Source organism: Carassius auratus, chromosome 13, assembly GCF_003368295.1.
Source record: "Carassius auratus strain Wakin chromosome 13, ASM336829v1, whole genome shotgun sequence".
NCBI classification, from domain to species: domain Eukaryota; kingdom Metazoa; phylum Chordata; class Actinopteri; order Cypriniformes; family Cyprinidae; genus Carassius; species Carassius auratus.
The window spans coordinates 22,730,854-22,802,942 of NC_039255.1; the positions used below are offsets into that span (position 1 = coordinate 22,730,854).

The following is a 72,089-nucleotide window of genomic DNA, read 5'->3' on the forward strand; positions in this document are numbered from 1 at the left end:
CATTCGACCGAACCCTTCCTCATTCTAATCCTGACTTCGACGTCGTAGACGGATGTTTCACCGACGTCGGATTCAAAATCGTGAAAGCCGCGACCGTGGTTTTACTGCAACATCTCATCAACGATAAGCAGAAGGACGAGTGCGAGGGTTGCGCGATCGACCATCCTAGTCAGCTGCAACATTCCTGTCTGTTTGACCCTCCCAACTACTACTTCGACACACACTTTGACGAACTTTCGGGCAAGCTGTTTAAACCCTCTTTTCATTCCATCATCACTACCCTCCTGGAGCGGTGCGGGTTAAAATCTCAACCCCATCGTATTCAAGGAACAGTCGGGACTATTCTGCGCGAATTAAAAGACGAACCATTCATCGTCTCCAAGGTGGAAGAAATCAGGGCGAGACTTCTGGACAAACCCTGCAAGGAAATAGTCGGCGACGTCGTTGATCTCTGGGAAAATCTCCCAAACGCGAATGGTCAGTGACCAAACCGCCTCCAACATGGGTGCAGCCTGTAGCCTAAAGTACTGTATGGAATTATTGTTTAAAGACCATTACAGAGAGCAGATGACGAATCTCGTGAGCAAGATTATTATGGACGCATCCCACCCCGATACCGCGTGTCACGATACCGTGCGCGAGGCAAATCTAAAGAAAAATATGACGTATATAAGAGGACTGGTTAGCTCGTGGGACTATTTGACGGACAAATGTGTTGACGGTAACGATCCACCCATCGTAATGATAAAACAGGTTCTAGATATGTTGTGTGAATCACGATCCCCGCTCGAGATCACCGATCTGCTGAGTACTTGTACCTACGTGGCAGATGTCTGCACCGAGCTAATGAAGAAATCAAAAGAATATGACTCCGATGATCAGGACGACGTTGTCAAAATCGTCGAAGTGATTACAAACGTGGACAAAATTGTCGTAATGTACGTAGATTACATCCTTGACAAAAACATGATGGCCTGCCGCGATTTTCTTTTCTGGTTAGATTACCACTGACGGTATTATTAATCCATTTTGTATCCTGTAACATCCCTGTTATAACCGTTGTACATTTTAGTCTGTGTATGTAACATCATTATATCCATTTTGCATGTTGAATCGTATTAACCCCATTCTTTTTTTTTAATCAGAGAGTATGTATTTTTTTTACATGTTGTATTTTCCATTTTTACTTATAGCATCTTTCCTATCCTCTATTATATCCATTTTACTTATAGTATTTCTATCATATCCATGTTTACTATCTTTTATTATATCCATTTTACTTATAGTATTTCTATCATATCCATGTTTACTATCTTTTATTATATCCATTTTACTTATAGTATTTCTATTATATCCATGTTTACTATCTTTTATTATATCCATTTTACTCGTAATTATATCCTGTAACATTTTTTTTAATAAAAGATTGATTCAAACCGCTTGTACGCGTCATTCTTTTTGACGGTTGCGACGGCACCATGTCGGAGCTCATGAAAGAGGCTTATTACACCCCCTCCAACCCTGGCTCTTTAGGCGGTAAAAAACGATTAAAAGACGCCGTCTTGAAAGACACCGGGGTCCGTCTAAGCGATAAACAGGTCTCAGAATGGCTGGCTGGTGAGGACGCTTACACATTACACAAACCAGCGCCTATAAAATACAAACGAAACAGAGTGGTCGTGTACGGGGTCGATACTCAGTTCCAGGCCGATCTCGTCGACATGATCGCCTACGCTAAGGATAACGACGGTCATAAATATCTGCTGACGTGCATAGACGTATTTAGCAAGTACGCCTGGGTTCGTGTGTTGAAGAATAAGAGCGGTCTCGAGGTCGCTAGAGCGTTCGAGTCTATCCTCGAAGAGGGCCGCGTGCCTCAGAAATTGCAGACGGATCAGGGAAAGGAATTTTTTAACAAACAATTTCAAGATGTGATGAAAAAGCACGACATTAATCATTTCGCTACCGCTACCGATTTGAAAGCCAGCGTCGTGGAACGATTTAACAGAACCTTAAAAAGTCGTATGTGGCGATTTTTAACGGCTACAAATTCCCGTCGATACATAGATGTTTTACAAGACATCGTGCAGGGGTACAATACCAGTTATCATCGAAGTATCAGAATGAGACCCGTGGACGTCGGTAAAGTAAATGAGGATCAAGTGTTTCAAAACTTGTACGGCGATATAAAGAAGACCGAGAGATCCGTATTTAATTTCAAAGTCGGCGACGTCGTCAGGATTTCTAAAGTGAGAGGTCCGTTCGCGAAAGGTTATGAGCAGAACTACACGGAGGAATTTTTCACCGTATCCTCGCGTATTCCGCGTCAACCCCCGGTCTACAGACTCACCGATTATGACGGCGATGTCATCGAGGGGGTTTTTTACGAAAAAGAGCTGCAAAAAATAATTGTGAGTAAAAACAAATCTTTTAAGGTGGAAAAGATTTTAGGCCAGAAAAAACAAGGGAAATCTACGCTCGTTTTAGTGAAATGGCTAGGGTGGCCTTCAAAATTTAATAGTTACATAGATAAAAAAACTCTGCTGGACTTAAAACACCCCGTCGTTTAACGGACGAGATCATACCGACGAAGGACCGCCATGGACGATCACGGGTTCTACGTCACGTTACCGTGCAATGCGTCGTCGTCGGTTTATCCTGAAAATCGCATATCCTCCTATACGACCAGGTTAGCAAAAGCTATAGACTTGAAAGGACAATGGGAAGTCGGACTCGCCGAAATCGAATATCCTAGAAGTTGGTACAACTTTGATGACGAAGACGGTCATTTCTTCCTACATACGGTCCCGGAACCCCCGGATAGCAAGACCTCCAAAGGCTCTTATACCGGTTTTTCCGCAATTACGAAATTACACATAAGCGGCGGGTACTACGCAAACATTCGTACAATCCTGCGTGCTATAAATCAACTTACCGCACCGGCGGCCGTTTTGAGTCTCGACGAATTCAAAAACAAGGTGAATCTGACCGCGAAACCCAACATTTCGATAAGTTTTCGAGGGAGGCTAGCCACTATTTTAGGAACGACGCTAAAACCTCTAGGAGGTTTAAACTATCATAAAAAACCAGATTTTACCGTAAACGCCGTCGCGGACGCCCCTCATCAATGCGATATCAACGGGGGGTTCTACACGATGTACGTCTACACGGATATTATCCAATATCAAACGGTCGGCGATTCTTACGTTCCTCTTTTGAGATGCGTACATATATCGGGTAAAAGCAACGACTCGGTCATTGCTAGATACGACAACCCACATTACGCATCGATCAGCAAGGATCACATCACCGACATCACCATAGAGCTGAAGGACGATCAAAACCGCAGAGTACCATTTTCTTACGGGAAAGTCATCGTAAAACTACACTTTAAACCGAAAAATGGTTTATTATAGACCCGGAGAGACCGCCGACTACGTCAGCTACTACCGAAATCAGGCCGGCGGGGATTTGCCGGGCTATGCCGGGGGAGGGGTTATGTACGGAGCGGGGTTAGGGGGTCTTTTCAGAGGCCTGTTCAGGATGGCTGTACCTCTGTTAAAAAGAGGATTTAGCATCGCGAAACCCCATCTAAAATCGGCCGCTAAAAATATAGTATCCGACGTCGTCTCAAACGTATTGACGCGGTCTCATGACGATAAAGCTCAAGACGGATCCGGTCTGATGGTCATGGCCCGTAAGAGGATGTCTAAACCACCCGGTGTGAGGAGGCGTGGTCAGTGGGGAAAGAAGAAAACAACACTCGGACCGAAGAAACGCTCAGTCGTACGCAGAAAGCGTAAGGCGGGTGTTAGACGAAAGGCGTCGATCAAGAGAGTCGTAAAAACCATCTTCTAACATGGCGTTATTGCATCGCATGTCGGGCGGATTGCCGAAGCTGTCGAAAAAACAAGCCGTCCCCTCTCGCGCTAAATAAACGGCTAGCCAATGCTCCCCCCGCGATCGAGAGGGGTGGGTATTAACGATGCAGAACGACGGTAAGATCCCCAACGGTTTTTTGGGTAGTTGATCGCTCGGCAGAACCCCGAGAAAATGAGTCCCGCACGCTATTTTATCCGCGATAGCTGTGAGTTGTAGCGTGTTCATCTCTCAGTAGTGATCGATCAGTACCTGTCTACGGTTAGACACTTCAATGAGGCTGTCGAATACGGCGTAGATTATTAAATTAACGGTATTCGGCAGAGCTTGTCTGAAACGAGCTTCTACTCTGATGTTCCCGGACTTGATGAGGGAAATGTGCTGACCGCAGTCCTCGTCCGGCGTCAGGTTAAATGCGTAGAGCGTGTATCCGTTCAGGAAATCATTCCTGCTGATACAGAGCGGTCGATCTTTAAGATGTCTCCCGGTCGTCATCGCCAGCTGATAATATTCGCGCACCGCCAAACCGGCCTCGAAATTAGGTTGTAGGGGCTTGGCGGGAAATTGTTGACCGTCCACGTAGACCGCTAGGAATTCCAGATTGTAATGTTTGAACGCGAATGGATTTTTCTCGTAGGAGCCGGTGAATGCGTCGTTATCGACCATACCGATAACGATAGACTTTGGCAGCGTTCCTAGAAACAGATTTTCTTGATTGGAAACTCGAGAGCCCGCGGGTATGGAGAACGATTTTAGACAGACCCTGTCGATGGGGTACTTGGCCGTGGTCGAGAGCAGCGTTTGGGCGTGAGCCAGTCTCACCGGGGGTGATACGGAAACTTTTTTGACAAATAGGGACGCAGCCGCTATATGTAATTTGTAAGCCAAGTCGTCGGACCTCATCAGACAGAATTCATCCTTAGCCCGTATGAACCGTAATTTTAAATCCAATCCGTTAATTAAAAGTTTCTCTTGAAAGAATATATCGCTGTGTATGGGGGCTAACAGTTCCACCTCGCTGCTTCGGCCGGTGTAGAGCGATCTCTTCGTCAACCCCTCGTTACGACCTGCGGGGTCGTGTACGTCCATGTGACCGGCCGTGTCTTTGTGAAACAGCCCGGCGCTGAAAATACTTTCCAACGTATCTTTACCGTAGTTGAGCAGACTTTCGATGATGCAGCGATACGGATGAGTTCCGGAGCTCTGAGATATCAGACGGTCCCCGAGGGTTACGTCGACCTGTGAAAACATGGTAGCTGCCAGGTAATTTATCGGTCCCACCTTAGCGGGGTGAGCGATATCTGCTCCGTCAGGCCCCGTGATTTTCACCCGTAGATAGAGCATCGTGTTGTTAAGATCCAAATAATCGTCGCCGTTGCCGGCGATAAAAAACTCCAACGGTGCAGAGTACGATATGGCCGATAATGGGGCTACTTCTAAATAGCCGTTTTTCTCAATAACGGTCTGCGTCAGCGGGACCGTAAATAGATCCAACTCGGACTTGATGCACTCCCCCGACATGCGATGCAATAACGCCATGTTAGAAGATGGTTTTTACGACTCTCTTGATCGACGCCTTTCGTCTAACACCCGCCTTACGCTTTCTGCGTACGACTGAGCGTTTCTTCGGTCCGAGTGTTGTTTTCTTCTTTCCCCACTGACCACGCCTCCTCACACCGGGTGGTTTAGACATCCTCTTACGGGCCATGACCATCAGACCGGATCCGTCTTGAGCTTTATCGTCATGAGACCGCGTCAATACGTTTGAGACGACGTCGGATACTATATTTTTAGCGGCCGATTTTAGATGGGGTTTCGCGATGCTAAATCCTCTTTTTAACAGAGGTACAGCCATCCTGAACAGGCCTCTGAAAAGACCCCCTAACCCCGCTCCGTACATAACCCCTCCCCCGGCATAGCCCGGCAAATCCCCGCCGGCCTGATTTCGGTAGTAGCTGACGTAGTCGGCGGTCTCTCCGGGTCTATAATAAACCATTTTTCGGTTTAAAGTGTAGTTTTACGATGACTTTCCCGTAAGAAAATGGTACTCTGCGGTTTTGATCGTCCTTCAGCTCTATGGTGATGTCGGTGATGTGATCCTTGCTGATCGATGCGTAATGTGGGTTGTCGTATCTAGCAATGACCGAGTCGTTGCTTTTACCCGATATATGTACGCATCTCAAAAGAGGAACGTAAGAATCGCCGACCGTTTGATATTGGATAATATCCGTGTAGACGTACATCGTGTAGAACCCCCCGTTGATATCGCATTGATGAGGGGCGTCCGCGACGGCGTTTACGGTAAAATCTGGTTTTTTATGATAGTTTAAACCTCCTAGAGGTTTTAGCGTCGTTCCTAAAATAGTGGCTAGCCTCCCTCGAAAACTTATCGAAATGTTGGGTTTCGCGGTCAGATTCACCTTGTTTTTGAATTCGTCGAGACTCAAAACGGCCGCCGGTGCGGTAAGTTGATTTATAGCACGCAGGATTGTACGAATGTTTGCGTAGTACCCGCCGCTTATGTGTAATTTCGTAATTGCGGAAAAACCGGTATAAGAGCCTTTGGAGGTCTTGCTATCCGGGGGTTCCGGGACCGTATGTAGGAAGAAATGACCGTCTTCGTCATCAAAGTTGTACCAACTTCTAGGATATTCGATTTCGGCGAGTCCGACTTCCCATTGTCCTTTCAAGTCTATAGCTTTTGCTAACCTGGTCGTATAGGAGGATATGCGATTTTCAGGATAAACCGACGACGACGCATTGCACGGTAACGTGACGTAGAACCCGTGATCGTCCATGGCGGTCCTTCGTCGGTATGATCTCGTCCGTTAAACGACGGGGTGTTTTAAGTCCAGCAGAGTTTTTTTATCTATGTAACTATTAAATTTTGAAGGCCACCCTAGCCATTTCACTAAAACGAGCGTAGATTTCCCTTGTTTTTTCTGGCCTAAAATCTTTTCCACCTTAAAAGATTTGTTTTTACTCACAATTATTTTTTGCAGCTCTTTTTCGTAAAAAACCCCCTCGATGACATCGCCGTCATAATCGGTGAGTCTGTAGACCGGGGGTTGACGCGGAATACGCGAGGATACGGTGAAAAATTCCTCCGTGTAGTTCTGCTCATAACCTTTCGCGAACGGACCTCTCACTTTAGAAATCCTGACGACGTCGCCGACTTTGAAATTAAATACGGATCTCTCGGTCTTCTTTATATCGCCGTACAAGTTTTGAAACACTTGATCCTCATTTACTTTACCGACGTCCACAGGTCTCATTCTGATACTTCGATGATAACTGGTATTGTACCCCTGCACGATGTCTTGTAAAACATCTATGTATCGACGGGAATTTGTAGCCGTTAAAAATCGCCACATACGACTTTTTAAGGTTCTGTTAAATCGTTCCACGACGCTGGCTTTCAAATCGGTAGCGGTAGCGAAATGATTAATGTCGTGCTTTTTCATCACATCTTGAAATTGTTTGTTAAAAAATTCCTTTCCCTGATCCGTCTGCAATTTCTGAGGCACGCGGCCCTCTTCGAGGATAGACTCGAACGCTCTAGCGACCTCGAGACCGCTCTTATTCTTCAACACACGAACCCAGGCGTACTTGCTAAATACGTCTATGCACGTCAGCAGATATTTATGACCGTCGTTATCCTTAGCGTAGGCGATCATGTCGACGAGATCGGCCTGGAACTGAGTATCGACCCCGTACACGACCACTCTGTTTCGTTTGTATTTTATAGGCGCTGGTTTGTGTAATGTGTAAGCGTCCTCACCAGCCAGCCATTCTGAGACCTGTTTATCGCTTAGACGGACCCCGGTGTCTTTCAAGACGGCGTCTTTTAATCGTTTTTTACCGCCTAAAGAGCCAGGGTTGGAGGGGGTGTAATAAGCCTCTTTCATGAGCTCCGACATGGTGCCGTCGCAACCGTCAAAAAGAATGACGCGTACAAGCGGTTTGAATCAATCTTTTATTAAAAAAAATGTTACAGGATATAATTACGAGTAAAATGGATATAATAAAAGATAGTAAACATGGATATAATAGAAATACTATAAGTAAAATGGATATAATAAAAGATAGTAAACATGGATATGATAGAAATACTATAAGTAAAATGGATATAATAAAAGATAGTAAACATGGATATGATAGAAATACTATAAGTAAAATGGATATAATAGAGGATAGGAAAGATGCTATAAGTAAAAATGGAAAATACAACATGTAAAAAAAATACATACTCTCTGATTAAAAAAAAAGAATGGGGTTAATACGATTCAACATGCAAAATGGATATAATGATGTTACATACACAGACTAAAATGTACAACGGTTATAACAGGGATGTTACAGGATACAAAATGGATTAATAATACCGTCAGTGGTAATCTAACCAGAAAAGAAAATCGCGGCAGGCCATCATGTTTTTGTCAAGGATGTAATCTACGTACATTACGACAATTTTGTCCACGTTTGTAATCACTTCGACGATTTTGACAACGTCGTCCTGATCATCGGAGTCATATTCTTTTGATTTCTTCATTAGCTCGGTGCAGACATCTGCCACGTAGGTACAAGTACTCAGCAGATCGGTGATCTCGAGCGGGGATCGTGATTCACACAACATATCTAGAACCTGTTTTATCATTACGATGGGTGGATCGTTACCGTCAACACATTTGTCCGTCAAATAGTCCCACGAGCTAACCAGTCCTCTTATATACGTCATATTTTTCTTTAGATTTGCCTCGCGCACGGTATCGTGACACGCGGTATCGGGGTGGGATGCGTCCATAATAATCTTGCTCACGAGATTCGTCATCTGCTCTCTGTAATGGTCTTTAAACAATAATTCCATACAGTACTTTAGGCTACAGGCTGCACCCATGTTGGAGGCGGTTTGGTCACTGACCATTCGCGTTTGGGAGATTTTCCCAGAGATCAACGACGTCGCCGACTATTTCCTTGCAGGGTTTGTCCAGAAGTCTCGCCCTGATTTCTTCCACCTTGGAGACGATGAATGGTTCGTCTTTTAATTCGCGCAGAATAGTCCCGACTGTTCCTTGAATACGATGGGGTTGAGATTTTAACCCGCACCGCTCCAGGAGGGTAGTGATGATGGAATGAAAAGAGGGTTTAAACAGCTTGCCCGAAAGTTCGTCAAAGTGTGTGTCGAAGTAGTAGTTGGGAGGGTCAAACAGACAGGAATGTTGCAGCTGACTAGGATGGTCGATCGCGCAACCCTCGCACTCGTCCTTCTGCTTATCGTTGATGAGATGTTGCAGTAAAACCACGGTCGCGGCTTTCACGATTTTGAATCCGACGTCGGTGAAACATCCGTCTACGACGTCGAAGTCAGGATTAGAATGAGGAAGGGTTCGGTCGAATGTAGAGGAGTCTTGCGATTGGACCCCTAAACTTTTGTCCCCTCCGCGGGGGCTGGGACTCCCGATCATCAGATCCGAGTCTAAGCTACGTTTGATAGGTGGTCCGAAGTAGTTTTGGAGGTCCGAGGCTTCAGCGGTGACGATGTTGTTGGGAGCCCAATCGTTTTCAAGGCACGATTCTAACTCTATGCGACGTCTGACCGTTTTAGCCGAGACCCAGTCGTTGTGGAGGCCCGATGGACCGCCGGCGTCAGTCGGAGTATGTAGGGTTGCGTCGTCGGGAGGGTCGAGAATGCTGTCGAAAGAGATACCGCAGCTGCATACGTGGTCTTTGGCCATGGTTTATAAATGATGCTTGGGAGGGTCGAGTCGCGGTATTTTATGATCGCTGTGGAAAAGGGGAGGGGGGGCGTTGGAGCGCTTCAGCCTTGATTTATACACGGCGCTTGACGAGGTCCGACCGTGGAGCTTTAGAATGGTTGTAGTGAATGGGCGGGGACGGCAGAGAGTATGTGCTGCTCCGAGCACATCTCTCGGGGTGGAACAGTTGCACTTTAATTTTGTTGTATCCGTCATGCATGTCACACCATTTGAACATTTTGTTGATGGTTGAAAAAAGCCTATTCAGTAGATCCAGATCGCACCACTTGAACAAAAACTGCATTTCATACAGATCGTGATGCTCGTTAGGCAGGATGCGTCCAAACCGTGTGTTGTTGAGCTTTGTCTTGTCTTTACAGCAGAATATGTAAACAGAATCATTCGGTCTCTTTTGAGTATGGTCACCCACCACACGGTACCGGACATTCGGGGTCGTCCCGTCCCACTCCGCCACGTACAAAGGCTCCTCGCCGCCGTCATTCAGATCATTCCAGACACGTTTGTAAAATAGAGACCAGTCTTTTTCAGGAAATACCAGACACTCGTCTTCCCCAGCCTGAAACTCACCGAGGCCGTCGGTGGTGTAGAGCGTAACGACTCGAGTTGGTTTGTGAAATTTGTATCCAAATACGCGGTTACTACGCATCATAAATTCACCTTTAGTCCATTCTGAAATTTCATGGAGAAAACTTGTCAAACGGATGTGTCCGAAAGGTTTTCTCGGCGCCATAGTCAGGCTATTCAACATCCTGTTGCTCGGTCCCAAATCTGCCGATTGAGGGGAGGATAAACCATCCATGCTCATGTAGCTCATGTTTCCCTTTCCGGTGATGCGTGTAGAACACACCGACCCCATTTATACACCGCTCATAAATGTAATGGGAGGGGGGAGAAGCCTTATAACCACACACACACACACACACACACACATAACCGTATAACTGTGATAAACTTCAAACAAACTAACTGACGCAGAGTTCAAACAACTGGCACACACTTCAAACAAACTAACGGTCAATAGGGTAAAACTTTCTGTCAAAACCACATGATCGATGATTGGGGAGTCTTTCATATACCGTTTTAATTTAAAACTAACAGGTCAATAGGGTAAAACTTTCTGTCACAACCGCATGATCGATGCGTGAGGAGTCTTTCATCTTCCGTTTAAACTAGCCGTCAAAACCATGATTTAGAACTAATTAGGTCAATAGGGTAAAACTTTCTGTCAAAAGCACATGATCGATGCTTGGAAAGGTCATAGGTTAACCCTTGAAGTCGGAAAGTTCCGCCCATCCATCATAAGGTTACCGGAAGTTCAACCTGTCAAAAGGTCAAAGGTCAAAGTCATAAATCATCATGATAGGTAGTGTATAATAATAACTACTGCTGGGTCATTATCAAAGAAAAAGTGTCAGATTAAGTGAAGTTACACCAGGTTACCTTTGCCCGCCACTATATACAGCATGTAGCCTATAGCACTATAGTAAAATCCCAGGACACCTCTTGTCCGAACGTTCACTGCTGTTTTTAACTCTGCATTATCTGATATGAATATTCCATTCATTCATAAAGAGAAAGCAGTGATTATACCGAGTTAGAAAGTACAGTAAATGAACTATAATATGATTAGTCTGATTAACACGACACACATCAACACACACACCAACACACACACACACACAGACATATGAATACTCAAATTAAAGAAAACTGTTCAGGTTTCTAGATTCTAGGTTTATTTTTATCATTTTCATTTTGCATTCTGCTGTTTTAATGTAGATTATTTTAAGTATTTTAACTCATACAATAATACATTTATTTAAATCCCCTGCTGAAAAAAAAGAAGAAAAAAAATACAAATTTGAAACCATCACATAATTCGTAATGGTTTTACTGGTTATAATGAAAACTGCATTGGTTTTAATGGAAATTGTAATGGTGCCTATTGGTCTCTACTGGTAATTGGTGCCTTCTGTTGGTGGCTTTTGTTAAAACCACTAAATCCTAAGGTAATATGTCCCAAAGCACACTTCAGGAAACCATTATTTAATGGTTTTAATGGTTAAAAGTTGATGGCTTGAAATGTTTAATGGTATTTGTAGTGGAAATCATTAGAATTTCTGTGATGGTCCTTATTGTTTTTGTCAGTAGAGTCAACAAGGGTGTTATGATGTTTTTGCCATAAATGCGATAGGATTGCTTTAATATTGTGAGAGAGTAGTGACTGTTAGTAGTTGTGGTAGGCCTATTTGGCAAGAAAAATATAGGGCCATTTTTTACTCCCAGTCTGTCCCTGCTAAAAAGTATGGTTTTCATATTTTTTTACCCATGCCTCATAAGGGCTTTTATTTCTTGGACACACAAAGAAGGCATTTACGTAAAGGTCTTAATGGTAAAACAAGGAAAAAATATGCCTGTTTAATTCCAAAGGTCAATGACACATTGGAATATATATATAATATATATATATGGAATATATGTGTTCAACAGAAGAGAGAAGAGAAATGTCCATTTTAAACTAACCCTGCCTAAGGTTTAGCTAATATGCCAGCTGGCGTTCACTCCACATAGTGAATTTCTTTCATTGTTTCTTTATATTGGTAGAAAATCCTTCCATGATTCATCCTAGTTTGCATGATATAATGAATGATAGCAGCACTGGTACATGTGAACTTAAAGGTATAGTTCACAAATGAAGGCTGTCATCATTTAGTCACCCTCACCCTCAGGAAACACTCAAATATGTTGAACTAACAACCCAAATGCAGAAAGGTGGATGTTTTCCCCTCATTTCAGAAAACCACCAGGCGTTACAGCATTGAGGTGATTTTTTAACATTGGGTCTGTCTCTCATTAATAGAGCTGCAGTTAACCCACAATCCCTCTCACACTTTCTTCATCTCGTCTCTCTCAGCCTGGAGCCATGCCTCAGGAAAAGCCATAATCTATCAGGCCAATAGAAGACAGATGCTTCTCTCTCTCTCTCTCTCTCTCTCTCAGTCTTTGTGTTTCACTTTCTCTCCTTATCTCTCAGTCTGACACGTACACATTAACACACATTTGAGCGTTGAGTCCCCTCGCACCCCTTTCTAAAGATCTGATCTGGCCTGGGTTTTCAAGTCTTTGTAGTCCCATCTTTCTCTATCAGTCACGATGCAGAAGTGAGCTCCCGTGGAAAGAGGATTTGGATGATGGCATATGGAGAGCAGCTGTGTGTCAGGAGGTGAACTGGCCCTGATGCTGTACCTGCTGAGGACCATTGGATGATCTTCTCACGTTCTCATGTTTATTTGATTTTGGCCTTGGGATCCTCATAGGAAACTGGAACAAGAAGTCCACACGCCCTATACCGATGTTTGTCCAAAACAACAAACAACAAGCACCCGTTTATCTCACATTTGCACATTTGTTGAGACTTGATTCCTGGCTTTTGACATTTAGTTTTTAGTCTAGTTCACTTTGATGCTTATTCTGGTCAAGAACCGGCCACTTAGACAGGAACAACTCATTTTTATATGCTTTTTAAACATATTTCTCACATATGCCTTTGTCTTTTTTTAATGTATGAAAATAGTCCCTACTTTTCTTTTTGAAAATTAGAAAAAAACAAACGCTGAATTGGAAAAGTAGAATCATGCGCATCACTTCTCAAAAGTTTGGAATTGGTACTTGTAGAATAATACTCTGATATATTTTTACAATAAAAAGGAACTGATTTGAAGGTAATTTATTCATGTGATGTCAAAGCTGAATTCTCAGGATTATAACTTAGATGATCTTTTCAGAAATCATTCTAATATGCTGATTTAATGCTCAATAGACATTTCAATTATTATCAAAATGGAAAAAGTTTTGCTGCTTTATAATTTGTGGTCTTTTTTTTCTTTTTTAGTTTAGTTATTAAATGAATATAAAGTTTAAAAGAAAAGCATTTATTTGAAGTAGAAATATTTTATAACATTATGACTTTACTGTCACATTTGATAAATATATTGTTTCCAATAAAAAAATAAAAATAAAATAAAAAATCTTACTGACCCCAAACTTTTGAACGGAAGTGTAAAGATGCACATACTGACATAATTTTTGAGCCCTATTTCATATCTGGCAAAATATTTGCAATGCATATTTATAATGTTGGTAAATTTCTAAGCTTGAATATGAGCCCGAAATGTCAGTTTTTTATTCTCTTTCTAAACCTGAAAATGTTAATAACACACAAATATGACCAAGACACAGTTTTAATTCTCATGACATTATATTTCCATATAAAAATATTACTCTTATATACAACACGGCCATAAGAAAACATGTACATGTACATCTCAGTGCTTTCGCTGAAAGCAGAAAACTCTTGAACTCCTTCACCTGTCAAGTAATAGACTGACATGACATTTCCTTGGGAAACTTTATCTCACCACAAGCGGATTGGCTAACTAACAACCATCTTCACATTTTCAGATTTTCTGCTGATCTGTTTGTCTTTAAATATGATTTCATATTTTTTTTTTAAAAGGTGTTTTCATTCTTTAAACAAATAAATTACTTGTTTAGACTGGTCTAAATAAGTGAATATTTAGAATCACTTGTCAGAAAAACTTGTTTTACATGAGCAAATATTTGAAAAAGATATTCCAAAAATCTAAGTAAATGCTTTTAAAACTTCAACAAATAGACCCTGTTTCACATGGAGAAAAAAGTGCTGAATATCAGAGCAAATAAGAGAGGATTCTGTGTGGGCAGAGACAGAGACGAGAATCAATGACAGTCTGAGAGAAAGAAAGAATAAAAGAGATATTGACCAGAGATCTCATTAAACACACACACATGTCGCCGTGACATACACAAACAGATTCACTGTCCAATCCCGGGTTCAGAGAGGCAGTATTGCACGTAGTTGACAGCTGACCTCCGCCTGAGCGAGTCTCGAACTTCCTGAAAGGTGCTTTCTCTTTTGACCGTCCTCCCAAAATCCTGAGCAACATGTCCTCAGGGAATACAGCACATGAGTGTTTTAAGAGGGAGACGATTCGAAGATCCTGATGATGACTGACCACGCTGTATGGCGCTCTCTCATCTCAGCTCTCAGCTGCCCCCAGTCGTATGTACGTGAGTTTACCTGGAGCCGTGGTCATGCTGGCTGCACCGGTTTTGAAGAGCACAAGCTGATGACCTAGAGAGAGCAAGCAGAGTGAAACAGACTGTGAAAAAGAAGGTCCATTTCCTGCTACAAAACATCAGATAGAAGACACGGGAAACAGGAGAAAGAGAAACACAAGAGAGAGTGCTGTGGTACAGTCACATTTACTGATGTTTGGCGAATTTTGGTGAAATAAAGTCCTTTCAGTAAGAATTTGGGGATTTTAAATAATGCTGAAAAACTGGCAGGATGCAGATTTCACAGCAGGTTCAAGTTGATCATACAGAAGGCTACTTGGTTTGAAAATGACTGTGTGGGTTCGAACTTTCACTGAAATTTTGCAATTTATTACCATCTTATATGGCAAATCTCTACTATACGATAGATAAATTAGAGCCAAAATACTGTAGGTTATGAGATCAACATCAAAAAAGGATTGCAAAGCAAAATCTCTTCAATATTAGAACTAGGGGTGGGCGATATAGCCTCAAAATTTGATCACGTTTTTTCAAGAATATTTGCGATAACGATATTTACGAAAAATGGAACAACGTTTTATTGGTGGTTGCAGCTGACAGGCTGCAGCATTTATTAGTGCAAACAAAATAAAGGGCATTTTCAATCCTTTTCCAATGAGTTACTGTCATGGATGACAGACTACTAATTTAAAGTGTAAATCTATTGTCATAAGGTGGCAGCAGCAGCAGCTGTGTGTTTGACTTGCCCGATCAGTGTACAGGGTCGTAGCTGGGGTTTGCGGGCTACGGTGAAAGTTTTAATGGTGGGCTCTGTTTGAAATTGTGTAAATAGCACAAATAAACAATTATACAAATTAAACACAAATTTTAAGTTTTTTCAAGTTTGTAGGTGTTCAGGTACAGAAACTGAATAGTATTACATAGTCTTTACTGTATAAATTAAATGAAGATTAATTCTTGTTGAAACTACAAAGTAATTATGTAAAGAGCAGTGAGTGGTTTTCTTCTATTTCATTTCTTGGATCAACATTAAATACACTGACAGAAGCTAGTAAATCAGGCGCAGTCACTTTAAGAGATAATATATCCAATATGAAACACATTCCATTTATTTTGCAAACTGTTTACTTTCACTTAAGACATAACCGACCATTTTTCCGAGGATACTTTCGAGGTGTCAATTTTGTATGTATTTGTCATTTCACAAGTTCATGCTTACATATAATTAGCTGAGGTATGGTATGCATATTTGGCGTGCTGTCCGGGGAAGGGCTCCGAGCTCGGGAATGGCCCGAACCTAGAGTACCCCTCCTTTCCCCGTCTATTTATAAAGTGAACTTGAAGTGAGGAGATGGGGTGGAGGAGGGATGCTGATAAACCATTAATGGATAGAGGTAAGTCAGCAATATTTATACTATGGCACTGATTAATTGATTATGGTCCAGCTGTGTTGATTAGGCTAAGTATCTGACGCGCTCCTCCCGAACCTTGTTAATAAAACATCATTTCAAGAGCAAGAAGAGACGAAACTCAATTTGTGTTTAAGGGCTGTAGATGTGGCTCACTGCTACAAAAAAGCAACCTCGAAGGCATAAAATATTCCACTGGACTGTAAAAACATATCTCTGATCCATATTGGGGTTTGTGAACAACTAATGTGAACCGTTTGTCTACGTCCAGTTGTTGTATGTGGTGATGAGAGAGGAGAGAGGAATGAGATTGGGGTGTGAGGAGTGGACAGTCACAGCAGTTAGAGCACTCATCAGGACGACATTTATCATTTATCAAAAGACGTACGTTCACACAAAACCATGCGCACATTTGCATTAACACTACAACACACTACAAACAATGGCTCTGTTTCAAAATTTAGTGAGCTGCCTTGCTGTCTTTAGTCTACATAGATTAGACAGCTGTCAGTAAGGCATCTTAACTGAAATGGATCCTCACAAGTGACCGGTTTGAAACAGTCTGCAACTCTGTGCAACATAAATAGTGCTAACTCGATTCACAGTTGCATTTTATAGTTTGATGTTAGCAAGTCCACACATGGTAGCGTACCAAACGTCAAAGTCAACATAAACTAAAATATGCAACAGACTTTACTTTGATATATTTCTGAGTACTTCAGAGTTTTTTTCTCTGGATTATCCATCTGTTATAACTGTGCATGGGCTAATTTCCCAAAAGCAACTATGTTGACAAATTCCGTTGTTAACAAAAGAGTTCAACGAAACTTGGGACCATAATTGGGTAACAATGAATTTGGGAAACGCACCACTGACTAACTGTTCTCCAGAAGACTCGTAGTGTGCGCTAACCAAGAGTGCCTCATACATCCTGAAAAGTAAAGCCAAAATATTTTGATCACCATCTGGTGGCTGGCTGTAGTATAGTTCATAAACCCCACCCTCTCCATGTAAAAGAATGGGACATGAGCCAAACTAAACTGTCTTGGCCTACAAATGAATAATTTCTGCAGATACTCTGGTTCCAAATGAATCACTTCTGCACAAATTCAGACTCCCAATCAAAAATTTCTGCGCAGACTCAGGCTCCAAATTAATAATTTCTGCGCAGACTCAGGCTCCAAATGAATCAGTTCTGAGCTGACTCAGGCTCCAATTGAATCACCTCTGAGCCGACTCAGGCTCCAAATGGATCTTTTATGTTCAAACTCATGCTCCAAGTGAATCAATTCTGCTCATACGTTGACTCTGAATGAATCACTTCTTCTGTGCAAACTCATGCTCCAAATGATTCAATTTTGCACAGAATTTGACTCTGAATGAATCACTTCGGCACAAACTCATGCTCCAAATGAATCACTTGTGTGCAAACTTCTGTGCACACATGGGCTCCAAATGACGGCATCAGTACAAGATGACAGTGGCCATACCTGGGATATTTTTGCTTCCCTTTTCTACAGTGGAAGGAACTGAAGACGTATCATCCATTTTTTTTTCGTCCAAGGTTTGAAACTTATGAAACTGTATTGTTATTCACTATCACATTAAAACCTCTTTAGGACGAATAGCTGTGCTGCATTCCTTATTTCTAACTGCTAAATGAACAAATGTAAAGGTATTTGAAATCAGAAAAATTACCTGACTTAAATTTCATAATGTTTAGTTAGTCTATTATAATATCCTGAACTGTCCTACACACAATGAAACAGAGCAACACTGTGCAACATTACCTGTCCATGTGCTCTGATTGGTCATGACGAAGGCCTGGCATTGGGCATGGCTCTCACACACCTCAATAGCTTCATCGACGCTGAAGACTGACAGCAGGCATCCGTCGTGCTGATAGGACGGCCAGCAGCGGTAGTTTTCTGCTGCTATCGAGGCCTCTGACACACATTTATACTCTGTCAAAAGAAGGAAAGAGGAACGAGATCCAGGAAAATATATTATTCTAATGAAGAATGGAGATTCTTTTACTATCAATACTATTGATTTATTGCTACTGTCACTTTTAAGTAAATCTTTCATGTTCAGTGCTTTCTGGCCAAACTGACGGCCTCATGACAGCACTGACACACACTGCTCAATAAATCAAACGCATAACAACAGTCCAAGAAAAGCAAAGTGTGTGTGTGTGTGTGTGTGTGTGTGAGGGGGAGGTTAACACACAGTAAAACAAGCTCCTTCATTGTGTTAACACAGGGGGCTGTCTCGTTCTCTGACGAGGGGAGTCTTCAGGCTGTTGTTAGTCAGAGTTTGACATGTCTTCTGATCTGCCTTTATCTTTTGCTTACTCGGTAACTCTCTCTCACACACACACACAAACACTTTAAACACCACTCAACGTGACACCGACCACAATAAATGCCTCCGTCATGGCAGTTAGAGGGAGGCCAAGAGAAAGAGGGAAGCAGATAAAAAGAGAGAAAGGCACATAAAGGAGTGTCGAGTGACTACCAAAAGAAAACTAAACAGCGTCCCTCCTATCTGTCCCACCCACACATTCATCAGCCCCTTCTCTCTCAATCTGTCACTAATCACTGTGTTGTAAGCTCTTCAACAACGCAGTACATCACTGACCTAAAGAAACAAATCCTGCTTTGAAAAAAAAAAAAAAACACTTTCTGACAATTAAGCAAATTTTCACCCAATTCTCATTACTGTAATTCAGTAAAAATCTTGTTTTCATTACCGTTATGTATCCGAACAGTTAACGTTTTTGTTCTCACTGTAATAAAAAAATGTTTTTTTACTGCAATCCAGTGAATTTTGTTTGATTCAAATCAGCATAAAAAAAATAAAACGCAACAAAGACAGTAAAACAAATACAACCGTGATATATAAATTCTTTATTTTAAATAAATCAATGTTAAAATATATTATCACAATAACATTAAAAGTGTGATTATTGTTAATACAAATATTGTAATTCAATTTATAATTATATGAATATAATATTAGTAAGCTCCAGCTTCTCCATGACTCTCATACGCAGTTTGAAGAATAGATAAATATGTTAAAACAACATTGAATACGGCTATTAAAATGTAAGATACTACATAATCATCTTAGTGTATTAACATTATTATTGCATTACAGTACCGTCAATGACATTTTTGTAATTTTTTTTTTTTTATACCTCCATACTTCCAGTAATGTGTCCACACTACACATATAATTACATGTATCACAATCATAACCAATAGGAACATATTAGATATATGCTATACTATATAGCAGAATTTGTTAATAAGTGAGATTTCACATTCGAATTGATTGTTCATTATAATGTCATGTTTGGCTATAAAACCGTATGATATTAAACGAATGTGGACGGTAGAGTCATGAGGTCAGTGCACGTCAAGAGTAACTAATGAGAAGAGATGTGTGAGGAACAGAGCACTGTACAGAGCGCTGCCAACATTCTCCTCACAGAGCTATGTGTGTGTTTTTTATCATACAAAGTGCAGCTGTCTGTTTCTCATCTCGGTCATGTTGTATCAAGTCAACATTACAAGACGTGATTCGCATTAACACAACATCGTGTTCGTAATACTGAACGTATGACATTACATTACTGAAAAGGGGCAGCTGTTCTCTCTCAGATGAGCGAAAGAATATATGTTGCAGCCCGTACGAATTCAACAGCTGCGAGCGGCTCGATTTGGTGAAAAATGTGCGAGTAGGAACAATATGAAAAGTGTGTGTGTGTGTGGAAGGGGCAGATTCTACAGCAAAACAAATATTCATAACAGGATATGCCTTTGGCGCCTAACTGATTTGCTGAAAGGCAGACTTTGGTAAAAAAGTTACTAACCATAGACACTATTGTCTTCTACAGCAGAATCTGAATTGATTTTCACTGTGAAACTGTTTTGACAGTGCTACAGAAATAAAAGTGACTTGACTCTCACGAGTGGTCAGCACAGTCTGTATAATTGTGTTTAATGGATTTTTACTTGTCTTTAAAGTATCTGAAAGCAACCCTTTGCTAGCACACCGTGACAAGACCCAGCAAGCAAACCTGCATCACATATGCCTCTACTATCTTCAAACTGAGTTTGTGACAGTATTTTGTGTGGCGTTCCTCTTTTTCATGCTAATGCAGCGTTAATATGATCGTTAAAGACCGTTGAAGGACGGCTTTGATTACACGCCAACCGCCGGTCAACCTCGCTGAAATACAGCCAGTCTGCATTTTCATAATCCATATGCGGCTATTTTACACTGTGCAGTTTGGAGGTGGAATGGCGATGGATACATTGTCATGGACCGCATGCCTCTGGCAAAAATGCTGACAATGTGGTCATGTATTCTTACACTTTTGTGAAAAATGATCCCAGGGTAGTCCACTTTGTGGACAGGATATATCAGTTGGAGAGCTGTCAATATGGCACTGCTGTATTGCTTTGAGGTTTGTAGACGGTTCTGGAAAGCATCTCGAATGGTTTGCAGAGTTTTTCTAAGTTTTTATGCTCTTCGAGAGGGTTTTAATGTAAACCTAAGGCCTCATTCACAGCACTGTGACAATGGGCCTGAAAAAAGGAGCACAGCTTTTAAAAGACCTGAGTTAACTGTGTACTACAAACGTCTTGACTACTAGGCTATAAATGTCAGAATCTCTGAGTCTCTGAATTTTCCCTCTCTTGCTCTTCAGGGATATTGCTTGCATGGGCTTTACTGACGTGATTCACTATTTCTTTTCGACTCTGAATGAAGGTCACTGGGCAAGCTGCCCTCGGTGAGGTCTTTCTGATGAGTGGGATCGAGGAAAGCAAGGGCACGTGGCAACTAAGTGGAGCTAGAAGCCAGTAAATAAGTGCAACTATTAGACGCTTTATTGCACTAATTAATGCTTTATGGAGCTCTTGCTTGTGTTGAATGTTCCTGTAAGATGCAGGAGAATAAGAGAGAAGGTGTTGTAGTGGGCCAAAGGCATGCTGGGCTTTTAATGTGTGTTGGCCAGGAGTACATTTCACAGGGAAGCCCCGTCTGTATCCATGCAAACTCAAAGAACTGGCAGAGGACCCTGCTTTATATGAACACCTACAACACCAAGCACTGCAGAGAAGTGTCCAGCCAATATACTGCACACTGTACTAGACTAGAGAGTATAAATGCATGTTTACCTGCAGTGTGACAGCATTTAAACCACTCACATTGGTCAACCACTAATATCTAGTTAGCAGAAAAGCTGATATATTGGCAAAAAAATATATTAAATACAATTTAATCATGGAAAGATTAAAGATGTGAACAAATCAATACGATTTCTTTTGAGTCTTGTGCTCACCAAGGCCATATTTATTTGATCAAATTCAGTAAAAACAATAATAATGTGAAATTTAAATAATTGTTTTCTATTTTTCTATTCTATTCTTTTCTATTCTTTTATTATTATTAAACAATTTGAAAACAGTTCTGTTGATTTTTATTTATTTATTTTGAAGAAACTATGATTTTTTTTTCTTTCTGGATTATTTGATACATAGAAAGTTGAAAATAACAATATTTATTTGAAACAGAAATGATATGCAACATTTTAAACATTGTACAGATTAATAATATAAATGTTATGCATGCTTGCTGAAAAAAATAATAATAATTGAAAAAGAAAACAAAAAAACAATGTCACTTTTGAGTGTATTTCACACATTACTGAGCAAAATCTGAATAGCCAAATGTATAAAAATGACCAAATATGCTGTATTTAAAATGTAAATGTATTGTTTATTGATCTGTAAGACACTTTAGGTTAACCTCCATTTTATTTTTATTTTTTTAAATGTGCTCTAAAAATAAGGATTGTTTTGTATTGTATTACTATTCAATATTTGCAATTTATTATTATTATTTTCCACTACAAAACTATTAATAGCAAGTGTAATACTGAATGTTAACAATTCTCATTAAATAGCACTGAATTTTTTTTTTTTTTTTTTTATAAATAAAAATACCTTCATGGTCTACAAATAAATAACCCCACACTCCTTCAAGCCATACAATACTCTTTTAAATTGAATATAAAATCTAGGGCCAATAAGGGAGGAAAGAGTTAAATGACTCTGTCAAAGATGGCCCTCACTTGCTTTAAAGCTCTCATCAGTCAACAAGTTGGTCTGCTATGGACTGCCAGTGGAGCATAGAGAAGAGCAGGAGAGATAGCACAGAAAGAAAAAGAGACTGGGACAAAAAGGGAAACAGGGCTGGAGCGAGTAGGAAAGAGGCTGAGAAAGTGTTTGTCAGGTCTGAGATGGCTGTTTGGTCCATCAGGCCTGTGAGCAGCCCCTCTGCTCACCAGTTATATAAACTCTAATCTTCTAAATCTCCTCTCATTTGTCCTCACATGCACACAGAAAATCTCCCCATCTCTCCACGCTGACTGAACAACTGTTTAATACCAGGGAGATTTGAGGATTGCCCGGATTCTGCTGCTGTCTAGTCATTTCAGAATGACTGTATTTACAAGATGAGCACATGAACACCACCACAATTACCAACGGGAAACAGAGATTTATTTGTGTCCGGCTCTTTGAGTTTTGGGCAAAGCAAATTGGTATTGGTCATATCACTGCAAAACATGGATTTCATTTCTTTAGTACATTTATCTTTTTTTATGTACAAATATTTAAACATTCTTAAATCAAGAAACATTTACATGTTTGCCCTCTGAATTAAGTTTATTTTTCTTACCCCATTTTGCAGATTAGTTTTTTCCTGTTTTATGGCAAAACCATTAATTATGATAAATATGTCCGAAAAGCAGACCTAAATTGTAATTTTGCTTCTCAAGTAAGCAATTCCACATATTTGTACAAAAATACTAAGAAACTTATATTGCTGTATATTTCAGTTTTCTGAATGCTGATTGTACTTAAATTGATCTAAAAACTTGTGTTGCAAACTTTACAAGTACATTTACAGCTCTTTGTAAGAAACATAGAAAAGGCTGACTTTTCTCCTAAATATTTTTAAAACACAGTAGTTTTCAGCCGTAAATACGACTGAACTAGTCACACTGTAGATCCCTGGTTAAGTGTTTAGTAATGTCAAAGGTCAAGGTGTGTCAGTCTGGGACACTCACCTGCTTTGTGTGTCTGTGTGTTATTCTTGAGGTACTGTCCGTTCCTGTAGATATCCAGCACTTTTTCGAGGTGAACCAGAGTCTCGTCAGTGCCCCATATCAGCTCTCCTGAAACACATTCAAACCGCATAAACATCTCAGCTATTAACAGTTTGCATTTTGTCACTAAGAAAACATGCCTGCATAGTGATGCTGAAGTGGATGTCTCGTGACACTGGGAAAGAAAGATAGGATCGAGGCCGGCCCACCCACACTACCCGTGGTTTCACGGACTGTTGTATCCCAAAAAAACTGATTTCAGACTATCTGACATGCCATTATACTGATAAACATGGCGATAGAGAGCGGATAAGGAAAGGAATTAAGGGCAGAGACAAAAGGCATCTGGCAGGGACTGAAAGAGAAATGTTGGGAGGTGAAGAGGAGGAATGTTTGTAGAGGATGTTTGAGCAAATGTGCTCCTAAGTTGAAGAATGTAGGTGTGCACAAAAAATCTTTAGGGATTTAATTGAAAATGAAAATGCATCAATTAATATGTGTTATTCCTTAAAAAAAATTCCTCATATTAAAGTGACACAAGGAGACATTTCCATGCAAACAAAGTACACTAAGTGCAAAACATACACTAGGTTTTTAAATATTTATGCTCCAAACGGTCTTAAATAATGATGTAATATTAATAGCTATATATGGTTGCATGGAATCAAATAGCAGATACAGATATTGTGTAGAAAAAAAAATAACTATAATAAGTATAAGCAAGTTAACAGTAAATCATAAGAAATTGTTCGGCACAAATGTGCAGTGTTTAAGACGTTTGTTATACTGTATCAGTTAAGATATTTAAGTTTAACTTTATGATGTAAAATTTTATACAACTTTTTTTTTTAAGACCTATAGAGACTTTTTTCATTCACACACGTTCTTTAATTCATTTAACGGTTAACACGGTTAACTATTTTTAGTATAAATGCTAATTAAAGGCAGCTTCAGGGGGTACTGTATGTGGGTTTGCATGGTTTCTAACTCCAAGCTAGTCATTTCTGGTCATTAGTTGGTCTAAGCTAGCCTAGATGGCTGATCAGCTAAACCACCATCTGCTGGACCTAGTTTTGACTGTTAGGGTAGAAAGACCACCTTAGACCAGTTACTAAAACCATCTTATCCTGTCATATCTTAAGCAGATATGACCCACTTTTTCCAGAGACAAAAGAGCTGAATTTAAGCAGTGGAATCACATTCACCTGTAGAGTTGACGATTTTGTCTAGAAGGGGTCTTAGTGCTGAGGGGGCACTGTGAGGTAACAAGTAGGTGAAGAAAAATCTGGAAAAATGGGGGAAAGAAAGGTCAAAATCTCCCACACAAAGTACAGGTTGACTCAGATCTCAGGTCATGAACACGCACCTGTACGCATTGTAGAGGTTTCTCTTTTCGTTGATGCCCTCACAACAGCCCTTGTGGCAGGGGAGGGTGAAGTTTCGGGCAGGGAACACCATGAGACAGTCTGAAGGAGAAGACAGGGAGCAAGGGGTCTCCTCAACACTGGCGTCATCCAGGTCGGTCACTTTCAACACTCCCTCCACCAAAACAAACTGCCGTGGCCTGAAGTCCAGCAGGGTGACGGACCCAAGCGGGGAACGGGCCAAATAATGCAGCAGCCTCATCAGACTCAGACAGATCTGCAGACACATGCAATAATCTCAATACAGAGAGCAATAAACTATACTGTATAAAGAAATATATTATAGAAAGGATATATATGCCCCACAGATCACACGTGCAAAAAACAAAAAAAAACTAATTTAGTCATTTTTTTATGTTACGTACAGTAATCAAAGGCCAATTAAAAAGTTGTATTTTGTTATGTCTTTAATCATCATAAAGCATATAATATAAAGTGGATTAAGGCATCACAACATTATAAAATACAGTATGCAAATATCAATATTCATTTTGTGGTTTACTAAAGATTACATTTAGCAATGTTATTGAATTATTTACATTTAAAGATTAACTTTAAGTGACCTAAATGTGAAAATTAAGAAATGACAACTAAATATTAATAAATCATAAATAATAATAATAAAAAATAATGATAATATAAATAATAATAATACAATAGTATTGACCAACACCAATCATGGGGGGGGGGGTCTTTAAAATAAGTTTATATATAATTACATTTTTATATGTAAATAAAAATATTGCACTTTTTCCAATGATTAGAGAAAATTTAGTGGCTTGAGTCGAGTTGAGGTTTCCATAAAGCTAATAAATTAGTGTTGTTGTTGAGAATGTAGTAGACAATTCACCTGCATCTAATTAGTTTGGGGCCACCAGTTTTACCCAGAACCCTGTCAAAATCGGTAAGACTGTCTTCATGGATTGAAGCACCTCCTTGCATGACCCTTGGGACCACTTGAGTGTGCGAGGCCCATTGTGTAGTACGTTTACAAGCGCACAATTGTGTTCCTTAAGGATTAGCACTCTTATGTGTGTGAGGGTACGAGAGCTGAGGCTGAGGCTCTGGTAGCTGGCGACACATTGCATTCAAGAAACACCTACATCTACCACGTTCTTAAGGGCAGAGTTCAGAGGATTAGACGGCCGTGGAGAAAGAAGAAGAGGACGGAGACGCAAACAGGAGTGAGAGGGATGAACGCAATCGAAAGTAGAAGAGGAGAACATAAAAGAGAAGCAAACTGAGTGGAGGTGAGGGGGTGGAGGAGACACTGCCCATGCCTTTCATAACAGACAAAAGCTGCTTTTAATACACTTCGGATTAGCAACTACTGGGAAAGGTCAGCCCCTTCACACTGTGTGACCGGTGCAGGTTGTTGTCTTGCTTAATGTGGGGCAGATTTGGCAAAACCATTGAGAAAGCCATTGCAAGGGAGGCGAGGCTATCTAAAATACCCCAACAGATTTGGTTTCCTCAAAAATGCACCGATATTTTTTTTTTTTTCATCGGTACACAAATGCAAGCGTGGGTGCTCTGGCTTTTGCTTGTCACGTATTTGGTTTAGCTGGTGTGTGAACAGGTGTGTCGTCGCTCCTGGGCCCATGTTGTGTAGAGGGCATGAAAGGCTTCGTCAGTGCACAGAGGAAATGACTTTGGACCTAAATGAGCTGTTCGGAAGTCAGCAGATTCGACAGTCTCCCCGGAGTCTATTAGTGCCTCATATGCAATTCAAATGTTGCTAAAGCATTGCTGAGGTGTTTCTGCTTGGTTCATCGGTATCAAATCCGTTGTTTGGAGTCTGAACAGCAAAGACATGTAGGAAGTCATGTCACTCTGGAATTCAAAAGCTTTTAATTTGGGACAGAACACTTATGCAGCCTCAAACACAATGGGACGAACTGTCCAAATTCACAAATTTGCATACACATGTCACATGCTTTCAAAAAATAGTAGTGAATGAGTGAATTAGTGAGTGTTTTTGGATACAGCATATGACTGAGTGTCCAAAATATATACACGTCTCTGATATTGATATTGTAGAGGCAAAAGAAGAGGGAACAAAAATTCAGTTTTCCCATCTCCTTTACCATACTGACAAAGTATAAAAACTATAGAATTGTACTCCCACAGCTTCATAAAATTAAAGTTGAATCAATAAAGTCACATGGACAATTTTAAAGATGTCCTTACCGAATGCAACCCTTTAAATGCTACTGTGAAATAGTGCAGTTTTATATATTTCATGAACAAACTGTGAGTTTGCACACATTTTGTCAAAGGATTGACTGAAATAAATTAAAACTATACCTGATGGAACAATTCATACACACCCACACCCACACAAAACACTAGAGCAGTGTAAATTATATTAAAGACTTTCATAAAATGTCTAAATAAATAGAGAAGGGAAGGCCAGGCAATAAAACCATGAGAAAATCAGCAGCAGGGACAAAAAGACACTTGTCTCATTCTCATAAAAAAGGCTTTATTGTTCTAGACTGGAAAATCATTCAGTCTGACTGAAAAATCACTCTGAAATATGAGTCTAATAAATATATTTAGCAGAATACTATGGTAGGAATGAGTTATGGAAATGGAAAGAGTTGGTAATGCTGAAAGTCTTCTGAAACTGAAGCAGAGTGATGAATTGTTCTGTTGAACTGTATAATGCTGTGTTGACATGTAGACGAGTGCTGTATTCTGTATTAAAGCAGAGATGTTTACCAAGCGCCTTGGCTTGTGTACAGCGAGTGTGTTGGTCTTTATTTTTGTGAATCTGTGTTTGGGTGGTTAAGTGTGTGAAAACACTTCTAGTGACGGCTTTAGCTTTAGTCTGTGCCATCTTGTAATCTCATAATCTGAACATATTAATTCTGTATACATATATTTAAATTCGAATTAATCATAACACAGATCTCATTTAAAGCCCACATTTTATTGTATGTTTTGTTTATAGTACATTCAACAATTGCCTGTTATCAGAGTAAGGTCTCATTGGGACTTCATTCAGTTTCATCCCCTTCACAGGATGAGCTCTGGAAACAAGAAGTCATAGCAAATCATTATGGGAGGTTGCCACAATGATAGCGATCAGCCCGGTCTTTCAGGCAGAAGTCTAACAGGAAGCTCAGAGAGAGCAGAGAGCGGGACATCCCACACAGCCAGCTTTCAAGAAACGCTGCATCAGACAGGTTTAATACTGCGTGATCTACCATTGCGGACTCGTTATTTTTATAATTATTATTATAGAAACACTGTTGAAGGAATTATTTGGGGTTGAGAGGAGGCGTGGGATTAGGAAATGTCACATTTATGACCCACATGAGCACCATGACTGGGTATGATGAACCACTGTGCCATGGCTACACAGAAAACATAGTTAGCGGCTGGCTGACTGGGTTGAAGTCATTAAAAATGTTTACATAAGTGCATTATGAAATGGTAGTAATTTTATGGAATTAATATAATTTGGTTCCCCTGTTTGTTTATGCAGGGTAAATAGGCTGCATCTTCAGGCCTCTCCCAATCTATTCATCTTTCTGAAATAATATGTAATAATTGGAGTTCATAATTACACAACTAATAATGTCAATTCACAATAACCTTTAATTCAATGAAAATGTTATATTGGAAAATGAACATCAAGGTTTTTGTTTGTTTTCTTTTTTTATTTCTTTAAATTTCTCTTTATTTCTAAATTTCAATAAATACACAATCAATCAATCAATCAATCAATCACATATTCATTATGTTTCAGACTTTTGGGCCCTATTGTATACAATATTTAACAATGCAATGAATAATCATTAGCTCACAATAAAATGTATTGTCTTTAATACACTGCATTAAAATTATTTAATTTTTAATTATTTTAATTCATATTTATTTGAAAAATGAACATGAATGTTTTTGTTTGCTTTTTTCTTTCAAAATTCAAAAACTTCCTATTTATTAACTAAATAATCAGATATTTACAATGGTTTCAGACTGGACCCCACTGTATATCATATTTTACAATATCATGAATAATCTTTCATTCACAATGAACTTTAATTATTTTATTACAGTAATGTTAGAAAAATCAGCGAGTCAATTTGCTCACAGTTGTTGATGTTGATAAGGCTAATTGAAGCCTCCGTGTTCCTCCAGACAAGCTTTAGATGGAATGTGTGATATGAGCAGTGACTCACCCTAAATCTCTCCTCCCAGGGCGTCTGCAGCAGCTGGATCATCTCCAGAGGGCTGCCCAGCTCCGTGATGGCCGTCACCGTGTCCTTTATATCGTTGTTATCCTGGTAGCAGTAGCCGTACAGCTGCAGGAGAGAGCGCAGACACGAGAGCATCCGTCAGATAACAGCACTGTGTTGAATTTGACCCCAAATTCGGTTGGAGATGACCCCAAATTCGGTTGGAGAAGCCAAGCTGGCTATAGCATGTGTGTGTAGTCAATTGAAATAATTATGAGTTCCAGAGACAAAATACATGAATTATAAATGATCAGTAGATCAAAGCTAATAAATTGGGATTGTAACAGGCATTATGGGAGCAGACAGACTTACTACAGCTTGTAATCAGGAAACGTTGCGCTGGCATGTGTTTGTTTTTTTTGTGGGGGACGTCTATATGTTATGGCCGCTGCTATCAGGCTGTTTCCTTCTGCCTGCCATGATGGGCTCTTAGCGGCGCAGAATTTGGCTCTTTGCTTACAGAAACATTTTCCTAAGCTAATTCAAGCCAAAGAATCTAGTTAAAATTAAACAGCATGAAATTTCATCTAAAAAGAAAACAACCTATGGCTGTGTGACCGGCTGTACCGTGAGAGCCATCACCAGCATTAAAGGAACAACACCTGCCAGTAATGTCGGGAGGTCGGATGGAGAAAACGACCCGTTTCAGTTATGCAAGTTAACAAGTTAGTTTCCACTTTCATCTGTATCGCAATTATACACTTCAAAATCTGTGTTGGTACATGCAAACGTCTGTTTCTTAATTTAGTCATATCATTCACGCTTGCTAACTATACATAATCTTTAGATCACGTCCCAAAACCATTCAAGCTGGCGGTTATCAAGCCTCTTATTAAGAAACCAAAACTAGATCCTAGTGTACTGGCAAATTATAGGCCTATTTCAAATCTTCCATTTATATCTAAAATTTTAGAAAAAGTTGTGTCTGCTCAAATGAGCACCTTCCTGCATAAAAATGATCTGTATGAAGAATTTCAGTCAGGTTTTAGGCCCCACCATAGCACAGAAACTGTACTTGTTAAAATTACAAATGACCTGCTCCTTGCGTCAGATCAAGGCTGCATCTCATTTCTAGTCTTACTTGATCTTAGTGCTGCGTTCGACACCATAGATCATGACATACTCATAGATCGATTACAAAACTATACAGGTATTCAAGGTCAGACTCTAAGATGGTTTAGATCCTACCTGTCCGATCGCTACCATTTTGTTTACTTAAATGGGGAGTCATCTCATTTATTATCAGTAAAATATGGAGTGCCACAAGGATCCGTCCTAGGTCCCCTTCTATTTTCAATATATATGTTGCCCCTTGGTAATATTATTAGAAAATACGGAATTAGCTTCCACTGTTATGCTGATGATACTCAGCTATATATCTCTACGAGACCAGATGAAACTTCCCAATTATCTAAGCTAACAGAGTGTGTTAAAAATGTAAAAGATTGGATAACAAATAATTTTCGCCAATTAAATTCGGATAAGACAGAGATACTAATTATTGGACCAAAAAACACTACACAGAATCTTGTAGATTACAATCTGCATCAAGACGGATGTACTGTTACGTCCTCTACAGTGAGAAATCTGGGTGTTATATTAGACAGCAATTTGTCTTTTGAAAATAAAATATCTAATGTTACAAAAACTGCATTCTTCCATCTTAGAAACATTGCCAAGCTACGAAACATGTTATCTGTTTCTGATGCAGAAAAGCTAGTTCATGCATTCATGACCTCTACACTGGACTATTGTAATGCACTTCTAGGTGGTTGTCCTGCTTCGTCAATAAACAAGCTACAGGTAGTCCAAAATGCAGCAGCTAGAGTCCTTATGAGGTCAAGAAAATATGATCATATTACCCCAATTTTACAGTCTCTGCACTGGCTACCTATTAAGTTACGTATCAGTTACAAATTATCATTACTTACCTATAAGGCCCTAAATGGTTTAACTCCAGCATACCTAACTAGCCTTCTACCACGCTACAACCAATCACGCACCCTAAGGTCACAAAACGCTGGACTTTTGGTAGTTCCTAGGATAGCAAAGTCCACTAAAGGAGGTAGAGCTTTCTCACATTTGGCTCCCAAACTCTGGAATAGCCTTCCTGATAATGTTCGGGGTTCAGACACACTCTCTCTGTTTAAATCTAGATTAAAAAATCTCTTTCACCAAGCATTCAAATAATGTATCTTTTAAATTGTGAGTGTAGTTGCATCTGATCAAAGGTGCATTTTTATTCATTAGCTTGGGTTAAACTAATTTTACTTTGTTGGATCAGCAGCTATGCTAATGATGTCTCTATTTTGTTTCTATGGGGAAGTCGTGGCCTAATGGTTAGAGGGTTGGACTCCCAATCGAATGGTTGTGGGTTCTAGTCTCGGGCCGGACGGAATTGTGGGTGGGGGGAGTGCATGAACAGCTCTCTCTCCACCTTCAATACCACGACTTAGGTGCCCTTGAGCAAGGCATCGAACCCTCAACTGCTCCCCGGGCGCCGCAGTATAAATGGCTGCCCACTGCTCTGGGTGTGTGCTCACAGTGTGTGTGTGTGTGTTCACTGCTCTGTGTGTGTGCATTTCGGATGGGTTAAATGCAGAGCACAAATTCTGAGTATGGGTCACCATACTTGGCTGAATGTCACTTCACTCACTATGTTTCGCCACGGGATTTACATCCCGTGGTAACTAGGATTTACACAAGCTCCAGTCTGGATCCAGAACACCTGAGAAGAGATTATGCTGACCCTCAGAGGACTCCAGATGATGCTAACCCTGAATCAACAAACAGAACTAACAATTATTACTATATGTGTGACTGCATCATATAATAACTTAATTAATAATATTGATAGTTCATCGTCTAGCTGACTACGTCTTGTATTATTCTTTTTTTTTTTTTTTTTTAAATCCTGTCAAATGTGCACAAACTACTAGCTACTACTAAATATTGTAGAAACATAATTTTCTGTAAAGTTGCTTTGTTAACGATTTATTTTGTAAAAAGCGCTATACAAATAAATAAACTTGAATAACACCTCCACTGATATACTGGCAATGCTAAAATTGTCCGGTGACTGCACACGTGATGTTATGTTGCCTAGTCCATGTACTCTGAGCCCTATTCCAGAAACTCCAACAACAGGAAAAAAACAATACTACATAAAGTGCTGTATTAAGGTCACTGTGACAATATTTGTAGGATTGGAGCTATGAATGAAACACAAAAATAATCATTAAAATAATCATATAAAATAATCTCAGTCTCAGAAAAGCTAGATGTCTGTCTGTGGTAAAAACTAATCACTTTACTTACTGTTTCGGACAAATAACCATTTCATCTTGGCAGTAGATGTAACTGGCGATCAGCAGAAGCTGTCGTATAAGCTCAAATTCAGAAAACCTTTTGGCCAGTAGTGTACAACAGCTCCCCAGATACAATCTCATTTGGCTGTCTCGATCAATGTCAACTTTAGGACAACAACTCTGGATCTTTATAACTGTCCCCGTGGGAGGATCTTGAACACGTTTAGCCTCCGATATGAAGCAGGAACAGGACCAATCTGATCTAAGATCTGTGAGCAGACAGGCTAGTAGAGCAAGCCTTTCCAAGAAAGCAAAGGGCCTATTTGAGATTAAACACACTCTAATGACTATTATCAACATGATTCATTTAAAATGTGTGCGTGTGTGTGTGTGTGTGTGTGTGTGTGTGCTGCAGACTTCACAGTCCACGGCTGCTTGCTGGGAATAAAACCGATCTGCACGTGGAGGAACGCTGTTGTCTAGCCACACAGTGCCATTTTGACTGATGCAAGCTCAATGGTCAGCTTGCCCTGTCCAGTTCATTTACAATGAAAACTTTGTATCTGTCCAGAGCTGCTTTGTACCAGATGCTTATGCCACCAAGAGAACCAGAAATATTTACTCATTTCAGCTAGTTTTTGGTCTGAAAGTTTTCATCCAGCTGCATGTGCTAAACATAGAGTTTAATCATTTCTGTGCATGTTAGCAATATAAAAGAGATGGGTGAAGTTAGTATTTATTTGTTTGTTTTTAAGATTCCTTGGAAGCATTTTCTCAATTTTCATCAAAGGAGGAGTGAAGGAAGTTATTTTTTATTCATTATTTTTGGACACATAACATATTGTTCTTTAAAGAACTGACGTACATAAATATGGTAACCATTCAGTACAATGGTCTACATCATATTACCACCATACCATCCGATACTATGATTTTACCCTGGTACAGCCATAGTACTATTTTATGCAGAAATTTGAGTGGCCATCTCATACTGAGACATCCATTAAAACAATGAGCCATAATAGTTTGTGTTACCATGATTTTTCAGTGGTAAAGGTTACAATCACTGTAAGGCAATATGGCTTACTGCTTTCATAAAACAACAACAACAATGGCAATATGATACCAATTCACTAAAAAGCTTACATGTATTAATAATAACCAGAATGAACTAATAACTTGCGATTACAGGTGCATATTTATTGGCATTTTGCAATCTAATCTGAATATATTGATTTTTCAGATTTGACAAATATATATATATATATATATATATATATATATATATATATATATATATATATATATATATATATATATATATATTTTTTTTTTTTACATAATCATTAATATAAATAATTTCCAAACTTAGATGTGTCTTGCATATAACTTTTGGTTGTTGATTGGATGAAGGCTAATCTGAATGCGAGATTGTTGTCGATTTGTAAGTAAGGTGCAGAGTTTAAGTGGACTAAATGTCCAGAATATGTCACAAGTGAATCTGTTGTATCACTGACTGATTGAGCTATTATACTTTTAAGAATCACGAGATTAAAAAATGAAACATGCACTATACATTCACATTAAGATCAATAAAATGCATACAAAATAAATAAATAAAAAAAACTAGATATTTATTTTTCATGCTGACATCTTCATCAGCTCTTGCTCTTCAAAAATTCTCCTCACTGGCGCCACGTGTGCGGACATACAGATGCTCAGTAGTCTTCACAAAAGCATATCTGTTAAGTGCCATTAACACACATTCACTCACAATCTTACCGCGAACGTTTAATGAGGACACCCTGGCAACAAATCAAAATGGCCACGGAGACGGCTGTGTTTGCCCAGAGACGAAATAGTAGTGCGCAGTGAAGGCCAACGTCTACGGTCAGTGAAGACATGGACTGTCCACGGGAACAAGAGCTGCTCAGTAACAGGGACTTGACACTGACCGGACGGCCCGCGTGCTGAGTTATAGCAGGAGAGATTCGGAGAGGGAAAGTTTTACCACCTTGTTTTAATCAAAGTTTCTGAAGGACCGCCACTGGAAAAAGTTCTGAGTCCTTTTCCCTTGCCTCTAAAATTGGTCAGTGAACATTAAACAAACTTAGTAAGGCCCTAACAGAGAAATGTAAAATTGTTCAATCTTACTGCCAAAGTGTTCAAAGGCTTCAGAAGTTTGCACTCATGCCTGGTTCTGTGAATGGGGTGCTTCGCGTGAAATCTTTCAAGATTTCATTGACAAACACCTCTAAACTAAATTCCAATAAACTAACACTATGACAGAAGCGCAGTGAAATGTATTCATCTTGAACAGTTTGACATGATTTATTTATTTTCTGAATCCTCAATCTGTGAATCTGCCCTTTAAAAATCACATGGCTCTTTTTAGCAAAGCTGTGGAAAAAACAGACAAAGCTGATTTCCTCATCAACCTGTTCCTGCCTAGTAAAATAAACAGAGAGCCGAGCGATGCAGAATGAGCGGGACAGAGCATTCAGAGTTCTTCCCCATCCTCAACTCATTTCCTCCCGCAATCCTCCTGTTCTGAACTCTTTCGCAGGACTCGGGATTTTAACACTGCAATCCCAACTTCAGAAACTCCTCACCGACTCCCCTGTGAGACTGATTCCTCAAAAACACAGTGAGATAAAGATCATCGTGTTGTTTTGGCTCAAAAAGAACAAGTTCGAATCAGTGCAAGTTCTTCAATGTCCTGTATTCCATGGAAAAACGACATGATACAAGTTGAGGGGGATTGAATAATGAGAAAATGTTCATTTTTGGGTACACTATCCTTTTAAATGTAGATAAACAATTGTTGCTGACTGGATCCCAGGCGTCTTCTCCTTCCAGACAAACTAAAGGATAAAGTATTAACCCGTGTTTAATTGCGTCTAACACTTCTATCTTAAAAATGACCCTGGGGGCCTCTGTGTTTAGAATGCCCAGCTTTCACATTCACATGTTACATGCTCACATTAGCAGGTTACTGATTACCCTGCAGGGTATGTGTGTGTGTGTGTGTGTGTGTGTGTGTGTGTGTGTGTGTGTGTGTGTGTGTGTGTGTGTGTGTGAGTGTGTGTGTATTTTGGGACTCGACTTAGAATCTGAAGAGTTAACAGAATGACATGCTAATGTAAACATAATCCCAGTGCAAGACCACCCTAATCAGGCCCCCAAGCTGTGTTGCAGATTGCCTGACACACCATTTCAAATGCCTTTCCATATATATACAAACACTCCAGAGAACTTTTCACACATAAAATTAACATTTTGGCATCATTTCTTCACTTTCATGTTGCTCCAACCCTATATTATTACTTTAAGTCTGCAAAACACAAAATGAAATGTTAGACAACATCTTTATAAAATAGCTTTATAAAAGTAACACACCAAAACGTGTGATGTTTTACACGGACCCTCCACGTGATCACAAAAATTGGGTACTGATGATGACACTTCTGATGACGAAACTTGCGTCACACAGACACCATGCAAAATATCACGGAACGCGGACTGCTAGAGTACACTGTGGGCTTCAGCATACTCCATTACATAATGTGTGTGAACACATTCACTTGACAAATGGACACTACATAAAGTGCCACTCTTGTCCAGTGTCTGCACCATTTCTGTCCAGAAGTTATAACTGATAAACATGTCGTTGTACTAGTTTAGCGAAGAGTCATGAGTATCTCTTAAACCTTTCACACAAATGCTTGTCAACACACCAATTGTTGTTGCATCTTCAGTAGTTTGTTGTTGCTGCTCCATTTCATTTGTTTGCTTTTTGACCGTGAAAAAACAGGCTTTTGCAGTGTTGCCACCTTGTGGACAAACTAAACAGTGCAAAAAAAAATTTTGTAAACAATTTTTAATTTGAGATTGCGAATGCATACTCTAGTGCAGTGGTTTTCAACCTGTGGTCCGCGGCGTGGTATTGCAGCTGGGCCGCCAATTATTTTCTGTTCATTTCTAGTCCATTCTAGGGCTGTGCGATTAAAAGAAAACGTCCTAAAATCACGATTTGAGCATGCGCATATGCCTAACTCCAGGTTCACACACTGTCTGTGATGCGCCTTTTTTCTGAGCCAATGTTGACGGATCAGAGCGTTCTCACTGCGGTAAAAGGCTAGAAATAAAAACGTGTCTAACACATGAGCATAGAGTGAATTTGTTAGTGAACAGGATGCAGTTTAAGTGAGAGGAGACACGTTTTAAGTGTGCACACTCTCTCCTCGCAAAGCAGCGTGTATCTGAGCAAGCACGACCGGTTTTGTGACAGAGCAAAGGAAATCTGCTGCGAACAGAGAGATTCGCACTCGTGCATTATTTTAATGTGCTTTTGCGTTATATTTATGCGCTCTCACTGCTGACCGCATACACATACTGTATACACACTGCAAACACCTGAGGCACCGCTACAATTAATGAGCTCTATGAACAATGCATGGCAAAAAAGAAAAAAAAGTTTTATTTTTTTTTTTTGCCACAAGTCTATAAATTTTTTTACATCTTCACTATAGTGATAATTTTGACTTATGTCTGTTCTAGAGATGTTACAACTTTTTGATAAAGCTCTGATTGGTTTTCTTTTGGAAATACGTTTCAAATTAATCCTGAATGCATTTATGACTGTAAAAGCACAATTGCAAAATTTATCAAAAAAATTGCGATAGTTTTTTTTTTTTTTTTTGTCCATATCGCACAGCCCTAGTTTATTCAATAAATATAGTTTAAAATCTAGCTTCTGAGTACTAAGTTATTAACCCAACAATAGCGGGGTCAGTTAATTTTTTTGAAGTGGGCCACGCAAACATATGTGTTTGGTTGTGTGGGCCGCGAGTTGAAAAAGGTTGGGAACCACTGCTCTAGTGTATACGTAAGAACCAAAGTATGCTATATTAAATCACCACCTACTTTTGTTTCGCATTCTGTGTAATATCTCCTTTTGAGTGTTGACAGAATTGAGAAAGTAATATGGATTTAAACATCGTGAATTGACTAAAAGATGACAAAAATGTAATTTTTGCACAAACTATACTTTGAATTTAATACTTGGACAACTTAAGACAACAGAAAAGTTTGGTGGTTATTAAAGGGATAGTTGAACCAAAAATGAAAATTTGATGTTTATCTGCTTACCCCCAGGGCATCCAAGATTGTGGTGACTTTGTTTCTTCAGTAGAACACAAACCAAGATTTTTAACTCAAACTGTTGCAGTCTGTCAGTCTTACGATGGAAGTGAATGGGAAACATGGCTGGCGTGTGATGCTACTTCTTTTTGCTTTAAGGCAGATCGCAGACTTATACGTGCATTATTAACACCACTGATCTCTCAAATGGACCACTGACACTCTATCTACAATCTCAATTAGGAGTGTCAATGGTCCATTTGAGAGATAAGCGGCGGTGAACTATCCCTTTAAACAGGAACACACCATTTTGCATCTTTCCCTATGGTGTCTTTAAATTAATCCTGTGCACATCTGTGCTGACATGGCAAACGGACATGAATAAGCCCACTCTCCCTGTCCACCCAGATCCAGCACCACCACTACCAATCATGACTGTTTACATAACAGGTGTTGCCCTCGCTTGTAAGAGGAAGAAGGGGATCTGCTTGACAGACATGTTAGTTAAAGACTTCAGAATCTGCCCTGGAAAACTGAGTAGAGGCATCACTGCAGGGTGACCTCCCTCTTTCAGGCCAATGGCAGGACGACCTGTAGATCCTTTCTGTGCGCACTCTGAGTGAACCCGGCCTGGTGCTAATCAGCCTGCCGTATCATATCTTCTCACCTCTGACCTCACAACTTATAATAAAAAAAGAAAAAAAAAGCCATTCATTTTTGTCTGATGCGGCGGCTGCCAAAGCAAATGAAAAGCAACACTTCTGGGCCTGATTGGTTAGGTGCGAGGGAGAAGAACCAAGGAAGGTACATGTGAGGAATATCTGTGTATGTGCTCCATCATTAAAGGTTTATAGGGAGAGGTATTATGGGATGAATGTTGCTGATTTATTATAGTTGTAAGAACGCAGGCCTGATCGCAGCCAGCCGCCGGCTCTGAAACTCTTAGCAGTGGTACATTTAAAGTGAGACGTGGCACTTACAGAATGTGGCATGTATGGGAGCTGACGCCATATTCATATTCCATCCGAGCTTGTGTAATAGCAACTAAAGTTTTTAAAACATGTCAGCCGAGTATTTGAACAATGTCACTGTTATGAACGACTAAATTGGGTATTATTATTACATCAAACTTGAGTTCATTTAAAATGTAAAATAGACGGTACATAAATAGATCATTAATAAATATAAGAAACTTTACACTAGAAAATGCCTTGCATTTATACCTAAATCATTTTGTTTATACTTTATAGGTTTATGCTTGTCTTTCTTTAACCTGTTAAATGTATACGGGACGCCTACGTTGACTATAATATATTACAATCAAATCTTATCTAATCTTGACAAACTATATATCGTTGGAAAGGTCTAAGACCCCCCAAATATATATTTTACCAATATTTTTTGTTAAACATTATGTAGGAAAAGTAATAGATGAATTTATGACAAGAGTGCACCCTCAGAAATCTACATTACAAAAGGAGCTTTGACCTTTGTTTAAAAAAAAGACTTCCTCGTTGCCTTTTTCTCTATCACATTTTAGAAATCATCAGAAGTTATTTATCACTTGAAAACATAAAATCTCAAAATTCATCCTTCAAAACCCATTTTAAAATCAGACATTGCATTACCATGTAAATGGCACATAAAAATCATGTTACAAAATGTTTTCAGTCATGAATTATACAAATTTAGGTTTGTATCATGCACATTCAAGTCTATCTTCAAAAACGTGAGTGACATTTAACAGGTTAAATTGAGATCATTTGTTTCTTTGACAAATAACTAAAAATCTGTAAAAAAAAAAAAAAAAATATATATATATATATATATATATATATAATAAAAATATGGCTTAAATAAGCATTGTAAATAAGTCTAAATATAAAATATTTTCCATATTTGGACAGTGTTTTAGACAAAATTGTTGCCACATTTAATTTGGATTCATAAAATACTTAAAAAAATACATTCATATGACAGCTAAGCACTGCATATATATATTTATATTGCATTTTTTTAAGAATGTTGAGCTATCATTTCAAACCAAGAATATAGTGAGGTTTGTGAATTTTGTGAATCTGTTTTAATTTTTAAAAGGTTGTTCATATTTAGAAACTAAAAAGTGACCAATTTAAACTTCGAAAGACTTGATGGCATTTTGTGGCAGCTGTCTTTGATCACTTTAGAGCATTACGTCTTTGTGTGAGCAGTGAGATATAACACTGATGATGTTCTTTTGCCCATAAACTCTTTTGTGTGAGTTCATTAACTGGGGTCCTGCACCGTTGGTCTCCTGCAGCGAGCACACAGAATGAAATCAGGTCGGCGGCCCCAATCTACATACAGCTTCTGATAAAGCCTTCAATAACGGGATCTCAACGGTTACAGCTAGTTTGAAATGAAATAAACCAAGCCTCTGTAGCCATGTGGGGGATGTGTTCCACTGTAGGCCAAACACATATCAAGCTTATGAGATATATCAACAAAACTAAACTCCAAGATGTAAACTGTTTTAATTTATGGATTCTGCAGTGGTTGGACTGATTCCCAGAAACAACGTTTATTAAAATGTGATATTGACCTTTTAGAACTGATTTTCAGGAACATTTTTACCATTGCAACATGATCTGATCTGTTTATGAATCAAAATCTACTTCATATTAGCTGCACCGTATCAGTAGAAGCACTAAAGCCATACCTAAAGGTCTACTAAATAATTTTCTCATTGTTAAAACAAATCAAATTCATTGATTTAATTAAATGCATCAATGAAATAAATTCAAATGCAGTTTTAAGTAAGCCTGTCAGTATAATTGTATTTATTTGATTGTGGACAGAGCCTGGTTCATTTCTGAGGCTGGCTACACTGCAGGACTGCCTGAAGACCGAGGCAGAAGATAAACGAGGGCTATTAATTTCAGATTCTCGTTCGCTTATGTTTACAAGAGCTGATTACCACTTCAACAACTACACAGGCGCTCGTGTCAAATAAATGACACACAAGGCAAAACACAGCCGTTTCTGAGCGCCCTAAAGTGGGGACTAAATACGCGGACAATGAGCCAATATCCATTTTTAGTCATTGTTGATTGAATGATTGGGTAATTGTTAACACACACACACACACACACACACACACACCTCGAACTTATGTTGATTTAGATGCTCCAGGCGTAAATATTCACACATGTACTAATTCACGCACAGTAATTAAACGCGTGTTTGGAAATGCCTGATGTCTGTTGAGTTACTTGGGTTATAGCCTTTTTTTTTTTTTTTTTTTTTTTTTTTTTTTTACTTATTTTTAGATATTGCTTTAATGAGCACATTAACTGATACAACTACAATGTGCACGCGAGTTCATGTTAAGTTACCCATTCACTTCAATATTAAACAGTGAGAATAACAGTGAATTTTTACAAGCATTTAAACCTAATTCCTATTACATTAATGTTTATTATTATTATTATTATTATTATTATTATTATTATTATTATTATTATTATTATGTTACTCGTATAAACACACAATGTAAAATTGAATCCACTAACATTTATCCCAAAACTATTTTTATTCTTGATAGCAATCATTGATGAGTTCTAGCTTATTACACCGATTCAGCTACTTTGAATGAAATTGCTGGTGAAGAAATTGTTGTAAAATGAGTCGAAAATTCGGTAGAACTGACAGAAATCGTTGTGACCATTTAAACAGATGTGAATAATATTATAACGAAGAAGTTTTAGTGTGCACGTGTAGCCTAAAGTGTGGTTTTAAATGAGCTAATATGATCTTTATTCATTGCTTTATTAAATCATAGCCAACTGCATTACCTTGAGAATATTAGGGTGCTGCAGTCTCTCCATCAGTGTCATTTCTTTGACGATTTTGAAGGATGCGAGTTTGTAGCAGTCTGTCGACGACCCGTATTTCTTCACACAATTCTCCATATCGTGACCCCCGAAATCCACCGATTTTAACGCGACGGAGAAGCTGCTGTTTATAGTCGCTTTATACACCGCCTTTGTGTATCCTGAGCCCAGATACTGGACATTGGTCACGTTATCAATACTGCTGCAGCCGAGCACCGACTCGCGCGTAAACTCCCGGTGTGATTTTGTTGCTATGGATACAGCGGGAGTCGGTTGAGACTGCTCGTAGTTATTGTTTTTCCCGATTCCTTTGTATACTTCCCACTCGCTGCGTGGCTCCAAGTCCATGAGTCGCCTGCGCTCCAGCGGTCCGGTGCCGACCCAGTGCGCCCGTGTCTGACGGTACCGCAGAATCTCGTCCAGTCGCTCGCGTATTTGCCGCTGGAGCTCCGGGAGTCGCCCGACGGTTGCCGTTTCGACGGGTGGCAGCTCGTCGACGCGAAGCCCGACAGGAGCGTCCGCGTCGGGCTTCTGGTTCTCGTGGTGGTGGCGATGCACGCGCTCGCCGTGGTGCTCGAATCCCGGAATGAACAATAAATTCATCAGCGTGCCCGTGAAGAAGGAGAGGCAGAAGCCCGCCGCTACCACCATCTTTCTCCTCTTCATTTTGTTGCTTATTATTATTAGCAGAAAATAAACGTGTCCCCCCTTCCAGCCTGCGCCTACCCGCCTGGCAGCTGTAGGCAGTCTGGCCGTGCCCCGTGCCGTAGTGTAGCGTTGCGCAGCGCGAAGGTGCAGGATCGCGAGGGAAGTCTATGATGCTGCGCTCAGAAGAATGTACCTTATATTCACGTCTTCATCTCGCAGTTATGATTTAAGATCCACCCCATATAAGGCTGATCACGGTGACACTTGCGTGTGCGCCCAGTTAACGGGGGTCTCGGCGCGCGCACCGGCGCTGTGCCTCAGCGCGACTGACGTCACTTTGACTGGCAGTCGACTCGGCCCTGCTGCTATGGAAAAGCTGCGGTTCAGGCTTAAAGGTATAGTTCACCTCCGAATAAAAGTTCTGTCATCGTTTACTCACCCTCAGACCAGCATGAAGTTCGTTCTTCTGTGAAAAGCTCAAGTTTCTAAGAATGTCTTTGACAATGAACAGTGATTGACTTGATATGATATCAGTCTCAAAAAGGAACGCATACATCATGTGTTAGGTTATTTCAAAACTCTGAAAGCCATATTATAGCTTTACGCGAAGAGCAGACCAAAATGACCCTGCAAGTTTATGCGTTTAATTGTCTGCTTTTCTTATATTTTATGGTGAGATCGGACATTTTTAGTAATACCCATTCATTGACACTGAAGGAAAACAAATGACCAACACATTCTTCAAAATGTCCATTTTGTTCCAAGGAAGAACGTATACATTCAAAGGTTTGGAATGACATGAGGGCGAGTCAATAAACACGTCATATTTCCTTTTTACTTCATAATAATAATAGCCTAATATTAATAATAATAATAATAATAATAATAATAATAATAATAATAATAATAATATGCATGTACTTTATAAATGATAAATAAAAAATATGTTGATAAAACCTAAGTTAAATAAAAAAAAGTGCCTGTTTTTAGGCTATAACACTCCAAGCCCTAATTAGCTGATATGTTAACAGAATATATCAACTTTTCGAGAACAGTAGGCTACATTTGTCTATTTGTTAGTTTTAAGACCTTAAGCCGGGTTAAAACCACCAAATGTTGTTTAATAGATTTAAAACATTACAATTAAACCATTTCGAAAGTATAGGCCTATATGGCTAAACATCCATCCAGTTAGCTGCGTGTCTGTGTGTGTTTACCAAATGTTTTAAGCAAGCATTTAATTGTGTTTTTTCACCGCATTAGACTCGGCTCAGTTTGCAAGTCCCTCTGACTTTCGAAAAGAAAAATGTGTATAATTATGTCTCTGGGGTCGGACAAGTAAAAGTTTAAATGAAAAACAGACACGGGCGGGCAAAGGGGGTTGAGAAATTATGGAAACATGGCACTTGTGAGCTTTTTGTTAAACTCGCGCGAGATAAGGCATTCCGGGACTACCAAAACGAAGCCTGTTGTGTTTGGAGACTCGGAGTAAATAAACGAAGAAATCAATCAACAACCTCGTAAGTGCACCGAAAGTTCAGCACAAAGTCATACACTACAGCGGTTTCGGATAAGAGCCGTCTTTATGATAAACTGCAATTATGATTATCATGCAAATATATATAGGTTGTTGTTGTTTTCGTAGAGAGAGCTCTGGCCAGGAACAGCGCAGAGCCGAAAGCCAGGGACACACACGGCTATCCATCAAGCACGCATTACCATGCTGTTAGCAACTAATTAACACATTCAATCAACCTGGAAACTGCAGCAATAAGAGCAGATGAGCAGAAGCCCCCGTTTTCAATGTTGCCATGCGTTCACTTTTTATATTACTAATTAAGCTGATGTAATTAAGTGATGATAGTTTCAATCTAATGTGACTGGAGAAAACTGGTGTGCTTGCGATGGTTGTCGTGAATGGGTTAAAGTTAAGTTTATACGTGGGCCTCGCACTGTAAGACAAAATACATTTAATATGGGTTATCAATAAAGCTAAAAACAAACTAATAATAGAAACATGTTGCCAATGTTGATGACAACTGTTGCACTTAGCTCCATCTTATGGACGTTAAAATAATAAAAAATAGGCTAATAATAATGACAGTTTCTGAATGGAAATAAACATAATTGTATAAGCTTTATTTGGATATGTATACTTGTACGGTACATAAGCTTGATTTACCAATTTACGCAATAACCTACTGTACAAATATTCAAATTCAACGTGAACAGGATGACGTAGGCTAATATATGCTTAATAAAGTCAACGTTCAGACAAAATAAACGCACAATATTTCAGTGCAGTACATTTAATAAATAAGTCAGTAGCCTAAATAAAATGTTACATTTAAGTTTATATATCCAATACACTTATCACATACAGAAAAGTCAAGAATGACTGTCAGGCTAAAATCCTGTTTAGACAAGGTTGGTTTTGCTAATGAATGGTATGCATGACAGTTGGACTCGTGCAGAGAGACTAACAATGTTATCTGCCTGCATGATAATGGCTCATTAATATCAGTAGAGGTGGTCGCGTCATTATCACCCCCAAAACACAAGAAGCATACATTTGCATTTTTAGTAGCCTAATATTTATTTATTTTATTTTTTTGACAATGGACTGATGCGTTAAAAGAGCATTTAATTTGGCAAACTTTAATATAAAAGGCTATAATATGATGTTATAATATATTATAGGCCTACTAAAATGAACAAAAAAATACGTTACATGAGCGGAATTGGCATTTTACTAAACTTTGTAGATTTTGCTTTAATATTTGAGACATTTAACAATGAGCATTGCGTAATCCCCGGGTGGTCCGCTTGGCGGGTGTAGACGCATTAATCCGCCTTAAAGTTCATTTTCTCGGGGGTTTCCCTAAACAATGGGAGCTCCCAAAACCCACTGTGGATTTAAACCCACGTTAGCATTTAAATTCATTTCGAGTGACCCTAGGCACTGAGTGTCTCCCTTTGACCGGCGTTTTTTTTTGTGATTGAGTGGATTATTAGGGAGTTTATCGATCTTGCACATTCACGTTTCCATTGACATCTTTTTACGCCACCTTTAGTAAAGCATGTGTGTGGAGCATCTCTGTGTTAGCAAGTATCAGCGGTGAGAGAGACATGTGTCAATCAAGCATCAAGAAATGTCTACATTTATCATCGCTCTTCTCTTTTCTTTCTGCTGTAGCCTATTTTAGAAATCACACAGATGTCTGTTTTGTTATAAATGTGCATTTGTGCATTTCAATCTCATTAATAATCCGCAATGTAGGTTATATAGCCTATGCTAGCAATTTAAACCAAGATTCATGATATCATCAGTTAAGCATTTTTGTTACATATAGCCTACATTTGAACAGTGCATTTAAGCTGCATTTTGAAAACATGAGGTCGAGCATATATATATATATATATATATATAGAGAGAGAGAGAGAGAGAGAGAGAGAGAGAGAGAGAGAGAGAGAGAGAGGGAGATTGCAAACAATTGCCCATCCTTTTTACAGGTTTGACAGCTAGACTGAGGTTAATAAGTTTGAAGTTCACTGACAGCAGACACTCATCTGCAACTCTCAAACCGTATGCAGGTGCCCTGATCAGTCACGGAGAATCAACCCACAACCTTAGCCAGAACCAGCCATTTTGACCGGAATAAGAAAATACTTACAATTTGTTTTTAAGGACTTTAACTCAGTGGGGTAAGTTTTGGTAAAGTGGTACAAAGTTTGAAATAATAATAATTATTATTTTAATTTGTTTATGTTTTGGAAAGAAGTCTCTTGGGAACAATGCTTTTGTATAAAAAACAGTAAAATAATGCTTATATTTTTCAATATAGTGCAGCATATGCATTGTTAATGTACATTATATATTGATAGGATAAATATAATTTGAAATTAAGACAATTGCATTAGATGAAATATTCATGAAGTTTTATCTTTTATTGTGCACATGCATTGCACGTACATGTTCTCATTTAAACGTAAATGTATCAAACATTCACAGAATTCATAAAGCAGATTTGTAGTTCAAAGCATGTTTTGCTTTTGTCTGTTAAAGGACATTTAATCTTAAAATGAAGTGTAATTTCATGTGTTTTGCTCAATATTAATATGGGGGAGATCTGATAGTGTTAATGTTCTAAGTTTGGAATTTAAAAATGTTTCTGGTATGGCTGAGTTTTGGGGGTTACCATCGTGCTGAAGAATATAGTCATCTGGTTGGGCTGACAATTGGCCAAACACCAGAAATTATAACAATAAATTATTTTATATAAATACTAATGGCTATGCACTCCTCAGCACACTGATAGTGTCTTTGCTAAATACTTTAGTACATGCAGGTGTAAATAGCTAATTATGAAAATATGAAATGTATATATTGATTTATTATGAACTGTATTACTGAATATACAATTTTATATATTCTAATATGTAATTTTATTGTCATATTGAAGCAATATTGAAGCAGCAATTTATAATGTATTTTTCAATAAATTGTAATATATTAACACAGTATATTCTTTGTATTTTCAATATACCATTAAATAAATTTAATATATTGATCATTCATATTTAAGGAAATTAATTTATCTTTGAGGGATCCTTCAGAATTCTTATATGTTGATTTGCTGCTCAAGAAACATTTCTTTCTTTCTTTCTTTCTTAGAAAGACTTAAAGGTTTTATGGCTACTCTTTCATACGTTTCTGCAAACCTTTCTGCCGGAGTGATTTGAGTCAGACGCCAACATGAGATTTATGAAACCGCAAAAGTGAGTGTTCTGATATTTGCATGCTTTCAGGCACTTTAAATGGTGAGCTCTCCTCACAGTGGTTTAATGAGACAGACCTGTGATCCATGAACATGGTCAGTCAGTTGTATCTCTATTTGAACCACCACATCAGTTAATAATATAGCAGATGTGTGACATAGCACATAGCATTAAACTATTAGGTCTTCTATTGATTCATATTTTAGCAATCAGATTTTAGCCAAACAGTTTAATTGTATTTTGTTGATCTCAACATTGGCTGTGCTCAAGTGAGGATGAACTAGAGGGAGCCCTAAGTTGAATTCATATGTTTTCAATCAGGATTGTCTAATAAAGAGGTTAGTTCAGGTCATTGTATCTACACACGGTATTTCTACACTCTGGCAGTGTGGCAGAAAATTTGGATGATGCTCCCTCTCAGCAGTTAATCGGGCATAATCCTACCAGTCCCTGTGGTTTTACAGTCGCATTCTGGGATAGAGCCACAAACTCTGTGGATCTTGTGCAATTTTACTTTTTCTCTTCCCGTTAGAGGCAAAAAAAAAAAAAAACACACACTGTGTATTGTAGGTACTGATCTTACAGAAAACAACAAAAATACAACATAACCTACTGTACATGAAAATTTATAACAGTTCAGAACTGTTTGGTGTGCAACCCCTTAGGGCAAACCTATTGACTGCTATTAAACACATGGGACAAGTTTTCTTGCCTTTGTAGTGATCTGTTAGAACAGACAGCTTTAATGAGCCACAGTCTTAAAATTAGGTTCACGTTAAGTTCAGTCTTCCTTCAGATCAGCACTGGCAGCAAGATCAAGCTGTACATGTTCTAACTGACTATATATATATATATATATATATATATATATATATATATATATATATATATATATATATATATATATATTAGTGTTTCAAAGAAAATTAAGACCTTTTAAGATTTCTAATTTGAATATTACAATTAACAGATTTTAACATATCACAACTTTCTGGACAGTCAGAAAGTGTTTTAAATAATAATAATAAATGTCTACATCTAAAAATATATATTTCATTTAATAGATATTTTCAGGATCATTATGGTTTCTAATTGGAATATGTGTTTTAAGAAAATAAATTATTACAACTTTTTCTGGTTGTCAAGAACAAAAAAAAAAAAAAATATATATATATATAAATAAAATAAAGCTCTTTTTTACGACCATCAAGATCGTTATTTTAAATTGTGAAAAAATTGTATTATTTGGGAAATGTGAAAAATGTGATTCCTGTAAAACTGTTAAATCTGAAAGAAACTGAAAAGTAAAATGCATTAGGGTTATATTATATATATATATATATATATATATATATATATATATATATATATATATATATATATATATATATATATATATATATATATAAAGAAAATATATTTATTATTTAATTTTCAATTTTTGTTAAAATGACAAACATGTCTCTTTAAGACCCAATAACTAGTAAAATTGTCAAATGTAAAAGGTATCTCCAGAAAACCTCCAGGTCACTGTCAAACGTCTGGTCTGTTGAAACTCTATCAATCCCTTCGGTCAACAAAGAAGCTGGGAGGCTTTAAACCACACACAGCCATCTGGCCTGGTCACTGACAGACCGACAAGTAGCCACTTTAGATGGCAGGATTATTGGGCTGTGACCGCCATGGCAGGATGCTCAGGGGACTGTGTCCCGCCACACAGGGAACCTGATCGGTGGGGGGTAGACTGCAAAGAGTGCTGGCCTGCAGCAGCAGAATGGGCGCCTGGGGAGCAAGCGCTCACAATGGGCCTCTCAGCACCCAGACAGCAACACACACAGAATGAGGAGGACAGAGAGGGGGAGCAGGACGAGGAGAAGGAGTATTGTTGTCACCATACAGATGTCCAGGTTGAAGGTATGATATCTGTATACGAAGCTCAGAGAGCGCACCTGTAGGTCATCACACAGCTTAGAAGAGTGAAAAACTGACAGAATGAAAGAGAGACAGTGGATTCTCATAAGAAATGTATATTAGTGAGAACAGCAGATATTTACTGAGGCCAGAAGGCACATTCTGTCCTTTTGTGTGTTTGGAAGTCATACTTACCCATTGAGACTCAGTGCAGGTGTGTTGACTGAAGACACAATAGAAACATTTGTCATTTTGGTATAACAAATCTCTTATAATCATTGTTTTGTTTTTTTTTTGTTTTTTTTTGTTTTTTTGAGAAATTTGAGTGATCAATGATTTTTCTAGCATTGGGAAAGCTACTTAGAAACTCTACAAAGAGAAAAAAATCTATTGAGTTTCTTTTGAAATTTCTTAGAAAAAGTAAAAATGTACCATAAAACAAATAAATCACAGTAAAACTATATAGATATAAACAAGTGTGTATAGGAATGGAATGGAGCTCAATTTATATAAAAGGAATTAAATGCATAAATACTTTTTATAAATTAATTTTTATTTCCAAATTGTATTGATGCAAAAGTGACATTGCTATTTAATAAAAAACAAACAAACAAAAAAAAATATTTCAAATAAATGCTGTTTTGCACTTTCTATTCACTAAAGAATCACAGTTTCCATAAAGTATTTAGCAGTAAAAGGGTTTTCAACATTGATAATGATAAGAAATGTTTCTTGAGCAGCAAATCAGCATATTAGAATGATTTCTGAAGGATCATGACTCTAAAGACTGGTGTAGTGATGCTGACATTTCAGTGTTGCATCAAGGAATAAATTACATTTTAAAGCATATATATATATATATATATATATATATATATATATATATATATATATATATATATATATAAACATGTATTCGTTTTTTTTTTATGGTATTCATTTTTATTTGTTTTTGATCAAATAAATGAGGCTTTGGTGAGCATAACATTACAAAAATCTTTCCAGTCACAAACTTTTAAACAGTAGTTTGAGTTGGATAAAAGTATTTGTCAAATGCATAAATATAATAATAAACTGCAGTATCTAGCTTGACATAGATAAACTTAATCACATTTGTGGTATACCTAAGTTTTCTTCCTGTTACAGTTGCACTGATGCATATGACTCAAGCGTGTTAACACCATCTTAATCAAAAAATATTTTGCAATATTGTTTGTTTGAGCAGTCAAGTCCTGCTAAATTAAAGATATCATGCCGTATCAGGCCTCACTAAACTGAATCTGTATCTGATGCTTCAATCTGTTCTCTGAACATCTGGCCATAACACATAGTACAGAGGAAACTAAATCCATACAGTCATAATCCTCTCCCCACTCCATCAGCTCCATCACGGTCAGTTTTAAGCCATGCTAAGCACAAAGTGATCAGTCTGCTCTGGCCTCTATAGACGGCTGGTGCCAGAACAAAGCTCCGTGCTTGCTCACTTGCTCTCTAAGTGTATGTGATGAGGGCTCACTACTGCGGGGCTCCGCTGCCACATCGGAGGGCGTCACAGACTGCAGAGTCCAAGACGCACAGACTGCACTTATGACACACACATGTATGCTAACATAAACGCATGCAAAGACAGATGATAAGAATCCACACATGCACCATTATGTCCACAAACATACACTCCAGTTCAGGCCAGGGGTTCCCATACTTTTATTTTATTTTATTTTTTTGCCAGCTGAATCCCTTAGACAGGAAATACTTACTTGGAGTACCCCCGATGAATTTAAGTTAATAATTTAACACATTGTCATGTTCATGATTCTCTGATGTTGATTAATGATCACATGGCATGGAAGTAATTATAATTATATATATATATATATATATATATATATATATATATATATATATATATATATATATATATATATATATATATATATATATGTATGTATGTATAGAATAAATAGGGAGCAAATGAGGAGGGTAACGAGGGAAACATAAGTGGGGAAAATTAACCAATAATCAGGTAATAAGATGGGTGGGGTTAGACACTTGACATGATAGCACATGGCACACAGGAATCAAAAGATGCGTTCGACTTGAAGCATGGCTACAGATGGCAATTGGCGAGTGTAGCCGCTTGTAGTCGGGAGCGGAGTTGACAACGGAGCCATCAAGCTCTGCTACTTTCTGCTCTGTTAGTGACACTCACGCGGTGTTTGCATACTTTATCACAGATGAAGTGAATTAAATGCAATATTTGTAAAATACACAGATGTTTCAGAAACATTTTCATGAGCAACAGAAACACTTATATATAGTGCTTATAATTAACATAATCATATTCTATTTAAATACTAATAAAGTGGGGGTATATATGATTTTATCAGTGTTATATTATAAATGTGACTAATCTCAAGTCGGACAAAATTTCTAACTGGCCTGCACTGGTTCAAGTCAGATTGTGATTGGTTTGCGTGGCACTGCATGAAGTTGAACGCACCTAGTGACAAAAGCCATGTGCTCAAAAAAAACAAAAAACAAATAACAAGCACATAGCCATGAATTTTGAATCTGATTCATGAAACTGAATCTGAACAAGACATAAGTGCCGAGATCCAAACACCACGCTTCAACTTGAAACAAGGAACACCGGCAAGAGAGTGCACAGCTCATGCACACTCGAAGCCATGCGCTTACAAGAAACCAAGACAAGATGGGAGTGTCAGGGCTCCGTCACAAAACCATGAATAAACTAGACCAAAGTAAAAGAACCCTGACATTAGGTGGCAGGCATCTGTGCAATAGACTTAGATAGATGTGACACAGCTGGGGAAGGGAGGGGTGAAGACGTGTTTTAGAATAGGAGGATTAGTGGCTCTACCCCTTTATGGGACTCAATTACAGCGTCCCCTGATTCCAGTACCCAGAGAATTTAGAAATTACATGCCCTGACAGGCATGTGTCTCAGTGCTGGAGGTGAGCTTTGATGGATAAACACTAACCTAGACAGGGGTCACTGCTGTCAGATGAAAACCTCAGTAGCACTGGGTTCAATATGTGTTACCATACATATCATCATTGCATGTGTTTAACCTCCATTATAGATAGACACAGAGCATGTTTACATGCATCTCATTTTCTGATAAAGGTCCATTTTCTAGTTAAGTCTTCATTCTGAAACAGTGGTTTACATACTCTATACAGCTACTCCCGAATATGTAATCAGCATATTTGAACAAACTAAGACATGCATATTTAATTCCCATTAAACTGTATTGACTTAAAATTCTTATTAACACATGAGTATGTCAGTCATCTTATTTGGATGTCTGGAAACCAAAATAATGATTTAAACTGGTTATAGCAATTAACACATTTTTATGATGCATTCATAATCAGAATATGACATTGTAAATGCAGTCGTTGATGATACTAATGTGATATACTATGCAACACAATATCCCGAGGCAGTGGCGCTCCGCAACATATCAGCGAAGAGTGTGGCAGTCGCCATGTTTCGTTTAATCTCCTGCATGGGAATCCCGAAAGAGATTCCTACGGATCAAGGCACCCCGTTTATGTCATGCACACTAAATGAATTGTACAAATTATTGGGCATTAAACCGGTACGTACCAGCGTCTATTACCCACAAACAGACGGCCTGGTCGAACGGTTCAAATGCACGTTGAAAACTATGATTTGTAAATTCGTAGAAGAAGATGCAAAAAATTGGTGGCTGGAACCCCTCTTATTCGCTGTGCGATAGGTCCCGCAAGCCTCCACAGGTTTTTTCCCCCTTTGAGCTTCTTTATGGGCACCAGCCCCATGGGGTGTTAGATGTCCTGAAAGAAACTTGAGAGGATGGACGCTCAGTTAGCAAAACTAAATTCAGTATGTCATGGACCTAAAAGCAAAACTCCATACACTGGGGCGGCTCTCTATGGAGAATTTGCTTCAGGCTCAGGGCAGGCAAAGACGGCTGTATAACAGGGGAACTAAGCTTCGAGAATTTGCACTGGGAGATAAAGTGCTAATTTTACTACCAACCTCCAGCTCTAAATTGTTAGCAAAGTGGCAAGGACCCTTTGAGGTCACACAACAAATTGGAGATCTCTCGCCCTTGCAGCTCACTGACATCACACGTTTACAATCAGAGTTTGCAGATGTGTTTTTGCCTTTGCCTGGTCGTACAAATCTGATTCAGCACCATATTGAGACCCATATTGATGACGGTGATGCGCGGACAGCCGTATAGATTGCCTGAACACAAAAAAAGTGGTTCAGACAGAATTAGAGTCAATGCTGGAGATGGGAGTAATTGAGGAGTCCCACAGTAACTGGGCGAGCCCGATAGTTTTGGTTCCTAAAACGGACGGCTGGGTGTGGTTTTGCGTGGACTATCGCAAGGTGAATGCAGTGTCGAAGTTTGATGCTTATCCAATGCCGCGGATTGCTGAGCTGCTTGATCGGTTAGGTACGGCTAATTTTTATTCGACATTGGACTTAACAAAAGGATATTGGCAGATCCCCTTATCTCCCATGTCCAAAGAAAAAAAAGCCTTCACCACTCCGTTTTGTTTACACAAATTTTTGACGGTTCCTTTTGGGTTGTTCGGGGCCCGGGCCATGTTTCAGCGCCTCATGGATAGAGTTCTCTGGCCTCATGCTGCCTATGCCGCTGCCTACTTGGATGATAGCATCTTCTATAGTAGGGATTGGCAGCAGCATATGGAGCATTTGAGGGCCGTCCTCGGAGCGCCGAGACAGGCGGGGCTAATGGCCAACCCAAAAAAGTGCACGGTGCGTCCCCAAATTGACAAGACTGCAGCAATTACAACCTGTCCTAGGCCTAAGACCAAAAAGGATGTGAGACAGTTCTTGGTGCTGGTGGGATATTACAGAAGATTGATTCCTGTTTATTCTAATTTGCTGCTTATTAATAGTTAGTGAGTTGTTAAGTTTAGGTATGGGTTAGGATTAAGTGATCTAAAATGAGGTAAGCAAGGTTTTAATTTGTTCTTTATAAGTGCAAATAAACAACCATTATGCTGGGAATATGCAAGCTATTAAGCAACGAGTTAATAGTGGGTATTGGTCCCTAAACTAAAGTGTTACCTATTTTTGTAGTATAAAGTTATGGAACTTTTCTCAAAGTATTTTAAATGCCCATGGCTTGTATGTATGTTTTGGTCTTAATATGGTGACTACTACAAGTTATACCGAATAAAGATGAAACCAGCATGTGCATGAGCACTAATCTGAATATTGGAAGGCTGAGTTATGAAAACCATGTCCTTGTGTTGACAGATACTTCATTGGAAATCATCTAATTCTGTTTAATTTCCAGAATCAAAAGGGCCAAAAGAGGCCATAGCTGAAGAAATATATGAACATAAAAGTGATTCTTCATGATTCACTGTAAAGGTCTCCCGCTGGCTCACATCATTACACTCTGACTACAGTAAGTGGTCTGATCTGACAGGACTCATCCTGAAGTCTCCTCTGAGCTGGATAAGTGGAAACACACTCAAAGTTCAGTCAACATGAATGCACACTTCATATTCCTGTGAATAAAACCACAAAGTCCTGCTAGTGAGATTCAAAGAGGACTGAGGGAAAGGCTTTTGTGTGTATTCATGATTAATAGGGTGTGTTTGGCTCAGGAATTGTATGAGTGGAGCATCTGATTAACATTACAGATGTGTTTAATTTTAGTTCTAGATATAACAAGACATGAAGGATCTCTTTGCCGACCACTTCAGACCTCAATAATCTGCATGGCCAGCTGACCTGGGCTAAGTCTGATTATACAATGTGTGCATGTCTCTGAGGGCAGGGCCTATCCACCTATAAATGTCCAGCAGACCATCTGTTACATATGTGAAGCGTCAGCAGTGATTCGGATGATACGCTACAGTTCAATATATCCTCAAAGCTTTAAAACAACACCCAGTTTCACATTTTGCAAATGATTCATAAAGCCATAACTGTCGATAACAGTTAATACTAATACTTCCTTGCTGGATAAACAGACCCCGATGGCCAGGGTTGTTTATTTATTTCTATCATTTTATTTTATTTTTTTCTGTCAAATGTAACCAACACATGCAGATCATCTGTGAATCTGTTTGCGTCTTGTCTTGCTTCCAGTGTGTGGACTCCTGTGACTGGTACGAGCAGGGGCTCATGGGAAGGTTAAACAAACAGGCGAGTCAGCTTTGACTAAGGTTGAGTTATTATTCTGTTATGTGTTGCTTCATTAAGTTGTTTGTCATAACAATGCATCTTTTTCATTATTCACTGTACCCGCAGTTCAACTTGACCAAGCCCAATGGGTTGGTTTACCACAAATCTATGCATTTGTATACTGTCAGTGGAAACATGCCTCCTTTTCTATGCTAATTTGGTTTGTTATGTAATCGTTATTATAACAAACTGTTATAGAATCAAAACACTGCTATTGTACACTACTGCTGACATTGTACACACTTCATACTGTTAACATTTTGTACATCCACATAATATTTGCACTACCTCAGTATCTGACTCCAACTCACAGTGTCTACAAACTTTGATTTTGCACAAATATATTTTATTTGCACTGCATTGACATCTGTATTGGTTTACTTCATATCTTATCCCTGTAAAGCCTAACATATGAAACAATAGTTTTAAATTTTTTTATTCATTTATTTCTCCTTTGTACTAAATGTTTTGCAAATATTTTCAAAGTTTGCATGCATTTATTGTTAAATGTATAGTTCACACAAAAATGAAAATTAGCCTATGATTTACTCACCCTCAAGCCGCCCTAGGTGTAGATGACTTTTTTCTTTCAGACAAATCCAATCGGAGTTATATGAAAAAATGCCCGGGCTCTTCCAAGATTTATAATGGAATAGAATAGTGGTCGAGATTTCAAGACAAAATAAAGTGCATCCATCCTTCATAAAAAGTGCATAAAGGTCTTCTGAAGTGAAGTGATACATTTGTGCAAGAAAATACCTGTATTTAAAACTTTATAATCCGTACATTTGTGCAAGAAAATACCCATATTTAAAACTTTGAAAACTGCTCTAAACTTTGATGAGAACTGACAAAGCAGAGAGAGAGAGAGAAAAAAAAAATACCACCGGTCATGAATTAGAAGTACAAAACAAGGATTTGTAAAGATAAATGTCGGAGGATTTCTACATAAACCAAAAGGAGACTGGTTTTCCTTTGCTGTAAACAAAATTGTATCTCACAAGATTGGCACTTGTTCACTGGAGCTTCTACTACACTTACATCCTACGTAATTCGCGGGAACGCTACTCTAATGTGGAATGCATATATGACAGTTAGCGGAAGCTAGAGATTTTGATTTATAAAATTTTAAATATGGATATTTTTCACTAAGCCGTGTGGAGCACTTTCAGTAATATTTGATATCATTGAGAAAAAAATAAGTATTTCTTTTTATATATATATATATATATATATATATATATATATATGTATTTTTATCAGAAATTTATATTTTTTTAGACCCCATAACCTACCCCCAAACCTAAACTGTACCCATTTTAAAGCCATAATAAAAATATATACAATTTTATTTACCTATTTGCAGGGAAATTTCCATTTTAGTACAATATAATATTACAAATATATTTTCGCATAGTCACTAATCCCACTCCTGCCTCTAAACCTCACCAGATTCATTGGCATTATAAAGCTTGGAAGAGCCAGGAAGTTTGTTAATACAACTCTGATTGTATTCGTCTGAAAGAAGAAAGATAAATATACCTAGGATGCCTTGAGTAAATCATGGGGTAATTTTCATAAATTTTTCATTACTATCCCTTCAAGTATAATACTTTACACATCAGGCCTTTATTGGCTCATATGGTATGAAATAAGAGAATATGGAGATCTTACTCGAGGAGGAAAAAACACCCCAGTATTATCCAGAGGACCAAATTGAGAAAAAAAAATATTTAAATGGCCAAGCTTGTAAATCAAACAGATCTTCATAACAGTATAGCGGACAACAACACATACGTAAAAAAGCATATACATATCAATTGTCATGATAATTATTGAATTTGTGACATATAAATGCTTAGTTACACAATCAAAGCTCTATAGTACATTTATAACAAATATAAGTTTTTCAGCAAAGTTTTGATCATGCTGATAATTCAGAGGCCTTAGTAATTTCAATATTAAACATGATATAATGTATTTTAAAGGGGTGACATATTGTAATATTTCTTACAGATATCTCTATATTTTACTTTTTTTTGTAGTTTTGTACACATGTTTTGCATATGTTTCTGTTGTTTCTTTGTTTGTCTTTCATGTTATGAAAGCAGTGACACAGAGCAGTAACTGTCCTATACAATGCTTTCAACTTTTAACACATATATGCAATTTTATATGTTTAATGACTTGTGTATAAAAAGTAACCTGTACACTGAGAATAAAGAGTTGAACCTGAATGGGCTTCTGTGGTTTAAAATACTTTTAGAATCTTTATGTATCTGTCATTTTGTGTAAATGTCTAATGCAATGGTCTTTAAAGTTAAGGTTAAAGTATTATACAGTTTTACTGTAATAATATGAACAATAGTAAATAATTTGTATTTCTTAACAAAAAGGCTTCAAACATGCAGTGTTTTGTGTGGAAACAGGATAAAGATGTTCACATACCTAAGAGGCTTACACTATATTTATGAGGTTATTATAATTGATACAATGTTTTGGTGCAAATGGCAACATACAACTAACAACTGGATTTCACTGTAAATATTCTCAGCCCTTCTCCATGAATGACTGTCCCATCAAATATGCATCTTGCCTGACTATTAGATTCCCATGTACGCAGTAGCATTTAACCTTGTGTGTGTTTGAAGATGAGTATGTGAATGCTGGAGAATCACTTACTTTCTGCATTCCTGTGGCCGTCTGCGACTGTAGCAAGGGAGGATTGATGGGAAACTGTGAGTGTGTAAACATACAGTAGTCAGTCTGATTCTCACCAATCTGACACCACACTGCCCTCCTTTGACACTGGACAGGACATGCCTCGTCTGTGTGCGAGTGACCGAAACAGCCAAAATAACAGATTTATATGAGAGAGAATGCCATCCAGTGATCTCTTTAATTTGTGTTCTCACTGAGCCGAAACACACAGTTTACCAGATGCAGTGATTACTGGACCAGAAATGTTATCAAAATCATTGAATGGAGACAAGTTAATTTTTTAATTTATTAGGATATTTATGACATTTTGTTAAACCGTCCATTGTGAAGATTTTTAACTGTACACAGTAACAAAAAAAAAAAAAATTAAGAAAAAAAACCAATATATATATGGTCCATATTATTTAGTCATTTATCAGACGCTTTTATTCAAAGTGACTTACAAATGAGGACAACAGAAACAATCAATTGTAGTATTAAAATAACTAAAAACAGATTCAAAACTAAGCTACAATTTAAAAATACTACCTATACACATTTTCAAAATAAAGAAATTAGACAAAAATGACAAATCCATACACAGAGATGCATAAATGTTGTCACTTTAGGGTGAACTCACTTTTGTTGCCAGCTATATTGACACTAATGGCTGTTTGTTGAGTTATCTTCAGAGGATAGTAAATCTATACTGTTATACAAGCAGCACATTGACTACTCTAAAATATATCCAAGTTTTATTTCTATAGTTTTGTCCCTTGAGAAGATATACTAAAATGGTTGCTGTATTTTAAAATGTACGTTTTTTTCCTTGTGAATTTTCATCAGTCATTATTCCAGTCTTCAGTGTCGCATGACCCTTCAGAAATCATTTTAATATGCTGATTTGCTGCTCAGTTATTATTATTGGTGCTTTTTGCTAATTTTTTTTTTTTTTCAGGATCATTTGATGAATATAAAGTTTAAAAGAACAGCATTTATTTGAAATTGAAATCTTTTGTAATATAATAAATGTCTTTACTGTTTGGCTCAATGCTCACTGAATAAAAGTATTTATTTACTTACTTATTATTTTAACTCTTACTCCCACCATTTGAATTGTATATCACTGTTTCCACAAAAAAAAAAAAAAAAAAAAAAAAAGTTGATAAGTAATGAATAGCAAATCAGCATATAAGAATGATTTCAGAAACGCAAAAAAAAAAAAAAAAAAAGAATGTGTTTATCAAATAAATATAACCTTAAATATATTAAAATGTACAAATGTGGAGTGAAAAAAAAAAAATGGTTTTGATTGGTCAGTTTTGGAATATTGATGTATACCAAGAGTAAATTCTCACTCATTCAGGAGATTGATTCATGTTTCTCTGTGTTCTCTGAAAGTAAGCTGAACTCAAATCAACATTTAAATTAGACAGATTTTTTTGTTAAACAGTCAGTCATTGCAAAATAAACCCTAGAAAGGTTATCAGGACCCGCAATTAGCTAACTAGATTCATCTGCAAACAATTTGCACTGTTTTTCTCCACAGCTCCAGTGCATTTGTTCATCAGTTTATCATTTTTATGACTAAATAGAGACAAGCAAATAGACAAGACAACCCAAAGCAAACAGTGATTCACGCAGCTCCTGTGAGTTTATGAAGCATGTCTGTGAGAGCACTGAGGGGCTTCTGAGAGCCCGCCAGTCATTCATTGTCCACAGTCAAACCAACTAACTCACCACTCATTCATCTGTGCAAGGATCTGCTTGGGGACATGTACTGTATGCTAAATCATCACTATGAAATTATAGGATTGAAATGGCATTTATGTGGACAGGGTGCAAATCATGTGGTTTGATCCCCCTATTTAAGGTTTGAACCTCCTAAATGGAAATCAAAACAAAAAAATGTTCAGGGTTCAGGTTTCAGGTTTTTAGGTTCTTTGGACATTAAACAATTTTTGGTTTTGCCACTTAATGTCCAAAGAAAAATCTGTATCCTGAAGCAAAACCAGTTGAGAACCACTGAACTAACATACAAAGACATTGACGAACAGTGTTGACTTGTGTGAATTTGAATGGTATGCATAAAATCTGTGGGCGTCACAGTCCCATTTCCTATGTGTCGCAAAGGCTTAGTTTGACTAAAGGGTCTGGAAGCACATGAGAGTGAAAGCATGTGTGTGTGTTTGTGATCTGTCTGACCACTCAAACTGCCTCTGACATCGCCAAGTCCACTTTGGCAGGCAGAGCGGAGAGAGCGGGGCATGCTGAGAAACACGTTGGTGCTGTTATTGATTGGCCATGGAAGATTGTGGAACGTTTTGATGATTCACTTGATGTAAGTGAATTGAGGACTAATTCACAGCACATCTCTGTGCAAAGAATGACTGGTCACTGCACTTGCATAAAGTGTCATGAACCACCAATTTCAGCACAAGATGATTCTCCCCAGAATTTTTAAACACAAAACTGCAGGCACATCTGTGTATGTTATTTACCCCTAAATGGTACATATTAGTCACTTAGAGGTACATATGAGCACCTAAAGTGTATATATTAGTATATTATGAAAGGGTACTGTCCCAGTGATAGCTTGGCATGTGAGTGTATGGCACATTGCTGACTTTATATATCAGACTGAATTAAATGCAATATCAATAATCACAACGGTTTATGCAGCTCTATAATGCATCGCATGATTTTCTGGTTGTGGATCTGCTTTTGTTCACACTAGCTGTGAAAACTGCTTATATAAAAGTATACAAAAAATTATATTAATAATTAGTAAAACTTGAATTGAACCCAAAATATATGTTCAAGACTCTGAAACTACCTCTTTAAATATGAAAATACCATTAGATAATGACCCTGCGGAATGTAATGTTGCTATTTAACGATATGATGTAACATTCACAAAAATGCTACAAAATAAAATGGAATAAACCGTAAAACAAAGAAAAGGAAAAAGTCATGGTGAATTCAATTAAATATTTACATTTTCAAAAAAAATTATAACCTGCACATCAACCTGCAACACACACGCACGCACGCACACACGCACGCACACACACACACACACACACACACATGCGCGCGCGCACACACACACACACGTATATATATTGCTATTTTGAAGTAAACAAAAGCCCAAACAATCAATGGTGAATCAAACTACTGTAACATCAGGTAAGTGGAGCTTCCTAAAAATACATGGATGGTGAATGTATGAACACATGCAAGTTAACTAAAAACTGGGGATTTGTGACCCTTTAAAGTAACAATATGTGAACATTTTATCTACATATTTGCATCAATATGGATTTATTGGTGATTGCTAACTTTGATTGTCTGCTGTTTTAGTGTCCGCCCCTTTGACACACACACACACACACACACACACACACACATACTACATACCGTCACAGATGACATTTCGACCTGTTTTTCCTTCACTGAATGTCATGACAGGGTCTGTCCAGCTCCAGGAAACAGGGAATGGAGGGACCCAGCGGGGCTGCTGAGCTCCTGTGGTCTGTATGGCCTGAGGGGGTCAAAGGTCGCAGGAGACACAACAGGAGAGCACTCAGTCCTGACTCAAAGCTACAAAGAGCCTCTCGTAGCTCAGACAGAAAGACAGGTACGCCATCCGTCAACACTTCACTCACGATTTCTCATATGTCAACATGTTAGCAAGCTAACTCTGTGGACTTCACCTATCATAACCTGACAAATCTAACTGACTGTAGCTGCTTCCAGTAATGTTCAAAGTAAGAGTCGGGTTTTCATCTTCTCTTTTGTTGTTTGTCTCTGAATTCAGAGGTGGCAATGGGCTTCAGAGCCTCTGACCTAGCTAACCATGTTTGGTCTCCTCATCGAGAACAGAGGGAGCTCGAAAAGAAACATTCCCTTTCTAATCCCCAAACACTTCCCTAAACGTTTCACCAGCATTGTGTGCAGGTTCTGTGCACACTGTTCAGCAGAGGTCCAGCTCTTTAATGGGATTGGCTAGCGGGAAGCTTTAATGTATAGCCTCTGCTAAAGCTATTAGTGTGAATACTGGTACGGTCTGGGCCCACTAAGCAGATAAGTTTAAATATGAAGGCAACATAAGAAAACCTAACCCTAGCTTAAATATCCCTAAATATACTATCCTGGTTTCAGCTTAGGGTGACCAAATGTCTGTGTAAATATGGCAGTAAATCTATATGCTAAAGCCTAATATATGAAATAATAGTCTATTAATAAAAATCGATAAAAATAAAAATAAAGAATAAAAATAAAAAAAATAACATGCAAATATAAGGTGCCCCTGAGGAGACATGGTCGGGTTACTTAGTTTTGTCGGAATGTGATATTATGTCATGGCCACCAGATCATTTTGATCAGGTAACAACATCCTTATTTCTTGGCCTCGAGATGATATGTTGAGATGAAAGATATCCATTTCTTGTGGTCACGACTTCTTATGTTGAGGAAACAACATGTTTTTTTCTTGTGGCCACGAGTTTAATGTTTAAACAAACCTTCATGACCATAGCAACCCAGGATCATCAGAGATGGATTCATTAATGTTTTATTTTGAATTAAGAAATTATTATCTTATTTATTATAGAAATTGTTAAATGATTCAATTAATATATTAACCAGGCCTTGGCTACCGGGCTGTATTGCATGCAATTGCCAGCATTCAAATGAAGTTTCAAGTGTGAAAAAAATAAAAATAATAATAATTCTCTCTCTCTCTCTCTCTCTCTCTCTCTCTCTCTCTATATATATATATATATATGCAATGAATGGATATATGCAATGGAATACAATTATGATTGAGAGATCAAAACAAACAAACATTCCTCAAAAGCCTAATGATCATATTTGATACTCAGTAAACCTAAGTAAACCTAAATTGCTTCAGTACAGTAAGTGTTCACCTTGAAATATTATTAACAATATAAATGTCATACAGTATTTACAGTCATGTTCCACATGTACTGTACATACTATGCACACTGATAAACAAAAAATATTACTACATAAATAAAAGTACTACATAAATAAGTAAAACAAATTGAATTTTTCCATTAAATAAATAAGTTCAGGCAAGAATAAAAAAAAAAAAAAAAAAAAGTAAGCTAAGCTAAGGAATAGAGAATAGAAGGGCCGGGAGTGGCTCGCAGATCTAGACCATAAATCTGATGAATGTGAGGGGAATGGACCATCCAGCTGCATTGCAGATGTCCTGCATGGACACACCTGACAAGAAGGCCTTGATAGCGCCCTTACTGCGGGTTGAGTGAGCCTTGACTCCCAATGGTGAGGGGAGATCAGAGGACTCATAGGCAAGAGTAATTGCATTAGGTCACACTGGACACATGCAGTTTAGCTTCTGCCAGCAGTACGATAGGCTGGGGGGAACTGGGGGAACCTTCGGGACATACCATGCTCAAGGGTAGAGAAACACTTTGGCCATGCCGGGCACAAAGTCTTAATAGGAAGGGGCCACTGAGAGGGCCTGAAGATCCTCAACTCTCTTTAGATAAGTGATAGCTAGAAGAAAGGCAGTCTTAATCGTGAGATAGCGATCAGCGATTTCTTCAATAGGCTCGAAAGGAGGCTTACAAAGAGCTTCTAGCACCACAGCCAGGTCCCACGTGGGGACATGAGATCGTAACGGAGTCCTCAGCCTCAGCGCACCACAGAGGAAACGTATAACCAGGGGGTATCTGCCCACTTACTAGCCACCGAGAGGGGCGCGGTAGGCCGCAATGGCCGCCACATAGACATTCAGGGTGGAGTGAGTCAACGCTGCAGAGAAACGGGACTGCAGGAATTCCAGTACTGTAACAACTGGGCAGTTAACTCGGTTAAATTGGCGATCTCCACACCAAGAAGTTTCCTCGTTGAGGGAGCTCTGGATTGGAGGATGGTCTCAACAACCTCGGTTGAGAGACCAGATGCTAAGGGATGTGTCCCCTCAGGGGCCACAGCCATAACAATCATAGCTCCGGGCGGGGGTGAAATATAGTGCCCTCCGCCCGCGAGAGGAGATCCCTCCTGATGGGAATCTCTCATGGAGAGCCATCGAGGAGCAAGATCAGATCTGAGAACCATACTCAGCCCGGTCAGAACAGGGCTACTAATAGAAGACAAACTCTGTCCCGGCACACTCTCGCCAGAACTCCTGGGAGCTGAGCGATCGGGGAAAAGCATACAGATGAAGCCTCAGCCAAGTCTGCACCATAGTATTCAGTCCCAGAGGAGCTGGATGAACTAGAGAGAACCAAAGGGGACAGTGCGATGTCATCCAAGTCGCAAACAGATCCATATAGTCCATATCTGCTTCACCACCTCGGGCTGAAGCCTCCATTCCCTGGGCCTCTGCCCCTGCCTCGACAGGATGTCTGCTCCCACATTTATATGCCCAGGAATATGTACTGCTCTTAGCGAAAGGAGTTTGAGAGTTGATATGCCATGTCAGATGGCAACCACCCCACAGACCGCAGGCAGGGTGGCTACTCATGACCGCACCCCAACCAGTGAGGGACACGTCAGTCACTAGCATTACACGGTGACAAGGAGCTCCCAGCACCAGGCCCTGAGACAAAAACCAAGGCTTCCTCTACATGTCTAAGGCTCACAGGCATCACCGCGTGACCTTGATCATGTGAAGTGGGTTTCCCCTTGGGGAGAACCCCTTGGTCTTGAGTCACCACTGTAGAGGTCTCATGTACAGCAGGCCAAGAGGTAAAACGTTAGATGCAGCTGCCATTAACCCCAATAGTTTCTGAATCTGCTTGACAGTGAGAAACTGGCCTTATCAGACTCTCTTGACTGAGGTGAGGATCAACTCGATACAAGAAGGGGACATAATTCCTGCATCGTGGTTGAATCTCACACCACGCCCAGATAAGTGGTCCTCTGTAGAGGAAGAAAGCACACTTTTCTTGGCATTTAATCTCAACCAAAACATTTTCATATGGGCAAGAATGACATCTCGATGTCGAAGAACCATCTGCTCTGATTGAGCCAAAATCAACCAATCGTCAATATAATTTACTATGTGGATTCCCTGGAGTCGCAGGGGACCCAGAACAGCATCCACACACTTCGTGAAAGTTCGGGGTGAGAGTGCTAGACCACAAGGAAGAACTCTATAATGTCAAGCTTCGCCCCTGAAAGCCAACTTTAGGAACTTCCTGTGATTGGGAAGGATGGAGATATGAAAATAAGCATCTTTTAGATCTATCGTGACAAACCAGTCCTCTGACCTGATCTGAGATATGACTTGCCTGATAGTAAGCATCTTGAACTTCAGTCGCATGGCTGAGCAGTTTAACTGACACAGATCTAAAATCGGACGTAACCCCCCATCCTTCTTTGGAACTATAAAGTATCGGCTGTAGAACCCGGACTCTTTGTCGTGAGGAGGGACCACCTCGATGGCCTTCTTCCTCAAGAGGGAATTTACTTCTTGTTCCAATATCAGGGCCTGCTCATAGTCCACTAGTGTGGGAAAGGCCAGGTTGAAAGGTGGCGGCGGAGCGCCGAACTGAATTCGATAACCTTTCTCTACAGTCTGCAGGACCCAATGAGACACATTTGGCAGTAGCTTCCACACTGCTGAATAGTCTACTAAGGGAACCAATCTCTCAAGATCTACTTTGAGCTGCTAGCTCAGTGCCCTGAAGCAGAGGACCGGCAGGAAACAACTGAACTAGCTGCTGTTGAGGGCTCTGAGGAGAGACGGAGTGTAATATGGTGCACTCCACACTTCCCCAGTAGGGGTCACACTCAGCGGTCCTGCTTTTTGGTGTTGGTTGTCAGGACCGCTTTGTCGAAGGCTTCTTGGACTGAAGCATGACCCTCAGATCGGGCCTCGTCTTAGAAACCTCCTGCTTAGAGCACCACCAACATTGGTCCCATTGCGGGGGAGCGCGAAAGGCTACGCTCAACTTTTTGCACCTCTCTGTATGAGAAGCTGGTACACGGCTAGGGCTGCTCCCGTCCAGTAGCCCCCTGAGCTAGAGAACGGCGAGGGAGGAACCACTGGAATGTCGCCGCCTGTTTACGAGCCTCCTGGTATCTGTCAACGACAGAATTGATGGCGTAGTCGAACAGACCAGAATGTGCAAGCAGGGCGTCCATTAGGAAGACTCTGTCTTTCTCTTTTAAATCAGACAGGGTCAACCACAGATGTCTTTCTGCTGCCACCAGGGCTGCCATGGACCACCCAATCGCGCAGGTGGTCTCCTTGGTGGCATGGAGGGCCAAATCAGCAGTCTTCCTTAACTCAGAAATATTTTCCTCTTTAAATTCTTTGCTTTCATCTAGCTCTTTTAGCAGATCAGCCTGGTATGCCTGTAACACAGACATCGAATGCAGACATGAACCAGCCTGACCTGCTGTCATGTACCCCTTGCCTACCAGCGCTGATGTAGTTTGCAGCGGCTTGGAAGGCAAGACCGGTGCCTTTAATGATGACGCAGCGTCGGGAGAAAGATAGCTTGCAAGCATCTGTTCTACCCAGGGCATCAGTTTATATCCATACTCATCTAACTGTGCCACATTGCCATAATAATTGGAGGCAGGGAACAAATAAGCGAGACGAGAATGGTTTTGCTCATGATATCGACTCCTTGGTGTGGAGATCAGGGGAGAAGGAGGTGGTGGCCGAGATCGTTAAAACCACTCATCTAATTTACTCTTCTGCGGTTCGGCTTTTTTCACGGCAGGCAAATTGATGTTTAACTTGGCTACTGCACAAGTTATCACCTCCCACAACTCCTCATACTGTGGTGACTGACAGGCCGATTCATCAACGCTCTCCTCATCCATCTCCTCGGGGGCAGATAGCGCTGAAGTACGCTTCCAATCGCAGAGAGTGAACGCTGGATCTGGCAGGTGAGGACAAAGATAGGGACTCGCCCATCTGCATTCCCTCCACCAGATCCAATTGCGATCCCCACGAGTGCAGCTGCCGCTCTGCCTCAGCAAAGCGAGGCCAGCACCGCGAGGAACACTTGTGAAACGCCCTCCTCAAAGAGAGGCCTCCGAGAGCTAAGCATACGCAGGGGAAGCATTTCACAGTGCTAAGAGTCAGCTCCCTCAACCCCCAACTCAAAAACCCCCCCAAAGTATTAAGAATTAAGTTAATGAAAACTATTGAACAGGTTCATTTTTATAAATTTAATTATAATTTTCTCCTGGGGACTATACAGTATGTAAACGTATTTTATGTGAAAGGTCAGTACTAAAAAAAATAACATGCATTTTGTATGATCCCTCTTATTTTATTAAAATAATTAACATTTTGCAGAACATTTTGGCCACAACTGTTTATTTTTCCTGTCTGCTGCCTTTGTCACAGGTCACCAGTGAAGAGTACTGAAGGGAACTATGAAAATTCTTGTCATGATGTAATACTTCCTGTGGTTACAAAGTGATTAGTCACATGGTGTTCATGGCTCAGTTGAAACTTCCATTCCCTGAATGCCCATACAGCCACAAAGCTAACAGACATGGACTAGAAAACTTGATTAAATTAGTAATCTTTTTAGTAAGATTTTGATTATAATTAGTGTCTTGAACTGCAGTACCACACTAATTATCTTGTCCTCAGCCCTGCACCTGATCATTATATCTATGCTGCATTGACCAGTGTCAGTGCACTTAGCATGTGGCCCTGCTGGCCCTGTTTTCCACTTTAAAGCTCAAAGGCATGTGAATGCTCAGAGACCGGGCACTTTTCTCCTGCTTAACTTATGTGGGGAAACCTAATCTCTCATGAGGGGGGTCTGTCCTTACCCACCTCTACCTCCATGAGAGGCAGAATGCAAAACAACAAAACACCACTGCCCTCTACCCAGCATGCTTTAAAGTTCCCCATAGGTGCACTGTCCACCATGATGACATAAAAACTATTTATCTTCTGTAGATCAGAGATTTTGTCTTGAATAGTCGTGACCATGGCAAGTGATGAGCAACAAGACTTGAAGTGTATTCAATTAAGTGTGTTTAATTCTGCAGTGTAACACACACTAGCCCCGCCCACTGTGAAATCTCATTGGTCCAAAATCCCACTTCTCATAACTGCATAAAAAAATCTCAAGTAATTGCGTTATGCAATTGAGGGCACATTTACATTCCATGGTTCAAGTGACCCAATTCAATTTTTTATTTTTTTTTGCTCCCATGTGACACAGATCAGATATGACCTACGAACCTGTAAGCAGGAAGAAGAAAAAAAAAAGCCCATGAATTCTGATATTCTAATATAAGGTTTTTTTTTTTTTTTTATAAATAAATGTGATTATGTCCAATCAAATGCTTCATGAAAGACTCTTGAGTCTGTAGGAGTTAGCATTTAATTCGCTTCAACACACCACATATTTTATGTTATGTAAGTTTTGCTTTTACATATGGACATGGTGTAAAACATTTTTTTTCTTTCTTTTTTAAATGTTATCCATTCTTTTTAAGTTTAAAACATTCTTTCCAAATGCTTATTAAATTTCCTCTTAATTAAGCTGTCATGACAGAGATTATGGTGGTGATTTCCATTTCAGAGCTGGAATTCTACAACAATGTGGCAGTAATTCTGTGAGCTTTACCCACAAATCCATCATCTCTCTGCTATAGTCATCATCAGCCATTTTTTACATTATTTTTTTAAACAAAATGGATGCTTCACTGGTGCCATTTGGGATCAACAGCTCTGAAGAGAAATGTTCCCTCAGCTGTGAAGCTCAGGAATGGAGAATTTTTCATCATGAGCCGATGGTCTGTTTTTCTCTCATTCACATTCAATTTTGGGCTCATTGAATCCAGCTGAGTCCAACCATGAAGCTTCTTTAGAGGCAGCCAGAAGATGAGCTACACCAGACAACCTGGCATCAGACTTTCTTCATGCATTATTCAAGCAAAATGGGTCACCATGTGTATGCTAATATATCTGACCAAAAATAATTAAATCATTCAGAGCTCCCATTTATTTGGTTGACAAGCTTTGTTGACTCACTTCTTCTGGCTCACACATTCTTTTGTACATCTATAGTCTTCCTGTCTTAAATCCCTCTGTTATTAAAACATTATTAGATTAAATAGTGTCTGGCTTTACGCTGACACCCTGCCTGCTATCTCCACATCACAAGCTGGACAAACACTGAAACCCTGGTATTCTGTATGTGTGGTGAGGGTTTAAATCATTCGCTCTGATAAAATCAACACCATTTTATAAATGGATGGTCTATGTCTATAGTATAGTTCAACTATGACCTATACTCTGGAAAAAAATGATCTGGATGTACAATAGCATAGAGTGAAGTAAAATGGGTCTTCTGCAATCAACTGAAATTCCAATAAATTAAAATAACTCTAAATTAAATAAACTATGTTGATTATAATAGAGCTATAGCAAAAGTGGACTGCTTGCTGTGTTTCCATCTATATATTTTGATGCATATTTTGGGATATCTAACAAAAATTAATGGTCGGAAATGCCAAGATGATAAAAATCGTAAAATGCACATAACAATCATATGTGCTCAATTGACCCTTCCCAAATTCACCAAATAAATTTGTTAACGCACAACAAAAGAAACTCATGACTTTGCTTTTAAAAGATCATGTGACTGGATAACTGGACTAACCCGAGCACCAATCTCACCGCACACCATGTCAAATGTTGTGTTAATCATTCTGAAGTGCCTGAGCCAAAGATTGTTGTCAAAATGATTTAGCTGAATTATTCATTATTACTCATCTCGCACAACTGCATTCCCAAATATAATCCACCTCTGAACACAAGATAACACAACATAGTTTGTTGTTATGTTTCATTTGCAAGGCACAAATCATCTATAATTCAAGAAAGAAAAAAAGCCACATGCTTTTCTGGCTGCAGTAACTTCTTCTTTCTTTTTCTTTTTTTTCCTACTAATACTTGCACCATTTTCCCAGAAAGTGGCAATCATGTTCTCTTGGACACATGGGAAGGAAACTGTGCTTTGATCTTCTAATGTTCTCCAACTTTGGACTACAGTAAGTGTCTCTGGTAAATTTACCATGAAAAATTAAAAGAATGCATAGAAAATGACCAATGCTTAAGGCAAAGTAAAGTTTTCTTTCACTCCTAGTCTACTGCTGCAGTGTCTGTCTGCTTCTGATTTCAGATTTTTCTCTTTCAAATGCAGAATTGTCTTTCTTTCTCTCTGCTGTTTCTATTTTCCTCATAATTTCTGCCCATCTGAATCTGGTATTAATCTTTCTCTCAGCTCTCTATCTTGATAAAAAAATGTTGCGTCTGCTTTTCTGATTGTCTCTCTTTCTTAACTTGGGTCTCTTTTCTCCACAGTTTTGCAGATGATAGCAACATATTTATGTCACGGTAGGAAATCCAGTGTTTCCTCCGTGTCATGTTTTGTGGTTGTTTTTGTACTTACGTTGTCTCCATGTGCTCGTTTAGTTGATTGTCATCACCTGGGTGTTGATTGTCTCGCTCCAGCTGATCTTCATCACACCTCAGCTACTTATACTCACCTCGCTCTCTCTCTGTTGTCAGATCCTCTCTCATGTTTCCGTGTCCTAGTTGGATTTCCGTCTTCCGTGTTCGTGTGCTGGATTGGGTTCGTGTTGTCGTCCTCGTGTCAGTGTTCCGGTCTGTTCCTGGTTTCAACCATTGACCACCTGCACCATCGACTTCACCATCCAGCTCTTCTCACGCCACCGTAGACCTTCCTTGCCATTGCCAACATTCTGGACTCTCTTTCTAATAAACATCATCTGATTGCCTGCAATTGCTTCCTCCTCTTTTACCTGTCGTTACAATTTATTTCTAACTTTTCATTATTTCTTATTTGTGTTACATATATGATTTTTCTTGCTTTAATATGTACACAACTTCACCTCAGAACATCCTACCACGGACAGGGATCAGAGATTGGGCTGGTTGTTATGGCAGTGCCATGTTTGAATGAAAACAGGAGACTTTTTCCCACCATTCTCTCTCATGACCCCTGAACTCTTGACCTTGTGTCAATGACATGGCATCACCTCTACTGTCAAAGTCTTGACAGGCTGACTTTATATTACAAACATGCAGCCAAGACTGCAAACATGACACAACATTTTACAAATGTCAGTTGGTTTAGGTTCTACCTTTGCTTTTATATTTTTAGGTTCTAAATTAAGAGCTGTTTGACCTGTAGAATGGAAGCTAATAGGCTGGAAATCTAATTTAAGGTTGAAGGTTGAGGCAATTACTGGTGCTGAGAGTCACTGGACAAATCTCATCAAAGATTTTATCTAGAGACGTATTAGTCCCGAATTGCTTTTCTATAGAATACTGATCTGAGGTCAGTATCACATCTATTTCTAGAGCTTCTATAGCTACAGATAAATGAAATCGTAATATTTTTCAGCCTTTTGATATTCAGTATTTGCTCTGAAAGAGTTTATGGAGGATCTGTCTAGATGAACCATGTTTGCTAAACAACCATGTAGCCAAGTAGATCTAAGATCTAAATTGATAAATGTAAGAATTAAAATGTATAAAAAATAATAAAATAGAAAATGTAGTTAAAATTTAATACAGAGTTTTTTTCTGTTCATTCTTAAAATTAAAGGTTCCAAAATGGATCTTTCACAGTAATGCCATAGAGGAATCATTTAAGTGTGAAACCCTTTAAGTGTTTTAATAATTTAAAGTTTAAAAACATTTTCATAATCTAATGAACTTTCCGCTATAAATGACTTTTTGTGCATTGGAAAGATTCCATGGATATTAAAGTCTCTTCATGGAACCAAACCAATAAAGAACTTTGATTTTAAACATTTCAACAAAACATTTACAGCTATATTTACAGTGATTTAACAATGTGTAATGAATGTTCTCCTTCAGAAACTCAAGTTGCGTCGAAATGCTATAGGAACGCCTTCAGCGTGACCATGCTCTGAATCACATGTGTAATAATCATACCAATGCTTGGGCAGACGTCATGGGCCGGTGATGTAGAGATCAGGTAGCTATAAAAGCACATGCAGTGAAACCGGCGCCAGCTTTCTGTCAGTTAGCAAGCGCTCTCTGTGTGTGTGTCAGTCTCTTACTGTTGTCAGTCTTATTTATTGTTGTTTGTCACTCTATAAAATAAGTTCCAGTATGTCAAAGGCTTTATCAAAAACGAAGCATTTGGGTGAAAGCAGGCAGCATTACAGACTGTGTGTTCCTCTTCGCCCGCATTACATTTCGGGTGGGGATACAAACAGTCTGTACGTTGTCTGCTTGGGAGCGGAGCACACAGAGTTGGCTCTCGAGGGATTGCGAGATTTGTTACTGTGATTGGTTTGCTCCTGGAAGGCTTTCTTTGAGGAGGGAGCTATCAGTAACGTTTCCTCATGGTGCCGGCCGCGCTTTCGCCAAGGCGCAATGGTTGCTCACTCTTGAGTTCA

General features: G+C 39.0%; 2 protein-coding genes across 2 annotated transcripts; both read right to left on the minus strand.

The window, feature by feature from the left end:
- Positions 1-4,110: 4,110 nt before the first annotated feature.
- On the minus strand, positions 4,111-5,418 carry LOC113113131 (uncharacterized protein F54H12.2-like). The gene has a single exon (XM_026279312.1). It carries the CDS (start codon positions 5,416-5,418, stop codon positions 4,111-4,113), a length of 1,308 nt encoding a protein of 435 aa, XP_026135097.1.
- Positions 5,419-13,893: 8,475 nt separating this feature from the next.
- On the minus strand, positions 13,894-42,396 carry LOC113113044 (extracellular tyrosine-protein kinase PKDCC-like). The gene is made up of 7 exons (XM_026279163.1): positions 41,321-42,396; positions 28,981-29,103; positions 24,733-25,007; positions 24,572-24,651; positions 23,328-23,435; positions 17,974-18,147; positions 13,894-14,829 (listed from the first exon to the last, which is right to left on the minus strand). The coding sequence occupies exons 1-7, from the start codon at positions 42,023-42,025 to the stop codon at positions 14,735-14,737; spliced, it is 1,560 nt and encodes a 519-aa protein (XP_026134948.1). The 5' UTR covers positions 42,026-42,396; the 3' UTR covers positions 13,894-14,734.
- Positions 42,397-72,089: the final 29,693 nt, after the last annotated feature.

Coding starts and splice junctions, on each gene's coding strand:
- LOC113113131 (XM_026279312.1), bottom strand. CDS start 5,418: ATGGCGTTATTGCATCGCATGTCGGGGGAGTGCATCAAGTCCGAGTTG.
- LOC113113044 (XM_026279163.1), bottom strand. CDS start 42,025: ATGAAGAGGAGAAAGATGGTGGTAGCGGCGGGCTTCTGCCTCTCCTTC. Junction 29,104..41,320: donor AGCACCCTAATATTCTCAAG/GTAATGCAGTTG, acceptor TCTCTCCTGCAG/CTGTACGGCTACTGCTACCA. Junction 14,830..17,973: donor CAATCAGAGCACATGGACAG/GTAATGTTGCAC, acceptor TGCTCTCTCTAG/GTCATCAGCTTGTGCTCTTC.